The 72,089-nt window shown below is 43.0% G+C and overlaps 3 protein-coding genes across 3 annotated transcripts; 1 reads left to right on the top strand and 2 right to left on the bottom strand.

The window, feature by feature from the left end:
- Window positions 1–2,810: 2,810 nt before the first annotated feature.
- On the bottom strand, window positions 2,811–11,744 carry LOC123362187 (trefoil factor 2-like). The gene is made up of 6 exons (XM_045002550.1): window positions 11,629–11,744; window positions 7,478–7,668; window positions 7,125–7,220; window positions 5,936–6,082; window positions 3,839–3,988; window positions 2,811–3,015 (listed from the first exon to the last, which is right to left on the bottom strand). Exons 2-6 carry the CDS (start codon window positions 7,485–7,487, stop codon window positions 3,008–3,010), a joined length of 411 nt encoding a protein of 136 aa, XP_044858485.1. The 5' UTR covers window positions 7,488–7,668; window positions 11,629–11,744; the 3' UTR covers window positions 2,811–3,007.
- Window positions 11,745–41,143: 29,399 nt separating this feature from the next.
- LOC123362188 (trefoil factor 3-like) lies at window positions 41,144–44,700 on the top strand. Its single transcript, XM_045002551.1, has 3 exons — window positions 41,144–41,244; window positions 43,650–43,796; window positions 44,491–44,700. Exons 1-3 carry the CDS (start codon window positions 41,178–41,180, stop codon window positions 44,502–44,504), a joined length of 228 nt encoding a protein of 75 aa, XP_044858486.1. The 5' UTR covers window positions 41,144–41,177; the 3' UTR covers window positions 44,505–44,700.
- Window positions 44,701–59,304: 14,604 nt separating this feature from the next.
- On the bottom strand, window positions 59,305–69,368 carry LOC123355338 (trefoil factor 2-like). Its single transcript, XM_044997723.1, has 5 exons — window positions 69,287–69,368; window positions 67,267–67,413; window positions 65,121–65,267; window positions 63,286–63,432; window positions 59,305–59,312 (listed from the first exon to the last, which is right to left on the bottom strand). Exons 1-5 carry the CDS (start codon window positions 69,366–69,368, stop codon window positions 59,305–59,307), a joined length of 531 nt encoding a protein of 176 aa, XP_044853658.1.
- Between the last annotated feature and the right edge of the window lie 2,721 nt (window positions 69,369–72,089).

Consider the following 72,089-nt stretch of genomic DNA (forward strand, 5'->3'; position numbering starts at 1 on the left):
GATCCTGAACTCGACCATCTCATGGTCACTGCCTTGGGCGTCCTTATCGTGAATTATAGACACATGAAGTGCTGAGAAAGGCCTCACAGTTACTCCCTAATACAGGGAGGAGATAGTGGTACAATACCCCTCAGATCCTAGACAAAATTCGTGGAGAGGCCTCATGTGATTGACATGAGTTATGACACCCTCCCCTCACAGATGTATGCCAGTCCTAGCCCACAGAAATGCAAGGGTAAACTTGTGAAATTGTTAAGTACTAATTACTGCTTTTTCGCGTTAAATCTCTAGGAATACACCTATTGGTCAACCGAGAGAGCTGCTACCTCATTCCCCTGGACTCCAAAATTAGGATTTAACCTATACACTTTAACAGACATAGTTTTGGGGTAATTACCTGTGTGACAGCAATATGTTAATTTGGGCCATGGGAGGAGCCATTATGTAATCTTTTAGACCATTGGCTTATTGTGCTTATCTTGTCTTGCTGCAAGGGGCTATCCAGAGGCTTGGGAAAATCCATCCCCATCGCTTCTCTCTGCCCAATGAGTACCATATATAATTGATAGTAATTAATTGTTTTGCAGTGTCTCTGAGCCTGATAAGCAAAGTAACACTCCGCCAGCGCTGTGCGTAATAAACTCCTGTGCTTGACTCTGCACGGTGTGGATTATTGTCCCTTCAAGCTTCTAGTGAGGCTGCTGAATTTTTTAATGTAATTCAAAGCATCTATGTATTTTTCTCTGCATCAATTCATCGATGGCAAATTTTGAAGCAACATCTGGGAACATCCTCTCTGACACTGAAACCATTGAGTGCCACATGATGGGAAAGTCGAGTGGAGGCGATAAAGCCTATCAAATACCAAATTGGGAAGATAGATGATGCCATAGTTGCCATTATTGAGGATAATGCTATAACAGGAACTGTTCATGGGAGAACAGTGGCAGAAGTAAATGGAATCACCAGAAACACGTAACTTCAAATTTTCGTGTGGCTGCTTATTGTGGCATGACATACTGTTTGAAATAAATGTTGTAAGCAAGAGACTCCAAAGGGTTGACCTTGATATATCTGGAGCAATGGAACAACTGGACAAAGCAAAGTCATACCTACAGTCTTACCGGTCAGATGAGGGATTTCAAAATGTTCTGAAGAGTGCACAGAAGTTGGCAGAGGAACTTCACACTGAAGCTATTTTCCCACCCATTCAAGAATACAAGAGTCACTGAAGAAGAAGAAGACATTTTGATTACAAGGCACGGGATAATCCCACAAAAGACCCCAAACAACAATTCAAAGTTGAATTCTTTAACCAGATGCTAGATTGTGCAATACAGTCAGTTGAAGAACGTTTCATGAAGCTCAAGGAACACAGCAGTATATTTGGGATGTTGTATGATATTACAAAACTCCTCACTATACCTAAAGAAGACCTACACCAGCAATGCAGGGCACTATAGACAGTGTTGACACATGATGACATGCGTGATATTGATGTGACTGATTTAAGTGATGAACTGAAAGCCCTTTCAAGATACATTTCAGCAGGATCAACTCCAAAGGCTGTTCTGGAATATATGTGCACAAATAAGATGACCACCCTCTTTCCAAATGCTTTTGTTGCTCTGTGCATACTTCTAACACTTCCTGTAACAGTTGCCAGTGGAGAACACAGCTTCTCCAAGCTGAAGTTGTTAAAAACACATCTACGGTCTACAATGACACAGGAGAGGCTGGTCGGCGTTGCAGCCATCTCAATAGAGCATACCAAGAGAGGAGTAGCAGAGCAGTACCATGAGAGGAGTAGAACAGGAAGAAAGCAGAATTGAGACCTTTCAAAGTTTTGGCCCAAGCAAGGGGCTATGGGGGCATCATTTGAGCTCCCCAGCTCAGGTGCCAAAATGTTGTGGGCCGGCCCTGGCTACAGAGCTTGGCTCTTTAGCTCAAGTTGTAGCCATTTGTGCTGCTTGCTCTGGAGGTATCTGATTAGTCCTTTATTCCATCAATGTAAAGGGACCTTAAAGTGAATGAGCCATTATGAGTATGACCTAGACCTGGATGGGAAATGGTCTTCCGGTCCAGCAAAAATTGAAGAGGTCAAGATTTTTCCCTTCCTCAATGGGATAAAATTGAGACCCTTAAAATTTTTCAAGCAGAAGCCAGGTGAGACAATAGCCAGTGGTTGAGGCACTCAGCTAGGATCAAGTATCAGAGGGGTAGCCGTGTTAGTCTGTATCTGTAAAAGCAGCAAAGAGTCCTGTGGCACCTTATATACTAACAGATGTATTAGAGCATGCATCCAACAAAGTGGGTATTCACCCATGAAAGCTCATGCTCCAATACGTCTGTTAGTCTATGAGGTGCCACAGGATGCAAGATCCCATTTCAAGTCCCTACTCTGAATTGGGCAGAGCCTGGATTTGAACCCTAGGTCTCCCAGTTCCCACAGAGACTATTAGGGTTTGGAAGAGAGAGTCCCTCTTGGACCCAAGAAACCTTCCCAGTGAAAGTTTTGCAGAATCTGTAATAATCTTCTGCAAAGTTTCAGTTTCAACAAATCAGCATTTTACAACAGTTTCATCAAAAAATTCTCCACCAGCTCTGGTAAGGGCATCACAATCTGATCCCAACTGAAAGTGCTATGGTTTGTGTCAGAAATATTATTGACTAATGTCTCATCTGCAGAGCACTAAAGTATGTACATCTAGGGGAAGGGAGAAATATCGGGACAATTAGAAATAAAGGACAACCCAGCATTTATACATTTTGTTTTGATTCTTTTATTGCTTTGGACAGCTGCCCGGTACCAACTGACTGAAAAGAATAAAAGCTGTGATTAATAGGGTCATTGGAAAAGGAGTAAATCCAAGGCAAAAATGATCTGGAAATCAGAATGATTTCAGAGTGCAAAGTGTAAGAGGTGAGGGCTTTCTATTATTTTCCTGCGTGAGTAGATCCACTGACAGAGAGGTTCCTGGTGAAAGTTCCTGAAAGCACGGTCTCTTTAACAAGCTAGGGAAAAAAGAAGGAAAATGGGTTAAGGATTGATTTTTTTCATCAGATCCATAGAGGATTAAAAGCATTGGTTTGCCTGTGGCAAATAACAAAAAGTTCTATGTCAGGCAATTGTTCAGCACAACAGTTCCCTCCTACACATCTTTCTGTATGTTTAAGGCACATGAGTTACGAAGATCTATCAAGGAATGTGTGTAAAGATGTTATTATTTCTGTTACATAGAGGAGATGACTAAGATGGGGGCTGTGATCCACAGTGGGGAAGCTCCAGAGTGGCTGAGATGCCCCATCTGGACTCTGAACCACCTTCTTGTGCCCTCCTTGTGGCATTGATACCCTGATGACTGGTCCCAGGATGCAGGATCCTGGTTGGAGAGGGTTAACTGCAGAGCAGTACTAAGTACTGTATGCACAACAACTGTCTTCATATCCCTTTAATGCCACACAAACATCACTGCAGGCAACATTATAACAGCTGTGAGTGTCATGTAATAAATCATTATATCCTGCTTCAACATAGGGGGATGGACTGGATGATCTCTTGACATCCCTTCCAGGCCCACATTTCTATGATTATTCATTCCCCCTTTTAAAAACATTAAACATCTCTACCTCACTCACACCCTGAGCATGCAAGACTTAAACACAAGCAAATAATGAGGGAAGACTCCGTGAAGCTTAATCTAAGGGAATTCTCTACCAACTCTTAGCCTGCAAAGTATAATGGAGACCAGAAAGTAAAAGAATAAAATTCCCAACTACAAACCTCTGTGTGTTCATGTCCCGAGAAAATTAACTTTATTTCACACACATAACTTACCTTCTTCCACCAGATGAGGAAAAAAGCACCAGGGGACAGCAGGGGGTCTTGACTCAAAACAACATCCTCTTGCCTCACATACTTCAGCTGAGATGCCGGGGTAACCACAGTTCTGTCTGAGTTTTACCTCTTCTTGGCAGACCTTTTTATCTGTTTTTTTTTTTAAAAGGCACATTACCTTAGGTTTCTTTTATTCTATTCATTGTTAATATTACCATAGCACCTAGGACCCCCAGTCATGGACCAGGACCCCAGTGCACCAGGTGTTGTACAAACACAGAACAAAAACACAGTCCCTGCCCCAAACAGCTGATAATCTAAGTGTATGGCAAGAGACAGCAGATGGCTACAGACAGCCAGGTGGAGGCACACCTGGTGTTTATTTGTAATCTACTGACAAAGTGTTAGTTAAATAGCACTGGACTCGGCTATAGAAACAGAGAGACAGAGTCCCTGCTCACATGCTGCGTGTGGCAGGGAGTGGAAGGGGTTCTGTGAGAAAGCCTGTTATAGCTCCTGGTTCTACACCCAGCATTGGTCACAAGTGTAATTTAGAGCAACTAGGGACCAGCTGCTAGATAGGGATTGTGGGAGTGCATGGTGCTTTGGCCACTCCCATTACTCTGAGTGAGGTAAAGGGAGTGCAGTGGGGGGCAGAGAATTCTGCCCACACTTCCTGCATAAGGCGCTAACAGCAGAAACTGCCTGATTTAAATAGTCCAGCAGAATGAAGGAATCAAAACCAGATCCCAGTACCTGGAAGCAAAATATTAAATGTTTTAATAATAATATAATAATTGGCTTTGTACAGATTGTAAACTTCTCTGATCTGTGGCATGTGTAACATGACAACAATCCAGCTTAGAACTTAAAGGATACATTAATGAGGTTTGGCCAATGACTGAACATGACAGCCAGGCCACTCTTCTCAACTTACGTACCAGATATACATGGGGCGAAGCTAAGCCTGTTTAGCTTAAGTCTAGAGTAAAGTGGTATGGGGAGCCCTCCCACCTCAGCAGGATCGTGGGGAGGAATTGTGCCTCAGAGGCAAAATGCTTCCTAGAACTACCTAGCATGCAGGAGCAGAGTCAATGGTGGAGTCATGATCTTGCCTCTTCCTCACCTCTCCCCACTAAAAACAATGGTGCTGTCTCCCCCTGCCCTAGGGAGTCAGAATGGAACAGCCCCCGTGTTCTCCAGATCACATGGACTTCAACTGATCCTGACCCTTTTATAGGTGCAGATCTGAGAAAGGGTCCCTAAAGCCCCACAGAAACCAAAATCTGGCTCTTAACAGAATTTCCCTATATGCTACATGTTGCAGGGTCAGAGCCATGGCCCTACAATTCCTATTCAGTTAGGTCTGGTGTCCATTAAAGACAAAATTTGGGAACATCTTTTCAAATTTTAAAGAAAAAACAAAATAATACAGGATCTTAGACTCCCCCACAGAATTTATTCAAGGAAGAAGCTAAAGCAGGGGCTGAGGTTCTGCAGTTGGGACGTCTTACCTGAAGATCATAATGGGAAAGATGCAGTGAGTGAGTGCGGGGGACAGGAGGAGAACAGAAAACTGAAGGTAAAATGGGGAGTGAGTGAGAATGGAGAGAAGTATCAGGGAGAAAATGGAGAGAAGATAGACCTAGGGGTCTTTTGCAGAAGGCACTAAACAGTTAAAGATGGGCTCATGTCCCCTTAAAGATTTTTTTTCCTGACCTTGGATCAGACTTGATGGGGAGTAACTCTAGCCCTGGATAGCCACTTAGAAAACAAATATAAATTAACAAAGACATTCCTAACATTAGTCGTCAAGGCTGCAGATGGGGGCCACTTTTAGTTACTTGCTAACTTCTATCCAGGAGAGAAGGCAAATGACTGGTGTAGAGCATCTGAGAAAAATAGAGACATAGGAGACTTGAAAGGTTGCCTACACTAGTATTTTTCACTGTCCTTGCTCTTTGCAGGGTCCTAATAGAAGTCTGCACCCATTTGCTTGTCCTTCTTATTGTGTAAGTAGCACTCTTGCCCAGCTGAACACATTTTTGCATAGTTAAGCACTAGGGAAATCAAACAGGTTTCAGAAAGGTACATTACATTTTCTTGCGAGAGGAGTGAAGCACCAGGGGACGCCAGGAACTTCTGAACTGAAGCAGCATCCTGCATTCTCGCATTGCTCAGCAGTGATTCCTGGAGGCCCGCAGTTGTCTCTGGTTTTTGGATCCACATTACATCGGCATGGAGCTGTTTAAAACAAAAATCAGTGTTACCATCTCTCTCTCTTTATCTTTATTAGTGTTTTTTTTTATCAATGGCACTTTCATTGGTTTCAAACAATCTTGCAAACATAAATTCTCCATGACCCACTGAAGCCAGAAATCATTTGGTCTACAGCTTTTCAATAGTATGAAGATACTGGCTCCATTGAGGTCAATGGCAAAGTTCCATTGACTTCAGTGGGGCCAAGGTTTCACCCATTAAGCATTACTGTCCTACTCCAAAGCCCATTCAGGTAATGGAATGAGGCCTATTGACTTCAGTAAGCGTTGGATCAGGCCCAGGAGTAAGAATGTGGCATCATGTACTATTCCAGTTCCAGCAAATTTTGACACCTTTGCTGATCTCTTACAAAGAAAGAGAGAGAGGGGTTCAGTGCAAATTAGTATAGTTGTGAAGATGCAAAACCATGGTAGTCAGGTTATTGTAGAATAAGGGATCATATGCAAATTGTAATAGCTGGAATTCTGACATTATAATCTTATGGTAGAGGCATCACTAATAGATTGGTTCAATAAAAGCTGTCTAAATGCATCAAATCTAGTTAATTGCAGCCCCTTTCTTGGGTTGTCTAATTGGATTTCTTTGTCTGATTATGCAGTATTATATACAACTTTCTGCTTGTATTGGCACAACAATGTGGTATAAGTTAAAATAAACAACAGTGTGCTTTTTGGAGACAACTGCCTACAGTAGACCATCATGAGGCAAGATCTTTCTGGTTTTCTAATGGGTAGTACCAGGTTTGATGTTTATTACTACTCCTTTTTGTAGATTGCTGCTTATTTTGCTAAGAATATGAGAGTTAATCTTGCTCCCAGTGAAGACAGTGGGATTTTTGCTACTGAATTCAGTAGCAGCCGGATCAGGATCATGGAACAATACCTTGAGATGAAATATTAATGTTTTATTGTACACAAAGAGGAGATCTGCTCTTGCTGCCTTTGAAATCAGCATGATCAGGCCCATTTAAGTACTTCTGAATGCAATAGCAAATACATATACTTACCTGGGGCTTCTGCTCCTTCAGTCAGTGCACTGAGCCCTAAAATGAGGATGACTGAGAGTAACTGGATCCCCTTCTGGTCCATTGCAGTTTGGAGTCCTCGAAAAGAAAAGAGAGAGAATTTGGATCTAGGATAAGTACCTCTCACACTCAGAAGGGTTCATTTTATACCCTCTTCTGTGTTTGTGCAGTAGGTTCAGATAACACTTTCCCAGACCATGCTCCACCTAGAGTATCTTTTTCTTTTGATTAGAAAATCTAACCAAGTATATCATATATGTGGTGGTGATATCCATTTGATAAAATACAAACTCCTGTGATAAACTGCATTTATCATACACCTTTGACCACCTCACCTGAGCTCATTTCCTTGGGGACATTCCAAACCTCTGAGCAGCTTCAAACGGTTGCTATATATTTCTAATAAAACAACTTGCCAGAGCAATATTTTCCTTCCGAATATATAATTTCTGCTTCAAGACTTCCATTGAGCCAAGGCGATATTTATTCCTGAACCAGTGACAGGATAGCTCACAATCCATTTGGCCTGTAGAAAAATAAACCACTTCACATTAGGAAGTAAAGAACTGTTGTGTTAAAATCAATGGAATATTAACCTGGCCCTGTCACTGTATAACACCAAATAGTCCAATATGGTTTGGGGTTATGATGAGTAGAGAGACCTTGGCCATCTTAATCCCATGGTGCAAACATTAAAAAAAAAAAGGCCAAAGTTTGGAGATGTATTGATTAGGACACACAAGAGAAAAAGCATCTTGCAATAGAGTGGTTATGCAAAACAAACTTAATCCAAATTTATCAAAGTCCTCTTTAGAACGAGGATATTGGTTAGAGTCTCGTATTTTGTGGAGAAGAAAGGATTAGTTCTGTTGTATATTGAGTTGACCTCTGAGAATGGTGTTTACTTTTTATGCCTCTGGCAAAACAGAAAGAAAAAGAAAGGATAGGAAAAGTGGGAGAAATAAGGCTTTTGTTGACATTCTCACAATACAAAGAGGCTGGTCAGTCACAGGTGGATGCTTTGGGCTGTCAGGTTGGCCATGACAGCTATTGCTGTGGACTCTGGCTCACTTCCCTGGTCTGGGATGTCATATGACTGGTCTGGTCAGGTCCATCTCTTTATCCATCTCTCTCAGGCTGCATGGACTTCAATGAGCCATTTAATCTTGTGCTGGTGCCATGTGGTGCGGCTGATCTCTGGCTCAGGTGTAAAGCTAGCAGGCAGAGCCCCAGAGGAAGGTAATGGTGGATGCAAAGGAAAGGGTAGAATCTCATCTATATCAGTCTGGGATTCTCACTGGTCCAGCACTCATGGTTGGGCGTCCTCACTGGTGTGCTGGTCTAGACATACTGATGATCAAGGTTCACCAGCGAAAAACAGTCTCTGGAATGAAGCAGAAGCCTTTTGGCCTTTCCTCAAGGGATTCCCCCAGGAGTCTATTCCCTATTTGATCCTCAGAGACACCCTTTCATAAGAACCCTAAAAGGGTGGCGATGGGTAGAATAGCTCATACCCTCGTTATTCGCCCACCAGTTAGTCCTGATTTCCAGCACACCAATTTTGGTTCATTAATTTCCATTCTCTTATTTACCAGACATGATCTCAACACAGCCATGGGGTTGTATCAGTAGAGCTTTTTGTTTGAACTAGTCCAGTCTCTGGCTCCCTTTCATATCTTTTTCTGTTCACACTTGTTATAGGTGATGGTAACATTTTGTGAACTTTCACCCACTTTCTAGCAGTTGTGCTCACAATTGGGGTAGGCTTGATAGACACCATTATTACACCGCCTTTTCCAATGGGGATATCAATTTGTTTCTAACTCTGATAGACTGTGTGATGTTGGACCCATACCTCTCAACTTGCCAAGGCCCAAATGTGGCTATGTGACAAAGACCAAAAAGGGGCATACAATTATTCATGCAGGTATGTTAGAGTGCTGTGGGATTCACCTAGTTAGTGTAATAACCCTGTAACTTCTGCCATAAATAATTTTAAACAAAAGGGTGGTGTATTGAAGACAGGTACAAATTTTAACATTATTACTTTAAGAGTAAGAGGCTTCTTGGTCCTGCTTGAAGGCTAGGGGGCTCTGTAGGGAAGCATGCAATCTGGGACTAGCACAGTTAGTCAGCAGACAGCCAGCCTAGAGCAAGGATGGGCAAACTATGGTCCGCGGGCCGGATCTGGCCCCTCAGGGCTTTGGATCCGGCCTGCGGGATTGCCACCCCCATAGCACCGTGGGCCCCACACCACTCCCGGAAGTGGCCGGCACCATGTCCCTGCAGCCTCTGGGGGATGGGGGGGAAGGGCGCAGACATCTCTGCACACTGCCCTCACCTGTGGATTCCACACCCGAAGCTCCCACTGGCAGCGGTTCCCTGTTCCCAGCCAATGGGAGCTTCAGGTGTGGAACCCGCAGGTGAGGGCAGCGTGCAGAGTCCTCTGCCCCCCACCTCCACCCCAGGGGCCGAAGGGACATGGTATTAGCTGCTTCTGGGAGCGGCGCAAGGCCAGGGCAGGTAGGGAGCCTGCCTTAGCCTCGCGGTGCCACTGCCACCCCAGAGCCACTCCAGGTAAGCGGCATCAGGCTGGAGCCCGCACCTCTAACCCCTCCTGCACCCTGCACCCCAACCTCCTGCCCTGGGAACTATGGGATTAAATTGAAAGAGGTGTGTTTGAGAGGTATGATTGGAGCTTAAAATCCTGACACCACTGTTAATAGCCTAAGATAGCTTTTCCATATTTAGAATTTTCAGACTTTGTGGTCTGTTTTGTCAGACATGATTCCAAGGCATGTAAGGTGGAAGGATACAAAAATAGTACTAATAAAAAGAAGATAAATATTTCTGTGGTGTATTGTACGCTGTGAACATAACGGCTGAATATTTTTAACGTAAAATGTGGCAAGTGCAGAGAACAGAATGGAGTACTTTGCTATAAAGGTTTTATTGGCACCTATTTGGGATGAGTTGCATACATCACTTGTGTGCGGGTTCATCGCTCAGGAGTTAGGTAGATCTTCTGAGACTCATGCTGACAAAACCTTTGAGCCAGTCCTGCATCTGTTCTACAGCTACCATGTTCAGCTAGTTACGTCAATGACCAAGAGAAAATGATGTTCTGCATCTATGCAGTCCTCACTGGTCTTTGATCCTTTTAGTGGCTGGACCATATATAGAGATGTATGAGCCTGCTACTGCTTCCAAAAGAGTAGGCTGGTTCAGAGGTAGATCATCAGCTGGTGTAAAAAGTCAAAGCTCCATTGAAGTCAATAAAGCTCTGACAATTTAGATCAGCTGAGGATCTGATTCTTTAGCTTAAGAAAATAGGGCCTCTTGCTTTTTGATCCAGAGGACCTGTGTTCATTCCCCACAAATGACCCATGCAGGGGGCATGGTTACATATTGACAAGGGAAAAAATGAATTCCCTTTACAGTATTTTTTTATTGGCAAAGGAGGGACTTTTTGCTTTTAATGATCAAAAAGGAACCACCTCTCCTCCCCATTTCCATGCTCTGCCTTGTCCACTGTAGTCCACCCCCCTGCTCCCAAGGTTACCCTATTGTGGCTAATCAAAGGCAAGTCCTGACTCAGTGGACATTATTAGGTTGGTCTGTATGGGAATCCTGTTGCCATTGTTTACTGTGTTGCAGGGAGGCTGGAGAGGATAGGCAAGTATGGAGGGTAGCAAGGAAGGTATAGAGGCAGGTAGGGTGAGGGCCTGGCAAGTCCATCTACCCAGTACAATCCCTACACAGTTAAAGATGCAGAATGCTTTACAAAGACTTAAAGCCTCCTGATACTGACACTCAGACAGGGCAATTCATCTTCAAACCGGTGCAGCTCTGCTTCCACAGATACACAACTGATTAGACTAGTTGGAACATGGACTGGACTAAATCTCCCATGATGCACCACCATCTCCCCTCTTATTGAGTTGCATCATGGGAGATATAGTCCAGCCAGGGAGAATGGTCCATAATGAGAATGGGGGCAAGAGGCAGCTGAACTATAACTCCTATGAGGTACCATGGCAGCATTTCTGAATCAAATAGTTTCATTTTTGGCCAATATTTTTTCAATCTTCAAGTATTTGGGGGTGGTTGAGGTTGAAAAAAATCAAATATTTCATGGAAATTAGGTTGTTTTTGAGAAGTGTCACTTAATCAAAAATCCAGTTTTCTGAGTAATTGATTGACCAACCCTAACTAACTCAGCCTGTTTCTACCCCCTGCCTCAGACAGTTTATATTCTGCACTTATTGATGGGATGTGCCCTCCTGCTCACCAGGAAAATCTTCCTGTTCACTAGTATCAAATGGGTGAATGACTTTTTAAAATCCCTGGCTTGTTTCCTGCACTGCGTTCTTTGATAGTGTGCTATCAATCGACAATAAGAACTCTTTTTGCTTCCATTTGTTTTGAGGATCACTTATTAATCGAAAAAACATTACTGACCCTGTAATAAATATTTTGGGCCTACCATAGCAAAGCTCACTTTGCTCAAAATCCATCCATACTCAGTGTATTGGAGTTTCTTTATGGAAGGCATGATCCATCAAAGTATAATGGGTTAGCACTTTGTTCATTCTTTGCTTCAGATATTATGCAGGAGCAAGAAGAAGTGGTCCGTGTTACAAATTAACATCCAGCAATTCATGACAGACTTCTTCCTACCATCAAATGGAGAAAACGTCACATTTCAAATAAAGGAATTCAGTTTCTTGTCCTACACACAATTTTGTCAATGCAATCTAAGAGTCTGATGCTGCACCCACAGAAATCAATGGGAGTCCTTCCACAGGCTTCAGTGGGAGCTGCATCAGACCATAAGAAAAGCTTAGGTGTCTGAAACCTTCTTCTTTTATACGAAAAGCAAATGACTAAATGAATTCCTTTTTATCCAAAAGTGAGGAATCATAGAATATCAGGGTTGGAAGGGACCTCAGGAGATCATCTAGTCCAACCCCCTGCTCAAAGCAGGACCAATTCCCAACTAAATCATCCCAGACAGGGCTTTGTCAAGCCTGCCCTTAAGAACTGTAAGGAAGGAGATTCCACCACCTCCTTAGGTAACCCATTCCAGTGTTTCATCAGCCTCCTAGTGAAAAAGTTTTTCCTAATATCCAACCTAAACTTTGTTGCGGTCAGAACAGGGCAGCAATGTTGAGTTGATTACTAGACCTTGGTGTGACTCATAAAAAGTACCTATATAATTTATCACTCCTATTGCTTAATAAATTATTTATTAAGTCTGTTATCTTTGAGCTGTCAGTGTTGGGCCCAATCCCATTCTATTCACAAGGGCAAAACTTCCACTTAGGATTTACCTATGCAAAGCGTATAGGATTGGGTCCTTAACAAACAACTTAATCTGAAAGCTATCAGCTTCTATTCTTTTTGCAAACACATGATTGTTAAATTCTTAATCTGTTTATATCCTTTGTTATAATATCTAGAACGTTATTTTAGATTTCCCTTGAGTGAATTTATTTCCTTTCATTGGGTGAGCAATACAGTCAAGTGGTTTATTTTCTATAGTTTTGGAATCAAATCTATGCCAATTGTCAAGGGACTGTCTGACCAGTCCCAGAGCAGTCTGATGGGTAGGGCCCTACCAAATTCACAGTCCATTTTGATAAATTTCATGCTCATAGGATTTTTTAAATCTTAAATTTCATGGTGTTGTAACCATGGGGGTCCTGACCCAAAAGGGGTTCATGGGTGGTGGTGGTTGCAAGGCTATTGAAGGGAGGTTGCAGTATTGACACTCTTACTTCTGCATCACCTTCAGAGCTGGGTGGCCAGAGAGTGGTGGGTGCTGGCGAGGAGCTCAGCTCTGAAGGCAGTGCTGCCACCAGCAGCAGCACAGAGTGAGGGTGGCATGATATGGTACTGGTATCTTTACTTATTTGCTGCTGGTGGTGGTGGTGCTGCCTTCACAGCTGGGTGCCTGGCCATCAGCTGTCACTCTCCAGCTGCCCAGCTCTGAAGGCAGCACAGAAGTAAGAGTGGCAATACCATAACCCCACTACAATAGCCAGATTTCATGGGGAGACCAGATTTCACAGTCTGTGATGTGTTTTTCATGGCTGTGAATTTGGTAGGGCCCTACTGAGGGGTGCAGGAGGATGGGGTCAGTCTAAATCAGTGGTGGGCAACATATGGCCCACCAGAGTAATCTGCTGGCAGGCTGTGAGACAGTGTTTACATTGACTCTCCACAGGCATGGCCGACTGCAGCTCCCACTGGCCACAGTTCTTCATTCCCGGTCAATGGGAGCTGTGGGAAGCGGCGGCCAGCATGTCCCTGCAGCCCACGCTGCTTCCTGCAGCTCTCATTGGCTGGGAATGGCGAACTGCTGCCACTGGGAGCTGCAGGTTGCCCATCACTGGTCTAAATTGAGCACTGAACACTTATACACTAATTGGACATAAATATGCAATATGTTTCCATGTAACAATCTCATTTTTGGTGTTCACCAAAAGCATTAAAGTGTTCACTCAAGGAGCTCCTCTTTAATATTTGGTATATCTAAAATTACTAAATTAATCTCCTAGAACTAGAAGGGACCTTGAAAGGTCATTGAGTCCAGCCCCCTGCCTTCACTAGCAGGACCAGTTTTTGCCCCAGATCCCTAAGTGGCCTCCTCAAGGATTGAACTCACAACCCTGGGTTTAGCAGGCCAATGCTCAAACCACTGAGCTATCCCTCCTTCCCTCTCTCCCTCCCCTTTTAGAACACTAAAATGAGAGCAAGAGAAAAAAGAAAACTAAAAATCTTTGTAGTCTTATTTGGCTTTTCTTATTGTTTCAGAGAGATGCCTCGTTCTGAAGAAAATAGAAATTGGTCAGAAGTAGTGGTGGTTTCACAATACCATCACCTGAAGAACTGATTTCAGACCACTAACTTTTCAGGGATGCCTGTGCGTAAGGGACTATTCATGGAATTTAGATATGGGTGATATTTTCCACCCCTATCCTTTCTATGCTGCTCTCCTTGGTAGTCTACTGGCATTCTTGTTGTCATGTTATTGTCTTACTTAGAGCTAGATCCCCTCTGGTTCTCTTGCAGTTAGCCAGTGCTCTGTGCAGGAGAGACGGAGTAAGGAACCTTGCCCACCATTGTATGGCCCATATAAGGAGCTAACATAATGGGTGTCCTTTTGCTTGTGGGAGCACAGTGACTGCTCCCTCCCTCTCCTGGGAGGAGACAGAACTCCACACAACAGGAATGTGCTGCACCCCATGAAGGAATATAGCAGTGTACGCACTTTTCCTGTGGACACGGGACCCCTGCGGCAATGCGGCACCACACTGCCACCTATTACAGGCTACGTGTAATCTGTGCAATCTAATTCTTTTTGTCTGAGGCTCCTGCCACCTGTTGTATTAATGTAGATGGAATAAATGGTACAAAGGTGTTAACGTATTCCAGTCACTGTCCAACATTAAACAGTGTTAAACAGGGTCCGAGGGTTGGTATAGAAAGAGCTCAGCTGCTTAGCACCATGGCAAAAACATTATTAAATATCCTTTTAACCTTTTGTTGAAGATAAAGAAAAGATGGAAAAAGAGTTAAAGCATTTGAAATGCAAAATGTTAAATAGGGCTTTCATTTTAACAGTATTCCTTGTTCCCTTTCCCTTTAGCTGTAGATATGTTTTAGAACAGGGATCAGTAACCTCTGGCACGTGGCTCACCAGGGTAAGCAGCCTGGCAGGCCATGACAGTTTGTTTACCTGCAACGTCCACAGATTTGGCCAATCGCAGCTCCCACTGGCTGCGGTTCGCTGTTCCAAGCCAATGGGGGCAGTGGGAAGCAGTGGCCAGCACATCCCTCGGCCTGCGTCGCTTCCTGCAGCCCCCATTGGCCTGGAACAGCGAACTGTGGTCACTGGGAGCTGCGATCGGCAAAACCTGCGGACGCTGCAGGTAAACAAACCATCCTGGGCTGCCAGTGGATTTCCCTGATGGGCTGCATGCCAAAGGTTGCCAATCCCTGTTTTAGAAGGAAAAAACCCTGTTGTTTGACCATCTCTTAGATGGTATCAAAGGTGGTAGTAATTGTCCTTTTGGGGGAAATAGAATTAGTTATTTAAGATGGTTTGGAAATATCACTGTTGCTGCTGTTAACATCCAGCCTTAGAAGGAAAAAAAACCCTTGTTTGGCAGTCTCTTAGATGGGAGCAAAGATGGTAAGAACTGTCAATTCAGGTGGAGTTTGGGATTCAGCTGGAGCTGGCAGGGGTGACAATGTCATCAGGTCCCTCTCTTTGGCCCATTCTGGTCAGGACACCTCTCAAGATCAAGATGATGAAGGCTAGGGATCCTAGGAAACTGTGGTAGCGACAGCTGTGCTGGTGAAGCTCACTCCAGAAGCCTCTGTCTGTTCTTCCCAGCTGTTCTTTTTGTTCTTTTATACTTTACCCACTAAATCTATTTCTTTTAAGGACTCAAAAAGGGAGTGATAGGTGGAATATTCCATCCCCTTCTTTTTTTATCCACCATTTATGTCCAATATCTGACATATCAATTCTGGCTTATTAACTTCCAGTTCCACATCTCCTGTTTTTTAACATGCATAATTTCAACACAGTCCTTGAATTTTGGTTTAGACTAATTCAATATTTATGTCTCCTTTTTGCACCTTTTCTCTTCAACATTTGTTGTAATGGGTTATTATAACATTTTATGAACTTTTACATACTTTTAACAGTTCCACTCACAATACAGGTAAATTTGTAGGCCCAATTATCAGAACACATCCTTACTCAAATTAAGTACTCATTTGTCAAATAGTCTGTGATTTTATAAAAAACCTTCCCTCCTATGCAATTTTCACTAAAAAGGTTTGGGAGGACCAAGAGAGGGTGGTCTGGGGAAGGGCCATGGGATCTCCAGCTCTGCATATTCAGTGGCCCTAATACCCCATACAGGAGGCGAGGGCCTCTATTCCTGCCTTTGGCTGGGGTAGTGTCCGCAGAGTGGCTGTATGGCAGCCATATGTGGGTTGGAAGTACTGAATCCCAGCCTCCTCGATTCCCACATAGTATCCCACACAAAGCCCATTGACTCGGGCTTTGTGTGGGTTTCTGCTGTTTGTTTGTGGCTTTGGGGCTGGTAGGTGGATAGGAAGCTAAACAATTGGGTCCTCTGATCATTAAACATGTACACGCAGAGCTGTGTAGAGATAAACAGAATAAACGGGCAAACACGGTGCTTGATATGGCATTGTTATATACTGTTTATATAGAAGTGTATATACAAGTTTTTATGCACACAATGTAGATATTGTTTCCAGTAGATAGGTGTGTGGGTGGGGTGGGTTCAGTTAATATGAGTATCAGTATGTAAATGAAGAGTTGACGTCTTTTCTGGATACAATACAACATTGCCTTTGCTCAGAGCTTTGTTTCTGGTATATTGTGAATAGATTACAAGCTGATCTCTCAAAACTGGGTGACTGGGCAACAAAATGGCAGATGAAATTTAATGCTGATAAATGTAAAGTAATGCACATTGGAAAGCATAATCTCAACTATACATATAAAATGATGGGGTCTAAGTTAGCTGTTACCACTCAAGAAAGAGATCGTGGAATCATTGTGGATAGTTCTCTGAAAACATCCACTCAATGTGCAGTGGCAGTCAGAAAGCTAACAGAATTCTAGGAATAATTAAGAAAGGGATAGATAATAGGACAGAAAATGTCATGTTGCCTCTGTAGAAATCCATGGTATGCCCACATCTTGAATACTGTGTGCAGATGTGGTGGCCCCATCTCAAAAAAGATATATTGGAATTGGAAAAGGTTCAGAAAAGGGCAACAAAAATTATTAGGGGTATGGAAAGGCTTCCGTATGAGGAGAGATTAATAAGACTGGGACTTTTCATCTTGGAAAAGAGACAGCTAAGGGGAGATATGATTGAGGTCTATAAAATCATGACTAGTGTAGAGAAAGTAGATAAGGAAGTGTTGTTTACTAATTCTCATAACACAAGAACTAGGGGTCACCAAATGAAAATAATAGGAGGCAAGTTTAAAACAAACAAAAGGAAGTATTTCTTCACATAACGCACAGTCAACCTGTGGAACTCCTTGCCAGGGAATGTTGTGAAGGCCAAGACCATAACAGGGTTCGAAAAAGAGCTAGGTAAATTCATGGAGGATAGGTCCATCAATGGCTATTAACCAGGATGGGCAAGAAGGGTGTCCCTACCCTCTGTTTGCCAGAAGCTGAGAATGAACGACAGGGGATGGATCACTTGATGATTCCCTGTTCTGTTCATTCCCTGTGAAGCACCTGGCACTGGCCACTGTCAGTAGACAGGATACTGGGCTAGATGGATCTTTTGTCTGACCCAGTAGGACCAGTCTTATGTTCTTTTACATGCTACAATATGGGGATGCATTTTCTTGCTGCTATCATTAATAGTTTGAACAAGTATAGTTTTTTGTAGGTAAGAAAGTTTGGGGGTGTGTGCCCTAAATTCTTTGGTTCTTCTGAGATGCACTCAGTCCACCTAAGGATTGGGGGAGGGGAGGACACTTCTGATTCCATTTTGCCCTGTTCTTGGGCACAGATCAAAGCAGCCTTAAGACTAAGCAACTGACATAATACAGACTTCAAAATTTGAGACTGGCAATTCCCAGTTTTCTTTGCTGTCCTTAAGAAACGTATTGGGAATATTAGGGGTACATTTTGGAACAGGAAAGGAATTCCAGAAGGTTGCCACTTAACCTGCTAAGGTTAGATGTAGTACAGGCTAGGTTTATGGTATCAAAAACCAACTCTGCTCCAACTACAGAAGGTAAGGTTTCAGATTCCTCTTGACCTCTATAACACAGATTATTCTTTAGCTCAAATGGTAAATGCATGTGTTTTCTGAAGCTAAAAGACCAAGGTTCTAATTACGGCTTTGTGGGGTTTAACTGTGGTAACTGTAGCAATATCTCCATTGCGCAATGGACCTAATGGTTTTGAGCCTAAATGAGGGTAGTGCAAGTGTAAGTACAAAGTGTAAGTAAAATAGTTTGCACTGTTCTTGTGTTACAGGGTATTAATTATTACCCTATGGAGCCACTCAGAGAAGCTCTGTACTAGCGGTATGTGTACACTACGGGATTATTCCGATTTTACAGAAACCGATTTTTGGAAACAGATTGTATAAAGTCGAGTGCACACGGCCACACTAAGCACATTAATTTGGTGGTGTGCATCCATGTACAGAGGCTAGCGTCGATTTCCAGAGCGTTACACTGTGGGTAGCTAACCCATAGTTCCCGCAGTCTCCTCCGCCCATTGGAATTCTGGGTTGAGATCACAATGCATGATGGGGCAAAAACAGTGTCACGGGTGATTCTGGGGAAATGTCGTCAGTCAATCCTCCCTCCGTGAAAGCAACGGCAGACAATCATTTCGCACCCTTTTCCCTGGATTGCCCAGGCAAACGCCATAGCATGGCAACCATGGAGCCCGTTCAGCCTTTTTTCACTGTCACTGTATGTCTACTGGATGTTGCTAACAGATGCGCTACTACAGTGCTACACAGCAGCATCCCCTTGCCTTTTGCAAGTTAGCAAAAATGGTTACCAGCTCTACTGTACCGTCTGCTGCTTTGCAAGTTGACAATGACGGTTACCAGTCATACTGTACTATCTGCTGCTGTCATGGGTGCTTCTGGCCGGCCTCAGTGAGGTCGGGCGGGGGCGCATGGACAAAAATGGGAATGACTCCCCAGGTCATTCTCTTCTTTAAGTTTTGTCTAAAGGGAGAGTCAGTCCTGCCTAGAATATCAGGCAAGCCTACTAAAGAACCAGAGAGGCAAACGGCCGCTCTGGGTCAGAGCCCCAAACATCCTGCAGAAATGATGAGCTGCATGCCATTCTAGGGGGTGCCCCTGCAACAACCCCACCCATTGCTTCCCTCCTCCCCCACTCTTCCTGGGCCACCGTGGCAGTTATCCCCTCATTTGTGTGATGAAGTAATAAAGAATGCATGAATAAGAAACAACACTGACTTTATTGCCTCTGCAAGCAGAGATCAAAGCGGGGAGGGGAGGGCAGCCTCCAGCTGCTATGATATTCCAGGCAGGAGTGAATCTCCAGGAGACAAAGCTTAAAGAAGAGAATGACCGGGAGTCATTCCCATTTTTGCCCAGGCGCCCCCTGGCCGACCTCACCGAGGCCAGCCAGGAGCATTCATGGGACGACGATGACAGATATCAGTCATACTGCACCGTCTGCCATCCGGAAGGGAAGGGAAGGGGATGCTGCTGTGTAGCACTGCAGCACCGTGTCTGCCAGCAGCATCCAGTAGACATACGGTGACATTGAAAAAAAGGCGAGAAACGATTTTTTTCCCTTTGCTTTAATGGGGGGGGGGTTGACGACATATACCCTGAACCACCCACAACAATGTTTTTGACCCTTCAGGCTTTGGGAGCTCAGCCAAGAATTCAAATGGTTTTCAGAGAGTGCGGGAACTGTGGGATAGCTACAGTCATCAGTCGCCCCTCCCTCCGTGAGCGTCCATTTCAGTCTTTGGCTTTCTGGTACGCTTGTCTCAGCTCCTTAAGTTTCACACAACACTGTGTTGAGTCCCTGTTGTAGCCTCTGTCCATCATGGCCTTGGAGATTTTTTCAAATCTTTTGGCATTTTGTCTATTGGAACGGAGTTCTGATAGAACAGATTCATCTCCCCATACAGAGATCAGATCCAGTATCTCCTGTAGGGTCCATGCTGGAGCTCTTTTTTGATTCTGGGACTGCATGGTCACCTATGCTGATCAGCGCTCCATGCTGGGCAAACAGGAAATGAAATTCAAAAGTTTGTGGGGCTTTTCCTGTCTACCTGGCCAGTGCATCCGAGTTCAGATTGATGTCCAGAGTGGTCACAATGGTGCACTGTGGGATAGCTCCCATAGGCCAATATCGTTTAATTGCAGCCACACTAACCCTAATCTGAAATGGCAATACTGATTTCAGTGCTACTCCCCTCATTGGGGAGGAGTACAGATATCGATATTAAGAGCCCTTTATGTTGAAATAAAAGGCTTCATTGTGTGGACGGGTGAGCGTTAATTCGGTTTAACGCTGCTAAAGTCGAAATAAACTCGTAGTGTAGACCAGGCCTAAAGGTTGTACAACCAGACTTGTCTAAGAGTTCTAAATTCACTCCCATTGCCCAGGGAGGGTATGTGCATGACTTTTTTCAGGATAAAATAGACTTTTTCTGGACAATATCTGAAGACAATTGGTCAAACCATGTTTGAGAGTGATGATTAAAAATGACACCGCTTTTTGAAAATACACTCACAATATCTGTTTGCGTTCCTCTCACTACAAATCTGTGATTGCCAAACTTGAAATTGTGCAAGCCATTAAACACCACTGAAATTTGTGACCCAGGCAACATTTTTTTTAAAATATTTATTTACCAAGAATTGCCATTATCATTTTGCATAGTGACCTAGGCCTTCTAAAACCTCCAATGCCCAACTAATGCTTTATAAAGTCTAGAGTCGGAGCAGTTCAAGCAGAAGAGGAATGGGAGCTCTGCGGATTATGCCTAAACTCCACAGTGCAGTTCAGAATAGGAGGGACTGGAGGTCGCAGGGAACCTGCTGGCTTTCTCCAGCCTCTACAGAGTAAATGAGGCAGGGGAAAACAAAATGTGCCGTTTAGTGGTATGTGTGAGGAACGAGGACTGTGAAGGGCAGCATGAGCTGTCGGAACCAGAACGCTACAAAGCTCCACATTCCAAGGAGAGGAGGAGGGAACTTTTTGCTCCGTATCTAAAGGCAGGGAGAGGTCACTGGTTTCATGTGTTTTTAAACCATGGAAATTAACAGAATAAAGGCTCTCTCAGTGCAGGTTGCTATCTGCGTATCTACCAAGGAACTGCATAGTTAAAAAAATCTATGCATTTTAAGTCCGGAAATGAACAGATAAGGGAAGATAAATATTCCAATATACTCATAGTCTGTACAATCTCTTAGACAAACATAGCTATGTAAAATATCCCATTGCATATGCCAAAACCAACTTTAATTCTACGCCTATAGACTCGTTTAGGAAGCCCTTGTAAAATAATACATGGTCCATTGTGGTATATTTTACATGGTTAGAGTCAGTGCTGGGAGAGGGCTTTTATCACACCCATGAGATGAAATGGAAAGATTAGATGCCTCAGATCAACCAAATGTGCACACACACACACACACAACCTGGAGGTGGACCCGACCCAAAAACCTGAATTCAAATACACAATAGAGTTGAGAAATTTCAGAGCTGGATTCAGATCTGAGGTTCAGACCTTGTTTCACCAAAAATGAAGAGACTCAAAGGAATAGATATGTATATTTTGCTTCTTGTGGAAGAATGTGCCTGGATCTTCTAATATGGCCTGATGTCTGCAATACTCCCTATAGTCAGCATTTGTATTCTCTGAGACGGGACCATGCTTAGTAAATGTACTACTGAGAAGTGTTCATTCCTATTGTTACTATGAGGGGGAAGGGTGAACCAATTTAGGCAAAGTGAAACCCAGCCAGAACCTGGCCTGGATTAGTTGCAGCAGAGCTGGTTGAAAAAGGTTCCCCTCTACTAAGGATCCTGTGTTTGTTGGAAGGATTCTTTCATTAGGGAATAATGCAGGGAGCGGAGATGAGTAAGCTCTGGTAAGGCTGCTCCCGCTGCCACTACACAAAGCTTCACTCCAAAAGCTAGGTTAGGTGGTGGAGCATCAGCACAGGACTAAGCAACTCAAGAGATTGGAGCAGGGCCGGCTCCAACTTTTTTGCTGCCCCAAGTGGCGAAGAAAAAAAAAAGATAAAGCCGCGATCGGCAGCACTTCGGCGGCAGCTCTACCGTGCTGCTTCATTCTTCGGTGGCAATTCGGTGGCCGGTCCTTCCCTCCGAGGGGGACTGAGGGACCCACCACTGAATTGCCGCCGAAGACCCAGACGTGCCGCCCCTTTCCATTGCCCACCCCAAGCACCTGCTTCCTGCGCTGGTGCCTGGAGCCGGCCCTGGATTGGAGACAGGCTCTAAGGACTCTTGGACTGCATTACACACTGATGCTAACCCATGAGTAGGGTTTTGCAAAGGGAGAAGTGATATGATAAAGGGGAGGGATAGCTCAGTGGTTTGAGCATTGGCCTGCTAAACCCAGCATTGTGAGTTCAATCCTTGAGGGGGCCACTTAGGAATCTGGGGCAAAAATTGGTCCTGCTAGTGAAGGCAGGGGGCTAGACTTGATGACCTTTCAAAGTCCCTTCCAGTTCTAGGAGATTGGTATATCTCCAAATTATTATTATTTGTGTATTTACAAATTCCAAGGCCAGAAGGGACCATTTTGGTCATCTAGTCTGACCTCCTGTATAACACAAGCCACAGGACTCCCCCAAAATAATCCCTAGAGGAGATCTTCTAGAAAACAATCCAGTAATAGTACTGCCCTATTTCACAGGGCTGTTCTGAGGATAACTATGCTAAAGTTTGTGAAGTGCAACGAGGGCTATATACCATAGGACATACCTGGATAAATTGCTTCCTACCCATATTTCAGTAGGGCCCTTTGGATTATTTTTCTTCTTGCTGGCAGCCACAGCTCCTCCCAGTTCAGTGTCCTCTGGGAATTTCTCTTCTCTGTTGGACATTCACTCCAGCAGATGAGGAACTGAATTAACAGACTACTGACAAAGTCACAGTGTTATTTATCATTCATATAGCTATACTGATGCTCTGTTCTCTTTTTACCCCTAATAAAGCTTTCTTTGTTTCATACACACGCTCAGTGCTTGTGAATGGAGAAGTATTGCAATTAAGTGCATTCAGGGAAGATATGTAGTGATTCCAGAAATTCTATGTGAGGGCAAGAGATGGCGGTGTTTGTTTGCTAGTTTTAAGAGGGACCCCTAGATATGTGGAACTTGGCCTTTGTTGCTGCTATTAATCACCTGGAAAAACGGCTACATAATAAGCATTTCACACATTGTCCCCAGCACCTTCTAATTACTCAGTTCAAACACGCAAACTTATAAATGGATCCCATTCTCCTAAATCTAGTCTCTTAGAATATGTCAGATGGGACTGGGCTCAGAACTTCCTTACAGCTGAGGGTTACCACTGGAGCCCAGGAGCGGGACAATGGGCAGTAACAAGTGCCTGCTCCCCAGGCTGCGCCTGGTTTAAATGTGTTCTAAGGCTGGTGATGAAGAGAAGTCACCCATAAGAAAGGCAGTGAAAGCTCAATGGATTAGACCATGAGATCATGATTTGAGTAATGAGAACTAGTCGGCAAGATGAACCTACTGCTGTAACCAAACACTACTATTAGGACTGGTTTGAAATTTTTGGATGGACAGGTTCCATCAGAAAATGCCAATTTGTAAGAAATTGAAATGTTCAACAGAAGCGAGTTTGTTCTGATGGAAGCTCCATTGAAAACTAGACAGGTTTCAGTCAGAAACTTACCTGATTTCCTGCCAGTCTACCTGCCTCCCTAGGTCCCTGGTATCCTATATGGATGGCTGCTGGGAAGCCCAGGGTCCCTGGCTCTGCAGCAGCCCATTGGCTCCCAGGGCTGCCTGATGAACTGCCCAGAGAGCAAGCTGAAAAAAAAATATATTTCAGTTGATCTGAAATGGAATTTCTTCTGTCTTTCCCTCCTGCAAAAAATATTTTTTGACTTTTTGTCTTGATCTTTCATAGTGGAAAAGGTTGAATTTAGAATGGCTATAAAACAATACAGGTGAGAGAAGTGACTGTTTAGACCTATAGACAGGCTACATTGCCTCTGACACCAGCAATTTACTGCTGTGTTCCTTCCCCTTGCCTTGTGGTGTCTCCTTGGCACTCCTTTTGGGGTCAAAGATTGATCAATCAGCTTCTTCCCTCCCCTCCCCACACTCTCCACCCTCTTCTCTCTTTCTTCTCCTTTTCTTTCTTCAATGTTCTGTTTGTCTGTGCTGGGATAGTGTTACCTGCAGGAGAGGAGGAAGTACTGCAACCAGATTCAGTCCAATACTTCCTCCAGCCCCTACAGGTAATGCTGGTCCAGCCAGACTATGTCACTATCACCTGGCACTAGAAGGCTGGGTGCCAGGGGTGCGTATCACAGGGAACTGAGACAGGTTTTAGAGCTAAGAAAGGAGATTGTTTCTTCTGGGCATACACTTTGTCCTGGACTTCAGGAATGATTTCCAAGTGCTTCATGCTCTTAAAACCAGCTGCTCGGTTCCTCCTTGTCACACTCATGCCAACATCTTTATGGCTGACTTAGAACAACGCTTCCTTAACTCTCGTTCCCTAACACCCCTACTCTACTTGCGCTACATTGATGACATCTTCATCATCTGGACTCATGGAAAAGAAGCCCTCGAGGAATTCCACCGAGATTTTAACAATTTCCATCCCACCATCAACCTCAGCCTAGACCAATCCACGCAAGCGGTCCATTTCCTAGACACTACTGTGCTAATAAACGATGGTCACATAAATACCACCCTATACCGGAAACCCACTGACCACTATACTTACTTACATGCCTCCAGCTTCCATCCCGGACATACCACACGATCCATTGTCTACAGCCAAGCTCTAAGATACAACCGTATCTGCTCCAATCCCTCAGACAGAGATAAACACCTACAAGATCTCTATCAAGCATTCTTAAACCTACAATACCCACCTGCTAAAGTGAAAAAACAGATTGACAGAGCCAGAAGAGTACCCAGAAGCCACCTACTACAGGACAGGCCTAAAAAAGAAAATAACAGAACACCACTAGCCATCACCTACAGCCCCCAACTAAAACCTCTCCAGCGCATCATCAAAGATTTACAACCTATCCTTAAAGATGATCCCTCACTCTCACAGATCTTGGGAGACAGGCCAGTCCTCGCTTATAGACAGCCTCCCAACCTGAAGCAAATACTCACCAGCAACCGCACACCATACAACATAAACACTAACCCAGGAACCTATCCTTGCAATAAAGCCCGATGCCAGCTCTGTCCACATATCCATTCAAGTGACACCATCACAGGACCTAATCACATCAGACACACCATCAGGGGCTCGTACACCTGCACATCTACCAACGTGATATATGCCATCATGTGCCAGCAATGCCCCTCTGCCATGTACATTGGCCAAACCTCTCTACGGACAGTCTCTACGCAAAAGAATAAATGGACACAAATCTGACATCAGGAATCATAACATTCAAAAACCAGTGGGAGAACACTTCAACCTCTCTAACCACTCAGTGACAGACTTGAAGGTGGCAATTTTGCAACAAAAAAACTTCAAAAACAGACTTCAAAGAGAAACTGCTGAACTTGAATTAATATGCAAACTAGATACTATTAACTGTGGTCTAAACAAAGACTGGGAATGGTTGGGTCATTACACCAATTGAATCTATTTCCCTATGTTAAGTTCTCCTCACACCTTCTATGGGCCATCTTAATTATCACTTCAAAAAGTTTTTTTTCCTCCTGCTAATGATAGCTCATCTCAATTGATTAGACTCTGCCTGTTGGTATGCATACTTCCACCTTTTCATGTTCTCTGTATGTATAAATATCTCCTGTCTGTGTGTTCCATTCTATGCATCCGAAGAAGCGAGCTTTAGCTCACGAAAGCTCATGCTAAAATAAATTTGTTAGTCTTCAAGGTGCCACAAGTACTCCTGTTTTTTTTGCGGATACAGACTAACACGGCTGCTACTCTGAAACTCATGGGACAAGCTGTCAGAGTTCAGGACTCCTCAGATTGACCTAGGCCTGTGTGCTAAGCAAACCTAATGATGGGGCTCTCAAAGGAAACTCTGCCACACAGAGATAGGTCCATTGCAGCAGCTTCACCTGTATGTATCTAGGATATGCCTTAAAAAACAGATGTGGTGCTAGGCCTGGTTTGGGAGGCAGAATCCAACAGATCCTAAGTAAAAATTTTTGACTCACAACAAATTTCACTTATGTCACCTTAGAGAAACAGATAGTGGGTGGGTTTGGCAGTACAATAGGAACCCATGTGTCACCTGCTCTCTCTTTTACTTGAGAATGTATACCAAGCTGTACATATTTCCCTTCCAAATAAATTGCATTTATAAACTAAGGAGCAAACTGCTATATATTTTATATCCTGTTCATTGCCATTTTGAAAACAACCACATGCTAAATTTTAGCAAGCGGACCATATAGCCAATGAATATCTCCCAAGTGGAACTGTTTTAATTTAGTTGATTGGTTACTACTGTGGCAGGTACAAGTATAAATAGAAGAACAAAACTCTTGATGGTCCCTCAGCAAGTACCTCGAGCCCCAGATACGTATTTCCCTTCTAATTTTCCTGCAACACTTTTGACCAAATGACTGTTTTGATTATATTGTGAACTGTGATTTTTTTGCCTTTGATTCCACAGACTGATTGTTATTCAGAGTAGGTGGAAAAAAACGTGGCCTGGCTGTTTTTTCCCCATTTGCTTCAATGAGAACAGTGGATGATCAGTATTTTTGAAAAGTAGATTGTACAGCAGAACAGCCAAAAGGGATTTTGAAAAGCAAATAGCCAAAGATAAAGACAAATAACAAAAAATTCTCAAAGAATATCGGAAGCAAGAAGCCTTTCAGGGTTTATTAAATTACTAGGGAGGAAAAGGACACTGCAGAGATGTTACTAAAAAAATACACCTCAGCCTTTCTAAAAGGGGATGATGGGCAGATACCTACCCCTGAGATACTTTATACAGGTGGTAATAAAGATGTGGCAGTGCTAGAGAGTGAGGTGTCAACATAAGACATGCTGGAACAAATGGATAAAATAAAAGAGCAAGAAGTCACCTTGACTGGTTAGTGACTTGGCTGAGCTGTTAACAAAAATCTGTAATAGATAATGAAAATTAATTACTGTGTTAGTAGATTGGAAGGTAGCCAGTGTTGTTGCTATTTTTAAACAGGTGCTTAGGTTGAGCCTGGGAACTACAGATCAGAGAGCCTTACCAGGACCAGGTACATTAATTGAAAAAATAGAGAATTATAAAACACTTACATGATAGCATAAAGAGAGGACCAGCAGTGCTCCTGTGAAGGAAAATTGTCTGGCTAACCAATTAGAATTCTTTTTAGGGAGTTAACAAATTAGTGGATAAAGGAGAACCAGTAGATGTAATTTGTTTGGACTAGAGCTGGCCAGGAATTTTTTTCAGGGAAACAGATTTTTACTAGGAAAATGCCAATTTGTCAAAACAACATTTGTGAAAACATCTCAGTTTCAACAAACTCCTGATGAAACACAGGCATGGATCTGATGGAACTTTGTCTGGTTTCCTGCCAGCTCACATGGTGGGCTGCTGGGGAATCTGGGCGTCCAGGTGTTGTCAGAGTTGTACCGGTGTGGTGCTCTGCTTTCTCCTTGTTGATATCACTCGGCTGCGTGCATGAGTTCCCTCTGTGTGCTGCCCCAGCTCTGCAGATAGCTGACACAGCAGACCCGACGAGAACCCCCAATAACCACAGAGTCCAGTAAGATGCAAAGTCACATCAGCTAGGTTTATTGCGACCTCGGACACAATTGCAGTTCCCTGTAGGTTTCTTAGCCTAATTCAGGGCATACTACGAGAAAGTGCCTCTTGGCAATGGACCCGGCTCAGTCAGTGGCGGGACTTTCCACTGCCCCCTCGGCCGGACAAAGACACCGCCCCAGGGATGCATTCTTATACACAGGTACAAACAAGTTACACATCACTCCTGACGTATGAGGTGCAACCCCTCTACGTAGCAAGGTACAACCCCTCTACGTACTAAGGTGCCGCCTCTCACCTTGTACATGTTGGTTCGATCAAAACAACTCTATCCATCATTTTACCCTTTTGCCCCTGTCATTGGGATGGGTCGGCCTGTTTCTTGTTATCTGTGTGGAATGTGCAAGTATGTGAATGTTCTGATATATAGTGTTCAGTACCTTTTAGGTACATATCTTCTTGCAGCATCAGCCCTTTCCTTGCTTCTGTGAGCAGGGCCTGCCTCTGGCTCACAGCTTAACTTTGCTTTATGTTAGCAAAGTCTTGACCATTACTTTAATTCAGGCCTCAGGCCTCATACCGGGCCTCTGATACCAAGGTTTATATCTTAGGGCCTCCTCTTACTACACCAGGGTTCATGGCTGTGGGGCAGCTCTGCCACATGAACTGCCTTGAATTGGGGACCGCAGAGCTTCCTGGTTTTGGGGCAGCACCATTATGTGGACTGCCTTGGGACTGGGGACTGCAGTGTTTCCAAGGTTTGTTGTTCTAGAGCAACCCTGCCATGTGGACTTCCCCAGAGACTGGGTCCTCAAGGCTTCCAAGCTCCCTGCCACAGAGCTGGGCTCCTGAGCTCTAGCAGGGGCTCAGCTCTTAGCTCAGCATCAGGATACCTGGTAGCCCTGAGAACCCCAGCAACACTATGACAGATGAAATTATGCCTGATTCTGCTCTTACTTAAGCCCTGATCTACACTACAAATGTACATCTGTATAACTACATTGCTCAGAAGTGTGGAAAAGCCACACCCTTGAGCGACGCAGTTAGACCAATCTAACTCCTGGTGTAGACATGGCTATGTTGATGGGAGGACTTCTCTTGTTGATATAGCTACTGCCTCTAGAGGAGGTGGAATTCCTAGACCGATGGGAGAAAGTCTCCTGTCAGCGTAGGTGGTGTCTTCACTTAGTGCTACAGCAATGCAGCTGCGCTGCTGCAGCTGTGTAAGTGTAGAGAAGCCCATGTATATCAGCGGTAACCCTGCTGAAGCCAATAGAGTTACATGGGTGTATAACTGATTTGAGAAAAAAATCATCTCATAATGTATCTACTATGACTAAAACGTGGTTTCCTCTCTAAAATAGTTATAAAAATATGCTTTTTCTGTCCACATGGGCTAGAAAATACATGTTACAATGCATCTTAGTCACAACCACATTTATTACACAACCTTGTTTGTACATGAATATTTTTGTAGTATAGATGAAGCCAAAAGATATACATACAGCACTGTACATGGACCATTGTCTGGAAAAGGTAATCAGAATCTAGACACTGATGCAAGTGTTATTCAAATCAATGGAAAGATTTCCATTGGCTTGAATGGATAGAGCCCAAATAACCTGATCCAAAGATCACTGAATTCGATAGGAGTCATTCTGTTGACTTCAATGAGCTTTAGATCAAGCCTTTAACTCATATATATAGCTGAGGAGATGAAATGAGCCCCTTGAGATGTGAAAGATTTTCATCCTACATTCAAAGTTTCCAGACAAATCTGAAGACTACAAACTGCAATGGAACAAAAGGGGTTTTGGTTACTGGCGGTTGTCCTGGTATTAGAACTCAGAACACCTCAGAAGGAGGTGAACTACCAAGTAAGTACACTTAACATTTCATCCAAAGGTGATGATGTATGAGCCTGAGCCTGCTGCTATTAAATTCAATGACAAAACTTCTATTGACTTCATATGGTGACCTACACTCTTTGCAGAATTAGGAGTTTGTTACAAAGGTAATAGAAAAACACATCTAAACTGAAACTGTACTTTATGTAACTGGAAAGCTGTTTCCTAATAATAATACTGTATCAAATTGTCTTAAAAAGTCTCACTTTAGGAGTTCTTCCCATCTAACTCAGGGGTCGGCAACCTTTCAGAAGTGGTGTGCTGAGTCTTCATTCATTCACTGTAATTTAAGGTTTCGCGTGCCAGTAATACATTTTAACGTTCTTAGAAGGTCTCTTTCTATAAGTCTATAATATATAACTAAACTATTGTTGTATGTAAAAGTAAATAAGGTTTTAAAAATGTTTAAGCTTCATTTAAAATTAAATAAAATGCAGAGCACCCCGGACCAGTGGCCAGGACCCAGGCACTGTGAATGCCACTGAAAATCAGCTCGCGTGCCGCCTTCAGCACCCGTGCCATAGGTTGCCCACCCCTGTTCTAACTGATCATATTCATGTCTTTGGTGCGGAGGAGGCTCCTCCCCAAGCTTCTTCCACATTCTGGTTACTTTAAATCCCAAAGAAACAATGATAACTATCACTGAAATGGGAGTAGCATCTCTCACATACATTATCTTTAGTCTTTCATCTTAGTCTGTGCACAAAAGGTCGGGGCAGCTTTAGTTTACGATATAGATAGAGGTTATGGAAAACTGGGAGTTCAGTCAGATTTGAAAGATCGTATTACAGGCCTGATCCTGTAGTCTTCACTCTGACTTTGGTGTTTTTCTGCCAATGGAAGATTTGCCTGAATATGGATCTATATTATTGATATATTAAATACAGAAGGTCCATTCCTCAGGGGGTGTAAATTGGTGCAACTCCATTGAAGTAAATTGAATTGTGAATTTACACTTGATGAGACTGTCCTGGAGACTCTGAAAAAAGCTTTTTGTCCTTGAGATTCTGTCATATCTCTATTCTGTCAGACAGAAAAAGAGCAATAAGTTCCCCTCTCTGAACATACACTTAGGAGACCAAAGACAGCAAAAAAATAGCTCTCTTAACAGGGGAACAAATAACCCTTGTGTTGGTTGGCAGAATAGGAAAATGATAGAATCTTAATGACAAAAAGTACTATTCACATCCTCTGTATGCATCACCTGGATAATAGCATAGCTGGGAGGTTTAAGAGTAGCAGCCATGTTAGTCTGTATCTGCAAAAAGAACAGGAGTACTTGTGGCACCTTAGAGACTAACACATTTATTTGAGCATAAGCGTTCATGGGCTACAACTCACTTCTTCAGATGCATAGAATGGAACATATAGTAAGGAGATATATATACATACAGAACATGTATATTCAAGCCTAAGTTAATGGTATCTAGTTTGCATATTAATTCAAGTTCAGCAGTTTCTCTTTGGCTTTAATTTAGGCTTGAATAGAGACCTGGATTGGCTGAGTCATTACACAGATTGAATCTATATCCCCATGTTAAGTACCCTCACACCTCTTGTCAACTGTCTGAAATGGGCCATCTTGATTATCACTACAAATGTTTTTTTTTTGCCTGCTGATGATAGCTCATCTTAATTTATTAGCCTCTTAGAGTTGGTATGGCTACTTCCACCTTTTCATGTTCTGTATGTTTATATATCTCCTTACTATATGTTCCAGTCTATGCATTTGAAGAAGTGGGCTGTAGCCCACGAAAGCTTATGCCCAAATATATTTGTTAGTCTCTAAGGTGCCACAAGTACTCCTCATGTTCTTATAGCTGGGAGAAGCTCTCACATTAAGCCATTAGGCAAAACTCTTATCTGTGGTGTAATCAAGTAAATTATAAAGTGCATTTTGGTCACAGTAGAAATACTGAACTTAATTCACCCGTGCGAATGCAAGGTAACTTTCCAACAACCAAAATGTTTACAGGTCCTCTGTCATGATAAGTGAGATCTGCATTCTCAGTATCTTTATTCTAACAGATGGGGTTTTAAAAACCAAATTAAACATGGCGTTATGGAGAATTTATAGCTGCAAAACTGTATATGTCAGACTATCCCATAGATAGTCCAGTGGAAATTGATGGAGTATGGATTAAAAATAAGCATTTATGGGGGGCGGGAGGGAAAGAAAAATACAGTAACCTGGACTTTGTTGCAAACAGCCAAACGCCAGTGTGCAGTAAGCTCAAAAGAGAGAAAGGACTGTGGATATCTGGGAATCAATGCTGTGGAATGCCAGACAAAGAGATGCTGTTTTGATGCAAGCATCAAAGGTGTTTCCTGGCGATTCATTCCCTACTCAAAGCCAGGTAATGTATCTATGTGAAATACTCTCGGCTTCCAGTGTTTCCTCCCTACATCAGAGTTTTGCTCTCTCTTAGAGATACTGACTATGAAAAAGGCAACTGTAGCATTTGTAGCTTCACCAGTGAAAGTTCTAATGATCAAACCTTTCCTAAAGTAGAAACTGTCTCATGCCCAGTAATTAGAAGCATTGTCAGGAAATTGTTACTAAATGGGCAGCCTCTGTCCCTTCTCAGTGAACCTCTCTCCCAAAATGTAGTTTCTCTTTCCAGGCCAGGAAACCCAGCAGGTCAAGCTCCTAGAGTTACACTATGCATCACCTGGAAGATGGACCAGAGATCTCTCTAATTACTAAGGGTTAATCCATTTTTAGAAATTGTTGAAGTCCAACAGGTCATTAGTTTATGACCTTGTCTTGTAACAACTTCTACTGATGTGTTTATAACCATCCATAACACTAATCATGTTTGTAACATGCTGATAATATCTATTATTCATTTATTCATAGCATTTTATATGCCATTGATAAATGAAAACGTAATATCAAGTATACCAGAATAATAAAGATCCAGTAGTCCAGCACACATAGTACAGAAAAACTCAGTCTTAACACTCCCTTCCTTTGTAGTGACTATTCCTAGCCAAGCATAACTATATAAGCCAACACTGTTAGTTCCTTCTTAAACAAAGAGTTCATGGAAATCCTGTGTCTTACGATAGCCCAAGGGATTTCAATATTGAGAAAGATGACTCCCAAGATTTGTCTTTAAGAATACCAGACTTATTGTGAGCCATGGGACCAGGTAAATTACTCTGAACAGGAACTTTCCTGGCAAAACAGGTAGGAAAAAGAAGCAGCAAAGCTCTCAAGCGTGCTGGATTTGTCATGGTTTCACATTTCTGCTGAATCAGGAAGTGTGTTCTGCTGCCAAGCCCAGTCACAGCAATGCTAGGTGAGTAGAAGGAGGGAGCTCAATACTTGTAGTTTAGTGGAAGGTGGATTACACTGGAATTGAGATGAGCATGATTTCAACTCTCACCTCTACTGACTGCAGTTGACAATTCTATGTACTAAAGCAATCGGAGCTGGGCACCCAATTCTCTTAGGCCCTTTTGAAAATCCCACTCTACAATATTATAGTTTGTCAGCTTTTACTGCAAGAACTGAGATTTCATTTCTCAATTTCTCAGTTTTTCAACTGGTAGGATGTTTAAATCTAGGTGTTCTCACATTTTAGAGAACAATGAAGTTCAATTTCTGAAAGCATATGAGATAAATGCTAAAAATTTGAATGAGCAGAGTACTGAAAACTAACCATGAACAGGTACATGTGAATGTGCTATGGAAGTAAAGGAAAGAAAGAACCGTGGTTATTCAGGTATTTCAGAAAAAGAATGCCAAACTAAGGGATGTTGTTTTTATTCAGAATACCCAAGTGTACCCTGGTGTTTCCATCCTCGGATAAAAAAGGGTAACATACCTCTATGAAATGTGTATAATTATCCTATTGCTTGAATACATGAAACAAATGGTAGTGGAGAGAGATGCTGTGTTCTCCCCGGCCTGCATTATGCTTCATGTGATGCTGGCAAATCCCTTTTTGGCAGAACTTAATGAGTCCTTCCTTTATGTGGTGTTCTGTCTCTCTTATACAGACACAATCACAGTATTACAGGCTGCACAGCGTGGTTCATCCTTAACTGGCTATCACATAATAGCAGTAGGGGGAGGGATAGCTCAGTGGTTTGAGCATTGGCCTGGTAACCTAGGTGAGTTCAATCCTTGCAAGGGGGATTTGGGGATTGGTTCTGCTTTGAGTAGGGGGTTGGACTAGGTGACCTCCTGACATCCCTTCTAACTCTGATATTCTATGACTCATTTTTAGTGGACTATGTGTGCCTAACTCAAAATATCCAATACTGTGTAATGTGGAGAGGATACCCTTACATATGGCATGAGCCAACTCCCATTAACATCAGTGGGAAATTTAATTTAATTTTAATTTTAATTAAAAATCTAAATAATTCCATGAACATTTTCATTGGAAAATATTTTGACTTTTTTTTGACCAGCTTTAATGCTGGTTGTGAACTTGAGGGTAGGGAGAGGAATAATAACAAAAAAATTGTTTAAAAATGTTTGCAGTTTTTCATTAGAATATCTTTTCAACTAGCTGCAGTGAAGTGTCTATCTTCATTAACCTGATAATTATTGCATGGGCATCACAGTTATCTGTTGCCTACACAGATAAATGACATATATTTGTTTCGTATTGCTGTATGTACATATGGTACTATTCTTCTGGCACTCCACAGCTAGTATCCTGTGTCCTCCAGTAGCCATCAGCACAAATCCCACATGAAGGGCAGATTCCAGTTGTGGCATCCCAGTCTTTATGCAATTTCCACTGTCAGGGCCTCTACTCTGATCTTAGTCACTTCTTGGACATAACAGAACTAAAGAAAAAGAAAATCTTGATATACTCCTTCGCATAGACCAACTGAACTGTGTCCAGTCATCTGAGCATGTGTAAAAGGGGACTGTTGAGCTGAACAATTGCATAATATACACCATTCAATTTGTCATAGCTTTGCTCCTTTGTGATTCAGAAAAATAATTTTCATTGACCTCTGGACTTGATGGGAAAATCTGACCCTTTAAATATTGGTTTCCCCTTTTTTCTACTCTAGATTGTTAAAGAAAATCTACTCCCAGAACATACACCAGGAACTTCTGTCAATAGAACCACTGAAGAAGGAATGTGTTTAAATCTTCTGGTTTGTACTCTGTAATAATTCTGATTTCTGGGTCATTCCTGTCTTGGATCTACTTCTTAACAGGAGCTGGCGGGTGGAGTCAGGGGTGGAGAAGAGCCCCCGGCTGGCTGGTGGGCAGGCCAAGAGGAGCAAGTGGTTGGTGTGAGGGAGGCAGCGGGCTGGTGGGGTCTCGGGGTGCAGTGCAAGTGGAGCAGGCTGGGGTCCCTTCTGAGCATGGGCCTGGCTCCATGGCACCATTGTAAACCCAGGACTGCTTTCCATGACCCCAGCATGTTCTTAACTCAAGTTAAATAACTTGAGGAAAAATCCTAGTGAAGAGAAGAGAAGGCAGTAGGTAGTTTTCACATGAGTTAGCAGACAGCGATGGAGCCTAGCCTTTCATTCATATGAAAACTATAAACTGCCCTCAAGTTAGTTGCAAAAGGCTCAGGCAGGGAACTCATTAGAAGAGACAAGCAAGAGAGAGGCGGAGGTGTTCTATTGGTAACAAGCACAGGTGACTTGGTCTAGAAACCTGCCGAGTAGCTGCAACTACTGTATCATTAAAGTCAGAATTACTCATTGGCGTCATCCTGAGAGCTCTGGACTCTCACACAAGCAATCACTTAAGTATAGTTTCTACTACCTAAGTAGATGGGTATAGTTCCCATCACTTTGGTATTTGAAATATGTATCATTCTTGCTTGTTTGCAAAAATAAAATGTACCTTTAAATCATAGTGTTAGTGTTATTGTAACCATGTTGATCCCAAGAGATGAGAGAGACAAGGTGGGTGAAGTCGTATCTTTCATTTGACCAATTTCTGTTGGTGGAAGGCACAAGCTTTTGAGCAACACACAGCTCTTCTAGAGTTTTTGTGACAGTCTGAATGACTCTCTTCTGTACTGTGAGGATAGTATTATCTGCAGGCAACAGGCTTAAAAACGTAAGTGTCATTTAAGCCCAAATTTTCAAAGTAGGGTGCCTATGGTCAGACAGCTAAATCCATGTTCAGGGCACTTAATAACCAGCCTGGTTTATAGAAATACAGAATACCCACAAACCAGTGTGAGCTGTGGATGTTCAGCCCCTCTTTAAAATAAAATAAAATAAAATAATAATGATGATAAAAAAATCAAACCACTTATTTAGGTACCTAACTAGCAACTCTTGGAGGACTCCCCCAAACCCTGCAACACTAAATGACTTAATTCTACAGCTAGAAACTATGGTCTAATATCCGAAATGAAAAGATATCTGATGCCATTGAAAGCAAATGGATAGTTGTGTGTGGGAAGGAGGGGTGGGGGGGTTCACAGGACTCTGTCCATGATCCCTTCTTCTTCACCCTCTACTTGTGATCTCTGGGTAACTATATCCACAAATATAAATTCAAGACTATGCAGATGACTCAAATATATCTCTCCGCTGCAGACCCAACTCCTTCTGTCCAAACTAAAATCTCAACCTGTCTCTCTGACAGCTCCTCACAGCTGTCTGTCAGCTCAAGCTCAAGATGGCTAAAACAGAGCTCTTAAGCTTCCCCCACCCTGAAGCTTGCTCCGCTACTTCTTTCCTCAATCACTGTGGACAATACCGTCGCCTTGCCTGTCATTCAGGACTGTGACCCGGGCATCAGCTTTTACTCAGACCTCTCTCTAGAACTCACCAGGGGTTTTGCAGACTAAGCTAAATCACAGAAAGACACTTTTAATGTGGAATAAGAGTGTCACATGGGGAGTTTGTGTGGAATAGCTATTGCACTTTACATTCATGCTTTAGTTTATTCTGCACTAACTTCTCTGTGTAGATAAGCCCTAAATCTTGCCAATTCTTTCCATATAATGTCGCTGATCCTGTTCTTTTCTGAAACTAAAACTCTTGTCCACCCCTTAGTCACCTTGTATCTCGATACTACAACATCCTTTTCTCAGGCTAGGACAAATGCACTCTTGCTCCACTCACAACCATTCCGAATACAGCTGCAGAGATTATTTTCCTAGCCCATTGCTTTGACCATGGCCTCTCTTCACATCCTTCCGCTGGCTCCCTCTTCATTGTCATATCAAACATAAGTTACTTATCTTCATTTTCTATGCCTTTCATGACCTATTATCTCTCATTCTGTATTCAAAGGTCAACTCGCACCTCTGATCAGCCCATGATACCAGCCTTCATCTAATGCACCTTTGTGCTTTCTCCTATGCAGCATCTCACACTTGGAAGAGCTCCCTGTAAATGTCTGCAAAGCCAAATCATTTTTCTCCTTCAAATCCCTCCTTAAAATTCTCCTTTGATATATCTACAAAAAACTTGACAATGGTTAGGCTGTTCGTGTGCTGAGACCACTGCCTATCATGCTAACCAATTTTGTCTCATTGTTTCATGTCTGTCCGTCTGCATCCATCTGTTGTCTCTTATACGTCAATTGTAAGCTTTTTGGGGCAGACTGTCTTTTGTTCCAGGTTTCTACAATGCCTAGCACAGGGGCTTATAAGAAGCACATGGAATCTTTTTAAAGGGGATAAGGCAACGTGCCGCATTTATTGAAAGTACAATTTGAGCATTAAAATCACATTCTTCCATTCTCTTTCTCTCTCTCTCTCTCTCTCACACACACAGACACACACACACACAGAGTTCTGCAGCTGGATTGTATAGTTACCAGTCCTCAGTGTTGCTTGGTCAGTTCCAGTAGCCAGCTGAAACTGCACACAAGGGAGGGGAGCCGGGCCTCTGTCAAATGCATTCGAAGCTCTGATGTTGATGCAGAACAAACCCAAAGTCCCATGGCAATACACTTTTCTTTTATAGTGATCAGTTCCCACACAAGTCTATGGACCTTGCTGTGTCACACCGGAGCTGTCAATCACGAGGTATTCAAGGTTGCTTTAATTAGCATTATTTTGAGTTGTTACCAGGAGGATCCACAGCTGTTTCTTATCTGTCCCTTTGGCTCAACTCTTTATCTCATCCTTGGGGTGTATGCCTTGGCTTTCGGGTCGTCAATCTGCCATCCACGTGATGGATAATCAAGTTGGTGCCTCTTGACTCCTCCACTCCCTTCTTGACCATCCGGCCCAGTTGTCCTTTCTCAGTTAAGTACTGTACATTCTTCACTCACACCCAACAGTAAATAAGGCAATTAAAGCCATAAAACTGCTATCCTTCTAAGAACAAATGTTAACACAATCAGCAAAAAGTAAACGCAGAACAATTTCTTCTCACTAATTCAAAACTAGCAAAATGGATTATAAAGCAAAATAAGCAAAATGGAGTACAATTTTATTTGAGACAATTTCTTCCCATTAGGCTTTTGCTTACACCACGGCTGGGCCCAGGGCCCACCCACTTAGCATCCAGGCCCACACAAATTTGGGCCGGAGCCCCCAAATCCACAGGATGAGAGGAGGCGAGTCATTCCAGGCAGAGGGTATCCTTCATGGCGGTGTGTTTGAGCACGGCTAGCGCTGGGGCCAGAGACAGGAGAAGCAGCACACAGTGCTGGCAGGAGAGGGACACGGCCAGCCGAGCAGATGGACACCAAGCAGGGATGAAGGGCTGGACAGATCTTGAACCCCGGAAGGGCCTCCCTCTACCCCCGCAGCCTCATCTTCTGGTGCCTGCTGAGAGGTAAGGGCCGGCGGAGACAGGCCCCCCATCTCCGCCTGCCCACCCAGTTTTCCTGTCCTAGCTACACCTCTGGCCTAGCACAATGAGTCCTGGTCACGACTGGAACTCCTGTGCACTTATACAATACAAATAATAGAGAGGACTTAGAACCTGGGTCTTCCACATCCGAGGTGAATCTCCTAACCACTGGACTATCAGAGAAACATTTTGAAAGGTCTGAGTTTTGTTCTGACGCAGAATGAAAACAAATGTTAAAACCTCAAAATTTTTCAAGAAATGGCATTTTTATTGTCTGGTGCACCAGAGCCCTAAATAAAGTCAAAGATCTTACTCCAAAACACTATTACCAGCCTCTCACTTTAGGTCTCTTTTCTAGAGCTTCTCCCAAGGTTGTTTTTAACTTGCTTCCTGTGCCTCAGATGATTACCCATTTGGTAATGAGCTGCACCTGTGCCTTAAACAGATCATGGGGGTTCTTTTCTAGCCATTAGTAGCCAGGCAACCATCAGCATTAGCTCCTACACAGAAATATATATTTGCTCATTATTTCTTTTCCTAGTTTCCTTCCTGCTGGGTGGGAGAAAAGAAGTTGCAGCAAATTCAGAAAATTTAAATGCAAAAGAACACTTTACTATGTTTTTTATCATTAATGTCACTCTACTACTTATTCATATGCCTCCAGCCCAAGCCCCAAAGTCTACACAACAATGAAACATGACTGCAGCCCGACCCTGTGACCCCCGAGTCAGCTGGCCTGGGCCAGCTGTGGGTATTTCTTTGCTGTGTAGACATACCCTAAGCATCAGGACTCATTCTGCTTTATTCCAAATACTTAATCTACCTGGCCACAGTTTTTCTCAAGCAAGTCGTTTGTTTCTAGTTTGTCCTCTTACATCTGATATATATATAGCTAATATTAATTCTGTGCATTTACACACTGCTTTATCATCTCAGAGCACTTTATAAAAGGTGGGTCAGCACTTTAAAGTAGATCTCAAAAGTAGATCTCAGAGCACTTTATAAAAGGTGGGTCAGCACTTTAATCTTATTTTGCAATTAGCCTAAAACCTGAGATTTGAAACAACTTTATGAGAGGCAATGTGGTCCAGTGGACAGTGTATGAGTCTGTTAGGGATTCTGCCCCACATTTCCTACATAACCATAAGTGAGTCACTTAAATTCTGTTCCTCAGTTGCCCCAAACACTTCACTGTTACAGTGATGTTATAGATCATTATTAGGGCTGTGTGTCTGTCACGGAGGTCCCAGAAGTCAGGGATTCCATGACTTTCTGGGACCTCTGGGACTTTTGTAGCAGCCAGTGTGGCTGACCCCATGGCTGCCCAAGCAGCTAGCTCCAGGGCCAGCTGCTCAGGTGGCCCCCAGGGCTGCCACACTAGCCACTGCTCCAGGCCCCAGGCAGTAGACCTGGGGCGGCCGGAGCAGCCGCCGTCCGCTGGCCCTGGCAGCTGGCACCACTGGCCCTGGGTGCCCTCCCAGCAGCGACTCCCCCATTTCCCACCCCCCAGTGACCTCCCAGGTCTCTCCAGCGGCCCCTCTCCCCTCCTCCCCCCCGCACAGATTTAATCACAGGTATTTTTAGTACAAGTCATGGACAGGTCAGGGGCCGTGAATTTTTGAATACCTGTGACTAAATCCTAGCCTTAATCATTATTTTAAAAGAGTTACTTACGCTGTATCTTAGCCATCAGCTCTGGGCCTTAGCTGAGCCTTTATCAGTCCTCTATCAGTCCTTCTGTAGCATCTGCAGTTATCAATAGTGTGACATTTTAAAGAATAAGGCCTGGATTTATGCCGTTTAGATAAGCCTTGAGAGATAATTATCTGGAAATAAAAGAAAGAACCAACGAACTATACAGAAACTGCTTCTTTCAGATGTTTTGTTGCTGGTTTTATTTTTACTGTGTGGACGAGGGAAGTGCAACTCTGCTTCTCCTCCAGCCTTCTTTAAACGTATAGCAGGAGCCCAAAGTGCTACGGATAGGTAGTCTATTGTAGACGGGAGCTACCATATGATTGAAGTCAGGCATGTACTTAAGTACCTTACTAAACTGAGGCCTCAGTTCTGAAGTGAGAAAACTGTTAAAAATCCTACATAACTTTCATCTGCTTTTCAGGTTTTCCCCCTTAACCCTGAATTATGCACTACCAGAAAGTGCTCAGATACTACAGTGATGAAAGTGGTATAAGAAGCCATATAGAATAGAACTAGTGTCCCAGACATATGGACACTGAGGCCCAAATATTTAAGTGTTGCAGCACTCAGCTGATTTAGGCTCTTAGGCACCAAAATCCCATTGACAGTTGATGGGATTTAGGCTCTTAGGAGCCTAAATCTCTTTTGAAAATGGTCTTTATGCTCCTAAATCTATTAAGCATTGCAACGCTGAGCGCGGCAACACTTATGTCCTTTTAAAAATCTGCATCTTGGTGGCTTGCCAAAATATCACTTTTTTTAATATTAAAAATAATTGATACTGAAATTGGCAGAACGCACCCATGACAGAGTATCGACTTACTTCTGATAAGGTTAGGTTGACAGTGCGGAATGTAAAACCTGATTGCCACATAAGCTTTAAACAAAGCTTTATATCTACACCAGCATTTTCCCACTTTCAAATACTTATCACTTCACTGGACATTGTATGGGCTAGGAAATGGTTTAATCAAAAAGAGATAAATGGAGAGAACTGCCAAAAAAGCCTCCTTAGGTAAATGTTATTTGAAACTATTCGAGCAAACAAAACTGCTATAAAACAAAACCCTCTAGGGACATTTTCATCCGTAGACTCACACTCTTCCTAAAGACTGAACACTGAAGACTGCAATGGAAAATAAGGTGTTCTGGTTACTGACCATTTCCCTCATTGTGGGGCTCAGCAATGCCTTGCTGCGTAAGTGCATGTTTAAAATATCATGTTCAGGGCATAAGCTCAAACCACCTGAAATGAATCAACACTAATTCTGAGTATTGTTAAATAAGGTATTTCTCAAAGATCCTGCTTTATAATTTCAGTAATGTTAAATATTAAGAAACTATTATGTTAATTGTTCTAATGTTATGTTGAGATGTAAAATTTAGTACATCTTTGTACTTTAGCTTTGTTATGACTATAAATGGGAAAGAATGAAAATTAGGACCCCTTTAATATTTTTCTTGGCATGAGTGGGAAGGAGAGAGCAAAGACGTTTGAGATCTAATAAATTATGTTTCTTTCTGTCATGCAGAGATAACTAGATGTGGGTCTGTACTTCTAACAATAATGTTTGTTATCATGGGCCCAGTTTTGATCTGGATGTTTGTGCAGAGTTCTGCTGACTTCATTGGAAGCTGTTTGTGTCCAGGGAAAAAAATTATCCCAGAGATGGGAAAAATAGACCTGGAGGAATTAGATATAATACAGCCTAGTGGCAAGGCGCACTACCTAGTGTATTAGCAGCATATAGCACTTCTTTCAAGAGCTTAGCTCATGTTTTTGTATTGGAGAGAGTCCTTTTGCAGCAGTGTTTGATGGCACTGCTTACAAAAGAGATCTATATGATAAAAAGATGACCATCCATGTCCCCAAAATATACAAAATGTAGTCTTTGGGCCCCTTGCATGTGCATACTTGGCCAGCTGCTCACAAAAGAGAATACAGAATTTGCAATAGAGCAAAAATCAGTGAAGCATGTTTTACATACTCATATGTAGGATCTTATTTTTCTATGGAGTTAATTTTATTTAAAGAAAAAAAGTCAGTTACTTTAGAACCAGAATTAAGGTTTTGCAAATTGGGAATTACTTCACAATTTTACAAATTTATAAACAGTTCTTGTTTTGGATTTAAGCTTCCAGCATTCCAAACATTGCAATATTGTTCTATTGTAGGAGAAGCAGATAGCTCCTTCTCTGCCTATCTTATAATTTTATACTGCCGCCCATCCCCATATCATCCGAAAGCCTTCCATGAATATCGGCTAGCAACAGTGAGGCCCCAGAGGACTTCATGCTAGACTGACTAGTCCATTTTCATGGTCCAAGTTAAATGCATTCTAAAGTGTATAAACCAGCATATATAATTAACATACTTCAGATTTTTAGTTATTCTAATATTGCTAAAAATACAAGGAATTTTAATACACAAATTTATAAGACACAGTACTGCAAAATCCATATTATGCAAACCTCAAAAAGCTTTTCCTGAGGCCCCGATCATGGTCCCATTAAAGTAAATGGCAAATTTCATTGACTTCAATGGGCAAGATCAGGCCTTAGGAGCTGCAGAACCAGGTTGTGCCTATTTGTCCCCATGAATTTGGATGGACCTCTCTCCGGAAATCCACCCAGCTTTCGAAAAGGGCCTGCTCTTCAAAACCAGATTGTGAGTGTGTCTTAAATCCTTACATAGCACCATACATGTACACGGTGCTTTACAAAACATGAACAAAGACAAGATTCTGGCTACACAGAATTTGCCGTCTAGAAAGGGTAAGAGAATCATGTCAAGAATCAAATCTCAAGAGAGTCTAGGCATTTCAGACCTGAAGTTTGGAAAACACGCCACTCCCACTAAGTAAAGTAGCAAGAAAACAATTTCAAATAAACAAAAAATAAAAAGGACTAGTTTTCATATCTGTGGTATTAGATGATTTAAGCAAAGTACTTGATATAGTAAACCAGTTCCCACTTTTGCATTTCTTTTGCCCGGTCTGCTCTCACTTTTCACTGGGATTTTGCACAAATGTAACTCCATTGATTTCAGTGCAGTTTCTTTCAATTTACAGCAATGTGAGATCAGAACTGGGTTCTTTGTATCATCTCTGGGGTACTTGCCTGGGGTTCTACTGACATAGCTAGAATTTGGCTCTTAGTATTTTACAATTACAACTTTGTACTACCAGTAGTTGTATAATTTTTGTAGTGAAGTAAAACTACTGTACAGTAATGCTCACTGTCACTGTGCTGGAGGCTTCTTTTGGAGAAAGACTGCCAATTGTGCGAAGCTGTGTAGTGGTTTCATAGTGATAAGAGCAAATATTCAGCAGTCTCAGGACACTAGACTCATTTAAATTGTGAATTTGAACATATTTCTTCTGCAATATAAGTCTAAGGAAATAACCCATTTCACTACTTGGTCCCATGCTGAGGGACAGTTTTGAGCTGTGTCTATTTATAGTTTAAGATAATAAATTGCTTAGGTTTATGAAAGTGCTTGATGTGCCTGAAAGTGTCATTTTGAATCCCTTAAATAACTGATGCATAATCATTTAGTGAAAAATATGTTAGGCTGTTTACCTTGTACTTTGTTTTAAATAGCTCCAGGTGAATGTGATGTGCAACCAAAAGCAAGAGAAAACTGTGGATATCCAGGCATCACTGAAATCGAATGTAGTGCAAGACAATGCTGCTTTAATTCAGATGCCCCAGATAGCCCCTGGTGTTTCAAACCGGTTCCAGCAGAAGGTAAGTGTGTGAAGGATGTCAGTTTTTTCAGTGCTGGCAGACAGACTTTTATTTGTATAAATCCCAGTTCTGCAAGGTGTTGAGCATCTTCCCCTTCCATTAAAGTTAATGCAGCAACTTTCAGGAGGACTCCTGTGATCAGTTAAATGTCATGCTAAGGTAGGTCTTGGTGCTGTCTGCTGCATGGTGACTTTACCATCTTGTGAATGAAAAGTACCATATAACTAAATGCATTCTTACATATTAATATGTACAGAAGCCACACCGTGAAGCAGAAATTACATTTTAGTAAATCAGTAGATTTCAAAGATAAATGGAAGATTACAAATGTGACTGCTTTAGAGAGGTTATCAATCATCTACAATTAATAGATACATTGAAAGAAGATGAGGAAACAGAGGGAAAATTGAGAGGATTTGGGAGGCTGGGGAAAATCTTGTTTAAAGTGGTTTTCAGTTTATCTCTCTCGTTTATTTTTCCATTTCCTTCCTATTCAACACCATCTGGCACCCCTTTATGTGAAAATATTTAGAGTTCAGTTACTAATTTGTTTCCTTTATTGATGACAGGGGAAAATTAAACTTAGTCCTAACTTTCAGAATGTCATCACAGTGTTTGTGAAATGGGTTTTGTTGAAATTGTTTGAGATAGGTAATGCACTTAGTCATTTTCATTTTTTTCCTTCTCCACCCAGAATGTCAACTGTAAAATGGATCTTCTCTAGAAACGTGTTTCTCACAGTGGAGTTCTTCATTATGACAATGACAAAGTGCTCTCATCTGTACAATGTATGCAATCTGTAATTCGGCTGATTTTCATGCAGGTCATTTCTGATCCCTCTGTTTTCTTTACAATGACATAGTTTACCACTGCAATCTTTTTTCTATACTTTAGCATCATGCACCTGCCTGAAACAATAAAAGCAGCAAAACAAAAATTGCAAGATGCTTCTTTGGTATTTTTGTGCTCTAAATAGGTTGCCCTTTCCTGGAAAGTGGACATTTCTTTCTCTGACTTCCCAAGAGAAATCTATTACTGACAGTTCTGGAGAAAAATACATCATCATATTGTCAGTAAGACACTACACATTAAAACATTACCAAAAAGATGAAACTAGCTCAAGTTGGTTATGAATTAAAGTTACCAACTAAAGACTTTCCTGTAGCCTACATGATCATAGTCTATTTCCAAATGGTCAAGTATCCACATGACTAACCCATCACCTATGGCGTTGATTGATAATTTTGTTGGCTGCCTTAACAGACACAAGGACTAATGGGACCAAGGAGACTGAACTACCTCCTCACCCCTACAAGTACTTCCTCCAGATCATGGTTAAAGCACATGGGTTGGGCAATGTGGACAAGTATGCAATACTACTACCCATGCTGCTGGAGATTTTAGTCTCCAGGGCTTTCATGCCAGAACTTTTCACAGATGTGGTCAAACAAACCTTGTTTAGATGAAGAGAACTGATGAACTAGTCAGACAATTCTATGTCACTTGGATTTGATTTTAGGATATGCACTTGCAAAGGATCCCTGTCATGGGAAAAATGCCATGAGCTCAATCCATTTCCCGCTGAAGTATTTTCCTTGACTCAGAGTTGATCAGGGCCCATGTTTGTACTGAACTGGAGCTTGGAATCCATCTTTTCAGTCATACCCTCATTGCAGATTTCCTCTGCCTTTAAATTCAGCTTTCTAAACTGTGTCTTGGAAAAAGTGATTAATCCCTATTGACACACCAGATATGTCTTTTTGCTTTTATCCTATACAAAACCCACACTGATTGTTGAGAAAGAAAAGAAAGTAATGGCATTTTAAGCTTTTCATTTCTCAGATGTAACGTTGGGAACAATTGCATAGCCTGATCAGAAATAGCCTGCCAGTTTCCACATTTGAAACTGAAGTCACCCAGTAGATAGCTTTACCTTTTATAGACACCAATAATAATTATGTATTTATATTTATGGTTACTTCCTAGAGCAGGGGCTCTCAAACTTTTGTACTGGTGACCCCTTTCACACAGCAAGTCTCTGAGTGTGACCCCCCCCCTTCTACATTAAAAACACTTGTTTATATATTTAACACCATTATAAATCCTGGAGGAAAAGTGGGGTTTGGGGTGGAGGCTGACAGCTCGTGATCCCCCATGTAATAACCTCACGATCCCCTGTGGGGTCCTGACCCCCAATTTGAGAACCCCTGTCCTAAAGGTCTGGGCCTGATTCTCAATTGCCTTGCATCTTGTGTAGTCACACTTATTTGAACTGGGCTAGATCCTGGACCTGGAAATTTTGTACCAGTGGTGCAAAGGAACAGTCAAGCTTCTTTAACCAGACAGCTGAAGATTCTCCTGCTAGTTCTGGACCATCTACTCCAGCTCAACACTCCTTCTTTATGCCCTGTTATGGGAGCATGAACAGGAACATGTTCATCTGGAGGAGGCTGCATACAGAGTGCCCCTGAACTCTTGCTATTCCACATTGCCAGAACAGCCCCTTGGGGGTAATAAGCAATGGGGCACAGCTTAGATCAGTGCGAAGGCTACTCTAAAGTGCCCAAAGTCAAACCGGCCCCAGGACTGGGGAACCAAAAAAGTGGCATAAAGTCCCCTTTTGTGTCTTCTTTTGCTTGGATCCTGGACTGGACACAGTTTGGCAAGACCAGATGATCAGATTTAGTAAGTGTGAAGTAGGTGTAACACGCTACCATTCTGATTTGGTGGGATTTAACACTTGCTCTGTACAGGTCCAAACAACTACACAATGAGCCAGATAGTGGAGTACCAGCCTAGTGTGTCTGTCTGTGATGGACCACATTAAAGTGCTCTCATTAGGATGGCGAAGCTCTGGGCTGCCCCTTTGAGGGGCTATGCCTCATTGGTAGGATAGAACCCAGAAAGCTATGGACACTAAGTAAGCTAGAAGGCAATTTTTCATCAAATATAAAACCATTGTCGTATGTTCTAAAAATATTAAACTTCAGCTTTTACGTATGACAGACATATTGGATGCGCCCAGCCAATACAGTCAGGGAGGTTACCAAAGTAACACACACTTTGTTTTGACTGATGTGGGAGGGGCCAAGACATATGTTATGGCTGGCCATTTTAGCTTCTGTCATAAGTTGTCTTGATGTATTCTACACCACACCATTTCTGGAACTAGCCTTGCAATAGCATCATCTTCAACCAGAGGAATAACAGGTGGGTGGTCGTGGTGTTATACTGAATCAGACCAATGGTTCATCCAAGATGAGATTTCACCTCCTGCAGTGACTCATTCCCATTCCCCATAATGCACCTAACCAATTGTCCAGTTGTTTTTATGATGTCAGGGCAAATTCTTTCCTGTCCATAGAAGACAATGTGCTGTGGGTAGAGCTGGACTAAAAAATGTCCATAAGAAAATGCAGTGCTGCTGAAATCTAAATATTTTGTGGGACTGGGTCAGATTCAGAGCACTTTGGATCACTTGGTACACTGGACACAAGCAAATGACATGCATTTTAATATGGCTAAATGTAAATATATACATCTAGGAACAAAGCATGTGGGCTCTACTTACATCGTGATGGGCTCTATCCTGGGAAAAACTGACTGTGAAAAAAATTTGGGCATTGGGGGTGGGTAATCAGCTGAACATGAGCTCCCAGTGTGATGCTGTGGCCAAAAGAGTTAATGTGATCCTGATGCATAAACGGGAATTTTCAGTAGGAGTAGAGAGGTTATTTTATTTCCGTATTTGGTACTGGTGTCCAGTTCTGGTGCCCACAATTCAAATACAATGTTGGTAAATTGAAGAGGGTTCAGAGAAGAGCCAGGAGAATCATTAGTGGATTAGAAAATATGCCTTATAGTTATTGAGCTCCTTGAGTACATCTGTTTAGCTGAACAAAGATTAAGAGGTAACCTGATTCCGGTCTGAAAGTATCTACGTGGGGAACAAATATTTAATATTGAGCTCTTCAATCTAGCCAAGAAAAATATAACATGATCCAAAGACTGGAAGTTGAAGCAAGACAAATTCAGACAGTAAATAAGTGTACATTTTTAACTGTGAGAGTAATTAGCCACTGGAAAAAATATCAAAGATTGTGGTGGATTCTCAATCACTGACAATTTTTAAATCAAAATTGGATATTTTTCTAAAAGATCTGCTCTAGGAATTATTGTGGGGAAGTTCTATGACTTGTGCCATACAGGAGGTCAGATAAGATGATCACAATGGTCTCTTCTGGGCTTAGAATCTATGAATATAAAATACCTATTAATCCTTTAGCAACACAATGCAGGGGCATGAATCTGATGGCTCCTTACCTCTCAAATGATGGTACAGGAACTCCTCATTTAACGTTGTAGTTATATTCCTGAAAAATGTGACTTTAAGCAAAATGATGTTAAGTGAATCCAAGTTTCCCATAAGAATTAATGTAAATGGAGGGGAGGTTAGGTTCCAGGGAAATTTTTTTCACCAGACAAAAGACTCTCTCTCTCTCTCTCTCTCTCTCTCTATATATATATATATACACACACACACACGCACGCAGTGTAAGTTTTAAACAAACAATTTAATACTGGTACATAGTGATGATGATTGTGAAGCTTGGTTGAGGTGGAGGAGTCAGAGGGTGGGATATTTCCCATGGAATGCCTTACTGCTAAATGAACTAGCAATTGACTGAGCCCTGAGGGGTTAACTCTCACAACACTCTACAAGGCAGCAGGAAAGGAGTGAGGGCAGACAGAGACAAGCACCCTGTGTGTGAGAGAAAAAAACGTGTATTTCCCTTTTAAGTAGCTAACTCCAGGCTTAAGTACACTGCCTTGTTAATTAAATGAGCTTGCTGAGACGGTAGCTACTGCCTAGAAGCTCCCTCCCTCCATCGTGTGTCCCTCCTGCTCTATGGAAGATGGGGTAAGCAGGGTGCAGGAGCAGGGGAGAGGGGGAGACACCCTGACATTAGCCCCCCTTTTCCCCCCTCACCCTGTAAAGCAAGCAGGTGTCTCTGGAAGCAGCTCCAAGGCAGAGGGCAGGAGCAGCACATCGCAGTGAGGGGTGGGACAGCTGCTGCACAGGGAACTTAGGAGAGTAGGGAGCTGATAGGGGGGCTGCCGGTCCACCCTGGTTCCAACCAACCACCAGCTAGCTGCAATGGAATGCTCTTCCTGCAAGCAGTGGACAAAACAGGCGGCTTCCAAATGACATTAGAAGGGAGCATTGCACAACTTTAAATGAGCATGTTCCCTAATTGATCAGCAACTTAACATCGAAACAACATTAACCGGGACGACTTTAAGTGAGGAGTTACTGTACAGTCCTATTAAATGTATATTTAGGAGTACATTCCCTTCTTGTTGCACGGGGAGTGACTTGCATAAACCATGCATGTTAAGCTAAGAACAGCACAGGGCTATCAATCTGATTAAAATAAAATCAACCTCAACCTTCATTCAGAAGAAAAAGTGAACTCTGAAACTTTAGTGACCAGATGCTTAACACAATTAATATTAACAATGGGGAAGGAACAAAAGCCAGAATAGGGAACGTGCACCTTAAAGAATATTCAAGTAACATAGGACAGGTCTACACTTGAGTACAGCCACTACATGTCCCCCAGCATAGGTATAAACAGCAATGGAGCCAGTGAGGCACTGCTTAGAGGTGAATAGAATAGACACATGCCAGAACCATAGAATAATAGAAGATTAGGGTTGGAAGGGACCTCAGGAGGTCATCTAGTCCAACCCCCTGCTCAAAGCAGGACCAACCCCAACTAAATCATCCCAGCCAGGGCTTTGTCAAGCTGGGCTTTAAAAACCTCTAAGGATGGAGATTCCACCACCTCCCTAGTTAACCCATTCCAGTGCTTCACCACTCTCTTAGTGAAATAGTTTTTCTTAATATCCAAGCTAGACCTCCCTCACTGCAACTTGAGACCATTGCTTCTTGTTCTGTCATCTGCCACCACTGAGAATAGCCTAGCTCCATCCCCTTTGAAACCGCCCTTCAGGTAGTTGAAGGCTGCTATCAAATTCCCCCTCATTCTTCCACAGACTAAATAAGCCCAATTCCCTTAGCCTCTCCTCATAAGTCATGTGCCCCAGCCCCCTAATCATTTTCGTTGCCCTCTGCTGGACTCTTTCCAATTTGTCCACATCCTTTCTGTAGTGGGGGGCCCAAAACTGCATGCAATACTCCAGATGTGGCCTCACCAGTGCGAAATAGAGGGGAATAATCACTTCCCTTGATCTGCTGGCAATGCTCCTACTAATGCAGCCCAATATGCCATTAGCCTTCTTAGCAACAAGGGCACACTGTTGACTCATATCCAGCTTCTCATCCTCTGTAACCCCTAGGTCCTTTTCTGCAGAACTGCCGCTTAGCCAGTCGGTCCCCAGCCTGTAGCAGTGCATGGGATTCTTCTGTCCTAAGTGCAGGACTCTGCACTTGTCCTTGTTGAGCATATTCCCCTACCCAAGCAGTGCCTCCCATCTCCCACTGCCTTTCCCCGGCTGGAGCCTTTCCCCTGCTACAGCAGTAGGGTGGGTGAGGTCCCAGTGGACTGGAGAAGGGCAAACATGACACCCTTTTTCAAAAAAGGAAATAAAGAGAACCCAGGGAATTATAGATCAGTCAGCCTAACTTTGATGCCTGAAAAGATAGTAGAACAAGTTATTAAACAATCAATCTGTAAGCACTTAGAGGATAATAGGATTATAAGGAACAGCCAACATGGATTTGTCAAGAAAAAATCATTGCAAACCAACCCAAATGTCCTTCTTTGACAGGGTTATTTGTTTATGGATTGGGGGCGGGGGAGAAGGAAAGGGGAGAAGTAGATGTGATATATCTTGATTTTAGTAACACTTTTCACACATCCTCATAAACATGACATTCTCATAAACAAACTAAGTAAATATAGTCTAGATATAATTACTATAAAATGAGCGCAAACCTGGTTGAAAAAAAATGTACTTAAAGAGCAGTTATCAATGTATCACTGTCAAACTAGGAGAACATATTTAGTGGGGCATCACATAGTGGGCTGTCCTGAGACTGGCACTATTCAATATTTTCATTAATAACTGGGATAATGGAGTGGAGAGTGTGATGGGTTCAGTCACAGAGCCCCCCTTGGGACTGTCACCTGACATGCTGAAACTACCTCTGAGCCTGTTTCCCCTGATGGCTTGGGACTTCAGTACCTTGCCTTGTTGAGCAAGACAGTGCTACTCTGCTGCAACACAGACCCAGGTCTGAAACCCCCACCTCCCCCCAAAGCTGCAGGCTTTAATTGAAAACCAGTAGGTATTCCTGTCTCTAGCACCCAGACACCAGCTCCCAATGGGATCCAAACCCCAAATAAATCTGTTTTACTCTGTATAAAGCAATTTCAGGCATTGTTGGGGTATGTTGTCCATAATCTGCCAGATGGGAAGCTGGATGAAAGAAGACGACCTTCACATGGTTCACCCTGTTAAGTGGAAAACCACAACTAAAGTCATCAAACTGGCAACTGAATGTTGATTGTCAGTCAAAAGACCAACAAAATAATAAGTATAAGTAATAAATAAGTAAGTAACTGATTAAAAGATAGGAAACAAAGGGTAGGAATAACTGGTCAGTTTTCACAAAGGAAATAGATAAATAGCAGGGTATCCCAGTGCTGTTCAACACATTCATAAATGATCTAGAAAAAGGGGTAAATAGTGAAGTGGCAAAGTTTGCAGACAATACAAATTTACTCAATATAGTTACGCCAAAAACTGACTGCAAAGATTTACAAAGGGATCTGTAGCAGCATGACACCCACTTCTTGCGAGTGCCCCCTTCTGGTAGGGTGTATCTGCAGTTTTTTCAATTTCCTCCACTCATGTTGCCCCCTGTCAGCAGCTGCGCGTGTCAGGCAGGCTTTTGGTGACTCAGCCCTTTCACAGTCCATGTGAGAAACTAAAGAAAACAACCTCCTTCCAGGGTATACTGTCCAACCGGGCCTATTTCAAAGTCCTCAGTAATGTCCTGCAGCTCCTCCTTGTCTCAGTCCCTTCACAGTCCAACAGGGCCCATTGCAATACCTTTCCACTGGCAACATCTCTGTAGCCCTGCCTGGGCTCTGGACCTCAGTCTGACCAACAGGGCCTATCTCAGTACCCTAGTTGGCCAGCTTACTTGCAAAGGTTCCTACTCTGGGAGGGAACAGCACCCCTAGGGCTTCCTATCTGGTGACTCTTCAGCTGCCCTTTAGTCCTCTGACTCTGGATCTCCAGCTGGGTCAGTCTCAGTTCAACCCCCCTTCCAAGGGGTTTACAGTTCCATAAACAGTCCTTTTCCTGGGCGTGTCTAAACTTCCTTCTCTCAGGTCACAACCACTTCCCCAATAGCTGTTGGAGGGCACCTGGGCCCACCCACTACTTTGAACCCCAACCCAGGAAGCCTCTAAGTCAGGCCTGCACAACTCAAAGCGGCGAGGGCCATATTACTCCAAAGAAAACAGCTGAGGGACGAAATCCCCCCGGTGCCACTGAACCCCCCCAGCGCCGCCCAGCCCCCTGAAACAACCTTCCTCTCAAGTGCTGCCAGCCCCGTGGAAACAAACCCTCCTTCCCCAGCGCCGCCCCACCAAAACCGGTATTGAACCTTGGTAATATGTTATGGCGGGCCCCTAAGGTAGTATAATTAAGGTAAAAGAAAAATGTCTTTTTGCTAGAAGTAGAATAAGATCTTCCCCCCACTTTGTAATCAGTTGCCCTGTTGAATGAATGAGGTGTGACTGAGGAAGGTGTGGAAGGCAGCACCTCCAGACAGCTGCAGGTCAGAACATGTAGGGATAAAATGAGAAAGGCCAAAAGCCACGTAGAGTTGGAACTTGCAAAGGGAATTAAAACCAATAGGAAAAGGTTCTATAGCTATATAAATTAGAAGAAAACAAAGAAAGAAGAAGTGGGACCGCTAAACACTGAGGATAGAATGGAGGTTAAGGATAATCTAGGCATGGCCCAATATCTAAACAAATACTTTGTCTCAGTCTTTAATGAGGCTAATGAGGTGCTTAGGGATAATGGTAGGATGACAAATGGGAATGAGGATATGGAGGTAGATATTACCACATCCGAGGTAGAAGCCAAACTCGAACAGCTTAATGGGACAAAATCGGAGAGCCCAGATAATCTTCATCCAAGAATATTAAAGGAACTGGCACATGAAATTGCAAGCCCATTAGCAAGAATTTTTAATGAATCAGTAAACTCAGGGGTTGTACTGTACGACTGGAGAATTGCTAACATAGTTCCCTTTTTTAAGAAAGGGGAAAAAAGCGATCCAAGTAACTATAGGCCTGTTAGTTTGACATCTGTAGTATGTAAGGTCTTGGAAAAAAATTTGAAGGAGAAAGTAGTTAAGGACATTGAGGTCAATGGTAATTGGGACAAAATACAACATGGTTTTACAAAAGGTAGATCGTGCCAAACCAACCTGATCTCCTTCTTTGAGAAGGTAACAGATTTTTTAGACAAAGGAAACGCAGTCAATCTAATTTACCTTGATTTCAGTAAGGCAGTTTGATATGGTTCCACATGGGGAATTATTAATTAAATTGGAAAAGATGGGGATCAATATGAAAATTGAAAGGTGTATAAGGAACTGGTTAAAGGGGAAACTACAATGGGTTGTACTGAAAGGTGAACTGTCAGACTGTAAGGAGGTTACTAGTGGAGTTCCTCAGGGATCAGTTTTGGGACCAATCTTATTTAATCTCTTTATTACTGACCTTGGCACAAAAAGTGGGAATGTGCTAATAAAGTTTGCAGATGACACAATGCTGGGAGGTATTGCTAACACAGAGAAGGACCGGGATATCATACAGGAAGATCTGGATGACCTTGTAAACTGGAGTAATAGTAATAGGATGAAATTTAATAGTGAAAAGTGCAAGGTCATGCATTTAGAGATTAACAACAAGAATTTTAGTTATAATTTGGGGCCACATCAGTTGCAAGTAACAGAGGAGGAGAAGGACCTCGGAGTATTGGTTGATCACAGATGACTATGAGCCGCCAATGTGATATGGCCGTTAAAAAAGCTAATGCAGTGTTAGGATGCATCAGGCGAGGTATTTCCAGCAAAGATAAGGAGGTGTTAGTACCGTTATACAAGGCAATGGTGAGGCCTCATCTGGAATACTGTGTGCAGTTCTGGTCTCCCATGTTTAAGAAGGATGAATTCAAACTGGAACAGGTACAGAGAAGGGCTACTAGGATGATCCGAGGAATGGAAAACCTATCATATGAAAGGAGACTCAAAGAGCTTGGCTTGTTTAGCCTAACCAAAAGAAGGCTGAGGGATAAATATTAGGGAGGGAGAGGAATTATTTAAGCTTAGTACCAATGTGGACACAAGAACAAATGGATATAAACTGAACACTAGGAAGTTTAGACTTGAAATTAGACGAAGGTTTCTAACCATTAGAGGAATGAAGTTCTGGAACAGCCTTCCAAGGGGAGTAGTGGGGGCAAAAGACATATCTGGCTTTAAGACTAAGCTTGATAAGTTTATGGAGGGGGATGGTATGATGAGATTTTGGCAATTCATTTGGCAATTGATATTTGATTATCAGCAGGTAAGTATGTCCAGTGATATGTGATGGGATGTTAGATGGGGTGGGATCTGAGTTACTACAGAGAATTCTTTCCTGGGTGCTGGCTGGTGAGTCTTGCCCATATGCTCAGGGTTTAACTGATCGCCATATTTGGGGTCAGGAAGGAATTTTCCTCCAGGGCAGATTGGCAGAGGCCCTGGAGGTTTTTCGCCTTCCTCTGCAGCATGAGGCACGGGTCACTTGCTGGAGGATTCTCTGCAGCTTGAGGTCTTCAAACCACGATTTGAGGACTTCAGTAACTCAGACATAGGCTAAGTGTTTGCTACAGGAGTGGATGGGTGAGATTGTGTGGCCTGCATTGTGCAGGAGGTCGGACTAGATGATCATAATGGTCCCTTCTGACCTTAAAGTCTATGAGTCTATGAGTCTATGAAAGGGGATGGGAGCCAGACCAGATCAATAGAACAAGTCAGCCACCGACTCGTAGCTCGCCACCTCAGACCCCCACCACCCCGCCACCCGCTCACCTCCTCAGCCCCCCACCTCCCCAGCTTGCCTGTCCCCCCACTTGCCTTCTCAGCCCCCACTTCCTCGGCTCGCCTACTCACCCCCTGCCACTGCCTGCCCGCTCAACTCCTCAGCCCCCCACCCCCCCAGCCAGTGATGAGCTGTCAAAATCTTAACTGGTTCCCTCCTCACCCCATGAGGGGGTCGTGCCCCCCCCAGGACTCCTGCCCTATCCAACCCCCCACGTTCCTTGGTGCCCCCCCCCGGGACCCCTTCCCCATCCACCTCCCTTCCCTGTCCCCTGACTGCCCTCCGCCACCCCATCCAACCTCTGCCTCCTTCCTGATGGCTCCCTTGGGACCCTTGCCCCCATTCAACCCCCCTATTCCCCACCCTCTGACCGCCCCGACCCCTATCAACCCACTCACCCCTGACCACCCCTCTGAACTCCCCTGCCCGCTATCCAACCCCCCCACTCCATGCTCCCTTATTGCACTGCCTGGAGGTGGCTGGCGGCACTACAGCCACGCCGCTCAGCTGGAGCCGGGCCACGCCGCCGCCGTGCAGCACCTGGAGCACCGGGTCAGGCCGAGCTTGCAGACCCCCCGTTTTCTGCAAATCAGCTGTTTGCACGGGAAGCCTGGGAGGCCTCTGAAGCGGTGCGGCAGCTTCACGCTCAGGCCTCAGGGAGATGGAGGCAGAGGTGAGCTAGGGCGGCGGGCGTGAGGAAGGCTGCCCGCGCCGCAGCCGGTAACCTGGGGAATGCACAAGGGAACCACTCCCCTCCCCAGCTCATCTCCGCCTCCGGAGATGATATAAATCCATGGGATGTCCACACATTGAATACTGTGCGCTATTCTGGTCATTCCATCTCAAAAAAGGTATTAGAATTTTAAAAAGTACAAAGAAGGGCAACAAAAATGACTAGATGTATGGAACACCTTCCATATGATGAGAGTTTAAGACAACTGGGACTGTTCAGTTTAAAGACAACTAAGGGCCAGGAATATGGTAGAAGTCTATAAAATCATGAATGGTGTGAAGAAAGTGAATGTGGAAGTGTTATTTACCCCTGCACATGACACAAGTACCAGGGATCACCCAATGAAATTAATGGGCGGCAGGTTTAAAACAAACAAAAGGAAGTACATCTTCACACAACACACAGTGAACTTGTGGAACTTGTTGCCAGGGGATGTTGTGAAGGCCCAAACTATAACAGTATTAAAAAAAAGAATTAGATAAGTGCATGGAAGACAGTTCCATCAATAGCTATTAGTCAAGATAGTCAGGGACACAACCCCATGCTCCAGGTGTCCTTAAGCCTCTGACTGCTAGAAGCTGGGATTGGACCAGGCACCAGCTACTGTCACAAGGCGGGATGCTGGGCTAGATGGACCGTTGGTCTGACCCAGTGTGGCCATTCTGATGTTCTTATTATGGGGACCCAGTAGAGTGGGGCTCCACCTATGTCTGGTTCCCCCTGTGGTGTGAGCTTAGCTTGTGCCAAGGGCAGAAGTTGAAGCAGGTCTTCTGCTGTTCTGACTTCCCCTGGTGTGAGCGGTCAGGGATCAGGGAGTTGCAGCCAGCTTTCTGAGGCCACCACTCCCCATTATGCAGCACAGACAAAGTGGAGAATCAGGGATATAATTTTGGAAGGAAGAGGAAACATTCGGAATATTAAAAACAAACTGGTATGCAACACACCATTTATATATTTTATTTGGATTTATTGAAAATGATAAACAGTTGCCCAATATTAAACCAGTGAAGAGGATTTTTTTTAAAAATGAGTTGGTACCCAAACCCCATCCCCATCCAGTAATTAACTGTGTCATTGTATAAGACAGGAATGATCTGGAAATCAAAATTATTATAGAGTAGAAATCGCAAGATTTAAACACATTCCTTCGTCAATACAGTTGAACCCGGTTATGTTGCCGGCCTAGGGGTTTGCCAAAAAGCGTCGAGATAACCGATGATCGAGATAAACGAAAACCAATATGGCAGCAATATATTAACATGTGCTTGAAATTTCTTTATGTACATGATGTGCGTTAATAAATGAGATGAAGCGTTCGGCATGCTATAAAAATGTACATACATGTTTGCTAACAACAAAAGGCATATGTGCACCAACTAACAGCAGAGATTTACCAGTATACAATACAAACCACCGTCGATTCTCGATACAAACTTTTATTATATTCTCCAACATTGCAAACACAAAGATCGCTCACAAAATCACAAAATCACAAAAAACGTGCGGGGTGTAGTTCGTTTTTACAAAAAGCTAACCAGTGTCAAAATTAAATTCGCGAGTCATTTCACTCTGACACAGCTCTGAAAAGTATCGTACACGCGGTTACTATGGTTTCTTTACAAAGTCTAAAATGCTTTGTTGCTTTTTGCCTTTAACAGTCTGCTTGAAAACAAATGCTTCAATATTATTTATGCTGTCTAAAACAGTTTCCTCTCCTACAAAAGAACCATACCGTCGAATTTTCTGTAGCATTTCTACCACCTCACCAGCTGAGGGAATTGGTTCCAAATCTTCGTCCGCATCTTCTTCATCTTCTTTGTCATTGCCGCATGCAGATGTGCTTGCCTGTGCTGACTGCACACTTGATACAATGTCTTCATCGGTGATCACGCCATCAGTAACGACGTCTTTGTCGATTTCTATGTAATCTCGGAATTCCTGGACAGTGATGGCTAACTCCTGTGCCTCCTCTTCCAAGATAGCATCTGTAAGGCTTGATTTTCCCGCCACTTCCGCGAGTTCTTCTGTGGCTGCACGGCACTGTGCCTGAAACTCATCACCGGAAATATCATGAATGACGCAGTGCATCCAGCAGTTTGAGATTGTTTCCTTCTTCACGTCATTCCAGGCTGATCTCAGGAAGTTCATTGCATCTAGAAGGGAAGGGGTGTACTGTGCCTTCTTTTCATCATGGAGCAGGTATTGGTGCATCAACATTTTCCTGTAGTACACCTTAAGCACTTGGATTATCCCCTGGTCCATTGGTTGGAGCTTACTCGTTGTGTTAGGTGGGAGGTAAAAGATCTTAATGGCCTTGAGACCAGGAACATCCGGATGAGCTCTACAGTTGTCCACGATCAGTGCCACCTTCCTTTTCTCTGCTTGGAACTTCCTGTCCCACTTTTTCACCCATGCACTGAATAGATCTCCTGTGATCCAGGCGCTTGGCTGGCCATCGTAATCACATTGGAGAACTTTGGTCTGCTTAAAGCATCTGGGATTCTTGGACTTTCCTATAACGTAGAGCGGGAGTTTTTGGCTTCCATCCATGTTAGCAGCAACTAGCACTGTAAGTCGGTCCTTCGACTTTTTTCCACCGTGACAAGCCTCCCCACGAAACGCCATAATCTTGTCTGGAAGGCATTTCCAAAACACCCCAGTTTCATCAGCATTAAAAATGTTCCGAGTCTCATAGGTATCCAAAATTGTGCGCATTTGAGTCTTCAGCCATGAATCCACTTGTTCCTGTTGAACCGCAGCGCTCTCTCCACAAATTGCTTTGAAGACAATGTTGTGCCTCTTTTTGAAACGATCCAGCCACCCCTGACTTGCTTTAAAGTCAGGGTGTCCTAGCTTTGCAGCAAGGATGTCCGCCTTCTCCATCAGCAAGGGACCATTGACGGGAAGGTTTGTTGCTCGTGTATTTGTGAACCATTGAAACAGTGCATCGTCGACATCTTTGTGCTCAGCCACTCTAAGTTTTTTTCTTGCTGGATCAAAGACAGACTTCTCGTACATTTGCTTTTTCACGTCGGCCTTCTTTTTCCATCCTGAAATGGTGTTTGCTGGAATGCCATGCTGACGACTAAGGTCTGCCGGTTTTGTTCCTTTTTCTAGCTGCAGTATGATTTCATACTTTTTCTCTATTGACTGATTGTCCAGTTTTCTCTTAACACCTCCAGACATTTTTAGAAGGGAAAAAATAAACAGAATAGCTACAGCATGTTATCCTTCAGACAAGATCAACAAGAGTGAGTGAACTGGCATGGGAGTGAACGACCATACGGACCATGATCACGTGCTACGTGAACTCAGCACATGCGCAGTGAACCAAGTACGATCATTTTTATTTATATACTAATATATAAGATGCACGATTGGTCATGGGGATCGAGATAACGGACGTTAAGTGGCAAATTTGGCCCTCTTTTGTGCTCGAGATATTAGGGTATGACGACATAAAAGAACTGACATAACCGATGAGAAAATGCTAAGACAAAGAGAGAATTTGGCGGTTCCACTTCTAAAACGTCGACTTAATACGATTGGCAAGTTAACCGAGGTCGAGATAAATGGGTTCGACTGTAGTTCTATTGACAGAGAAGTTCCTGGTGTATGTTTCTGGGGTAGATTTTCTTTAAGAATCTGAGGGTAGAAAAAAAAGAGAAAACCAATATTTTAGAGTCAGATTTTCCCATCAAGTCTACAGGTCAATGAAAAGTATTTTTCTGAATCTTAAAGCAGCAAAGCTGTGACAAATTGAGAGGTGTATATCAGGCAATTGTTCAACACAACAGTCCCCTTCTACACATCCTCAGATGACTGTACACAGTTCAGTTGGTCTAATAGAAGGAGTGTATCAAGATTTTCTTTTTCTTTAGTTCTGTTATACCCAGGAGGTGAGTAAGATCAGAGCAGAGGCCCTGACAGTGGCAGTTGCATAAAGGCTGGGATGCCACAACTGGAATCTGCACCAACTTTTTGTGCCTTTCATCTGAGATTTGTGCTGATGGCTACTGGAGGACACAGGATCCTAGCTGTAGAGGGCCAGCAGCAGAACAATATATCAGTATATATCAGGGGTCGGCAACCTGTGGCACGCGTGCCAAAGATGGCACGTGAGCCGATTTTTAATGGCATGCTGCTGTCTGCTATAGTCCTGGCAGGCAGCAGCATGCCATTAAAAATCCTGCCCAGCCCGGCCCGGCCCGCTCTTCTCTGCCCTCCGCCCCCTTGCCCCCACCCGCGGGGGCAGGGGGCAAAAGCTTGGTCCTGCCAGCTCCCCTGCCTCTTCCCGCAGTGTGCTGGGTTCCTGCCCCTCCTCCTCCTCTCTGACCCTCCCTCTCTGCCAGCCGATCAGCTGATGGCCCTTGCTAGGGAAGGGCTGGGGGACGAGTGGAGTCAGTGTGCTCGCTGCTTCTGGAGGAGGCAGAGAAGAAGCGGGGGCAGGGCTTGGGGAAGGGGGGCATATCCCCTCCAGCCCCCTGCCGTGAGCACCCCACGATCCCAGTCCACAGCCCCAGCCCTCTGCTCTGACCTCCCGCACACACACCCAGCCCTCTGCCCTGAGCCTGCAGCCCCGCACACACACCCAGCCCTCTGCTTGACTCCTTCACTGCCCCCCCCACGACCCTAGCCCTGTCTCTGGCACCCCCACACATACCCAGGCCCTCCATACTCCATATCCTGACATCTGGCTGCACCCCCCTCACATGCCCCCAGCCTTCTGCCCTGACTCTTGCACCCTCCCACACCCCATGCACCCCCCACATCCTGACTCTTGCACTCCCCACATCCCCATCCCCACCCTGAGCACCAAACGGGAGCTCCTGCATCTCCCCCACACATTCCCACCTGAACCCCTTGCACTAAATGGGAGCTGCCCAGGTAAGCGCTCCACACCCAAACCTCCTGCCCCAATCCTGAGCCCCCTCCCTCATTCTAGCTCCTGGGCCAGACCCTGCACCCCAACCCCCAGCCTGCTCCTTCACCCCCAGCCCTGTGCTCAGTGCACCCCCACCCTCAGCTCGGTGCAGAGAGAGAGGAACAGAATGTGCCAGAACCAGGGAGAAGGTAGGTACCCACTGTATGTGGGCAGGGCCGGGACCCCAGACTGGCAGCGGGGTGAGCGGGACCGGCAGCTGGGATCCTGGCTAGCAGGAGCCGGCAGATGGAACCCCTGAGCCGCAGCGGACTGAGCCGCTCAGCCCACTGCTGGTCTGGGGTCCCGGCCGCAGGCCCCGCTCAGTCCGCTGCTGGCCTAGGTGAATGGAACTCCAGACCAGCAGCGGGCTGAGCAGGCCGGCGGCATGAGATCAACATTTTAATTTAATTTTAAATGAAGCTTCTTAAACATTTTGAAAACCTTGATTATTTTATAATACAACAATAGTTTAGTTATATAGTATATAGACTTATAGAGAGAGACCTTCTAAAAATGTTAAAATGTATTACCGGCACATGAAACCTTAAATTAAAGTGAATAAATGAAGACTTGGCATAGCACTTCTGAAAAGTTGCCGACCCCTGGTATCTATCATATGCACATAAACCAATACAGGAAGATGAAACAAATGTATGTCATATATCTGCATAGGGAAGAGATAACTGAGATGCCCATACAATATTCTCTATTTTTCAGGTTAATGAAGATGAAAAAATCACTACAGCTAGCTGAAAAGTTATTCTAATGCTAAACCATGACTTTTTTTACCTTTTTTTTTACTATTCTCCCTACTTTCAAGTTTCCAACCAGCAGTAAAGCTGGTCAATTAAAATGTTCATGAAAACATTTAGATTTTTAATCTAAATTAAATTAAATTAAGACTGGTATTTTTGAAGACCAATATTGGGAGTCATATTTTTCATTAATGTAATCCTCTTAGCTAACGTAAGACACAGGACTTCCACACACTTTTGGTTAAAGAAGGAAGCTAACAGTGTTTGTTTATAAAGTTCTGCTTTTCTGGGGATAGTCACTGCAAAGGAAGGGAGTGCTAAGAGTGAGATTTTCTGTACTATGTGTGTTGAATTGACCTGTCTGGACTACTGGATATTTATTATTCTTGTCTCACTTGATATTATCATTCATCAACGGGATATAAAGTGTTAATAAATGAACACTAGATGTTATGAGCATGTTACAAACAGGATTAGTGTTATGGATGGGTTATAAACACATCAGTAGAAGTTGTTATAAGCCATGGTTGTAAACAAACTAATGACCTGTTTGCCTCCAACAAGTTCTAAAAACGGATTAACCCTTGGTAATTTATTAAACCTTTATAAATCATTTATGAATGGAATGTTAATGCAAAGGATGAGCATTAGTCCACTAGTCTTAAAAATTATGTGGTTCCAGTTTAGGCTGCCACCTGAAATACACTCTGGTCATCAAAATCCTGAGAATAAAGTTGAAGTCTGTTGTGCATTAGGGACTAAGGCAGTTTCTGACAAAGATTTGTCTTCACAGATGTACAGATTCACAGGCTGAATGGCCAAAAGGCTCCATTAAAATCTTCTTTGTAACGTAGGCCCTGGAATTTCACCTAGTGATCCCTTCATTGAGTCCAATAAAAAGCAGAGTGTGGACAGCTATACTTGATTTAAAAGACTGCAAGTGATAAAACATTTACTGCATCTCTTGGTAAATCTCTTTCAGTGGTTAATACCATCGCTATTCAAAATTCACACCTTATTTCCAGTTTCAATTTTTCAGGCTTCAGTTCCAGCCACTGGATCTTGCTATTCTTTTGTCTGCCAGATTAGAGAAATCTACCACGTTACAGGTGATGCAGAGTGTAACTTTAGGAGAGTGACCTGCTGGGTTTCCTGGCCTGAAAAGGGAAACTACATTTTGGGAGAGAGGTTTACTGAGAAGGGACCAGAGGCTGCCCATTTACTAACCATTTGCTGACGATGCTTCTAATTATTGGGCATGAGACTACTAAAGGAAAGGTTTGATCATTTCTTTGAACTTTCATTGGTGAAGATACAAATACTATGGTTTCCTATTTGGCAGCCAGTAAGTCTGCAAGAGAACAAAAGTCTGACGTAGGGAGGGAACACTGGAAACCAATAATATTTCACATTGATACATGGCCTGGCTTTGAGTAGGGAATGAAGTACTAGGGAACACTTTTGATGCTTGCATTAAAGCTGGTCACAAAAAATTGTTAAAATGTTTTCCAATAAAAATGTTCATGGAAAACATTTAGATTTTTAATCTAAATAACATTAAATGAAATTTCCTATTGATGTTAACGGGAGCTGGCTCATGCGGTATCTAAGGGTATCCTCTTCACATTAGGCATTATTGGATATGTTGAGTCAGGCACACATGGTCCACTAAACCATGAGATTGGACTAGGACTAGTACAGGGAACCAATAAAGGATGAACCACACTGGGCAGCATGTGATACTGTGAGTGTGTATAAGAGAGAAAGATAAGAAAATAAAGGAAGAGACCATGAAGTTCTGTCAAAAAGCGATTTGCCAGCATCACACAAACCATAACGCAGGCCGGGGAGAAAACAAGCATCATTCTTCACTTCCATTAGTTTCATATATTCAAGTAATGGGATATTTATAGACATTTCATAGATAGATGTATGTTACCTTTTTTGAGGTGAGGATAGAAACACCACGGAACACCTGTGTATCTTGCATCAAAACAACATCCCTTAGTTACGCATTCTTTTACTGAAATGCCTGCATAACCACAGTCCTTTCTTTCTTTTACGTTCATACCACATTCACCTGTACCTGTTAAAGACAAAGTCCAAGATTTTGTGTTTTGTCCTATTCATGGTTACTTTTCAGTACTCTGCTCATTGAAATTTTTAGCTTAATAGTGGTGTCATTTATCTCCTATGCTTTCAAAAGTTGAAATTTATAGCTCTCTCAATATAGAATCCCCCAAATTTAAATATCCTACCAGTAGAAATACCAGTAAATTAAGAAATGAAATCTCAGTTCTTGCAAGTAAAACCTGACAAACTATAATACTGTAGAGTGGGATTTTACAGAGGGCCTTAGAGAGTTGGGTGCCCAGCTCCAATAGTTTAGTGCATAGGAATGTCAATCGCAGTCAGTAGAGGTGAGTGTTGAAATCTTACTCTTCTCAATTCCAGTGTAATCCACCTTCCAACACTAAACTACAAGTATTGAGCACCACCCTTCCACTCACAGCAGAACACAAGGCCTGATACAGCGGAAATGTGAAACGTCATGCCAAATCCAGGACGCTTGAGAGCTCTGCTACTTTCTTTTCCTGCCTGGAACCCACACAGTACAGTTTTCCCAGGAAAGTTCCTGTTCAGAGTAGTTTACCTGCTCCCATGGCTCACACTAAGTCTGGTTTTCTTGAAGACAAATATTGGAGTCATCTTTCTCAATACTGAAATCCCGTTGGCTAACGTAAGACACGGGACTTCCAAACACTCTTGGTTAAAGAAGGAAGATAAGAGTGTTGGTTATGCTTGTTTGGGGATAGTCATTGCAAGGGAAGGGAGTGCTAAGAGTGAGTTTTTCTGTACTATGTGTGTTGAATTGACCTGTCTGGACTACTGGATATTTATTATTCTGGTCTTACTTGATATTAAGTTTTCATTTATGCATGGCATATAAAGTGTTAATAAATTAACACTAGCTATTATGCTCATGTTACAAAGGGGATTACTGTTATGGATGGTTATATACACCTCAGTAGAAGTTGTTATAATCCAAGGCTATGAATAAACTGATGACCTGTTTGGTTCCAACAGTTTCTAAAAATGGACTAATGCTTGGTAATTTATTAACCATTTATAAAACATTTATGAAAGGAATGTTAATATAAGGGATGTCCATTAGTCCACTAGCCTTAAAAATTATGTGATTTCAATTTAAGTCACCACCTGAAATATGTAGTGGTTGTGCGTTAGGAACTAAGGCAGTTTCTGACAAAGATTTCCCTCCACAGAGGAACAGGTTCACAGGCTGAATGGCAATGTGAATGCTGGTGAAAGTGCTATCTTGGAGGGCTTGGCAACTTGTCACAGCAGCACAGTGTGAGGGGGAGCCGCAGGTGGTGGGTGAGAGGGCTCAGTGGTACCCAGTTCCAGGTGACACCCGGGGGGAACCTGACACAGTCCCCTCTCCACATTAGGCATTGTTGGATATTTTGAGTCAGGCACACATGGTCCACTAAACATGAGACTGGACTAGGACTAGTACAGAGAACCACTTAAGGATGAACCACACGGGGCAGCACGTGATACTGTGAGTGTGTAAAAGAGAGAAAGATAAGAAAATAAAGGAAGAGACCATGAACTTCTGTCAAAAGGGGATTTGCCAGCATCACACAAAGCATAACGGAGGCCGGGGAGAAAACAAGCATCATTCTCCACTTCCATTAGTTTCATATATTCCAGTAATGGGATAATTATACACATTTCATAGAGGTATGTTACCTGTTTTGAGGTGAGGATAGAAACACCACGGCACACCTGGGTATTTGTCATCAAAACAACATCCCTTATTTACGCATTCTTTTACTGAGATGCCTGCATAACCACAGTTCTTTCTTTCTTTTACCTTCATACCACATTCACCTGTACCTGTTAAAGACAAAGTCCAACATTTTGGGTATTGTCCTATTCATGGTTACTTTTCAGTACTCTGCTCATTCAAATTATTAGCTTAATAGCAGTGTCATTTATCTCCTACGCTTTCAGAAGTTGAAATTTATAGCTCTCTCGAAATGGAATCCCCTAAATTTAAACACCCTACCTGTATTAAAACTGGAAATTGTGAAATGATATCTCAGTTCTTACAAATAAAACCTGACAAACTATAATATTGTAGAGTGGGATTCTGAAGAGGGCCTTAGAGAGTTGGGTGCCCAGCTCTGATTGCTTTAGTGCATAGGAATGTCAGCTGCAGTTGGTAGACGTAAGAGTTGAAATCATGCTCTCCTCAATTCCAGTGTAATCCACCTTCTAACACTAAACTACAAGTATTGAGCTCCACCCTTCCACTCAGAGCAAAACACACAGCCGGATTCAGCAGAAATGTGACATGTCATGCCAAATCCAGCACGCTTGATAGCTCTGCTGCTTCCTTTTCCTGCCTGGAACCCGTACAGCACTGTTGACAGGAAAGTTCCCTTTCAGAGTAGTTTACCTGCTCCCATGGCTCACACTAAGGCTAAGTCTGGTATTCTTGAAGACAAATATTGGAGTCATCTTTCTCAATACTGAAATCCCGTTGGCTAACATAAACATTAAGTTGCAATGAAAAAGAAAAGGAAAAGAATGCCATGATTGTGTATTTTAAAATTCGAACCCTACAACAAATTGGTGACCCTAAAAAGGTCTGTTACTGCCTTGAAATCAGCCCAGTTACAGAATCTGGCTGAGGCATCTTTACCAAATGACTCACCAGCCCATTCCTTTCTGCTATTTAAAATGGGTGGCTGGCAGGATATGATCAAATTATGCACCAATACATTTAATACATGCTACATTATTATTCTTTATTCTTCATTCTTAATTATATGAAATACAAACATAAAATCCTACTACTACAGGTCTTCTAAAGACTCTTGGTTAAAGAAGGAAGCTAAGAATGTTGGTTTATAAAGTTCTGCTTCTCTGGGGATAGTCATTGCAAGGGAAGGGAGTGCTAAGAGTGAGTTTTTCTGTACTATGTGTGTTGAATTGACCTGTCTGGACTACTGGATATTTATTATTCTGGTCTTACTTGATATTAAGTTTTCATTTACGCATGGCGTTTAAAGTGCTAATAAATGAATACTAGATATTATGCACATGTTACAAAGAGGATTACTGTTATGGATGGTTATATACACCTCAGTAGAAGTTGTTATAATCCAAGGCTATGAATAAACTGATGACCTGTTTGGTTCCAACAATTTCTAAAAATGGACTAATGCTTGGTAATTTATTAACCATTTTAAACCATTTATGAATGGAATGTTAATATAAAGGATGCCCATTAGTCTACTAGCCTTAAAAATTATGTAGTTTCAATTTAAGCCGCCACCTGAAATACGTTGTGGTTGTGCGTTAGGAACTAGTTTCTGACAAAGATTTGCCTCCACAGATGAACAGATTCTCAGGCTGAATGGCAACGAGAATGCTGGTGAAAGTGCAATCTTGGAGGGCTTGGCAACTTGTCACAGCAGCACAGTGTGAGGGGGAGCCCCGGCTGGTGGGTGAGAGGGCTCAGTGGTACCCCAGTTCCAGGTGACACCCCGGGGGGAACCTGACACAGTACCCTCTCCACATTAGGCATTGTTGGATATTTTGAGTCAGGCACACACGGTCCACTAAACATGAGATTGGACTAGGACTAGTACAGGGAACCAATTAAGGATGAACCACACTGGGCAGCATGTGATACTGTGAGTGTGTATAAGAGAGAAAGATAAGAAAATAAAGGAAGAGACCATGAAGTTCTGTCAAAAGGGGATTTGCCAGCATCACACAAAGCATAACGGAGGCCGGGGAGAAAACAAGCATCATTCTCCACTTCCATTAGTTTCATATATTCCAGTAATGGGATAATTATACACATTTCATAGAGGTATGTTACCTGTTTTGAGGTGAGGATAGAAACACCAGGGTACATCAGGGTATTTTGCATCAAAACAACATCCCCTAGTTTCGCATTCTTTTACTGAAATGCCTGCATAACCACAGTTCGTTCTTTCTTTTACGTTCATAGCACATTCACCTGTACCTGTTAAAGACAAAGTCCAAGATTTTGTGTATTGTCCTATTCATGGTTAGTTTTCAGTATTCTGCTCATTCAAATTATTAGCTTAATAGCGGTGTCATTTATCTCCTAGGCTTTCAGAAGTTAAAATTCATAGCTCGCTCAATTTGGAATCTCCTAAATTTAAACACCCTACCCATATGGAAACTGGTATTCCTGAAGACAAATATTGCAGTCATCTTTCTCAATATTGAAATCCCGTTGGCTAACTTAAGACACAGGGCCTCCACATGCTCTTTGTTATAGAAGGAAGCTAAGAGTGTTGGTTTATAAAGTTATGCTTGTTTGGGGATAGTCACTGCAAGGGAAGGGAGTGCTAAGAGTTAGCTTTTCTGTACTATATGTGTTGAATTGACCTAACTGGACAACTGGATTTTTATTATTCTGGTCACACTTGATATTAAGTTTTTATTTATCAATGGCATATAAAGTGTTAATTAATGACTACTAAATATTATGTGCATGTTACAAACAGGATTAGTCTTATGGGTGGTTATAAACATATCACTAGAAATTGTTATAAGCCACAGTTATAAACAAACTAATGATCAGTTTGGCTCCAACAATTTGAAAAATGGATGAACCCTTTGTAATTTACTAACCCTTTATAAACCATTTATGAATGGGATGTTAATGTAAAGGATGACCATTAGTTCACTATATTAAAAATTTTGTTTTTTCAATTTAAACGCCACCTGAAATATTCTATGGTCATCAAAATCTGTGAATAAATTTGATGTCTGTTCTGCATTAGGAACTAAGACAAAGATTTGCCTCCACAGATGTACAGATTCACAGACTGAATGGCCGAAAGAATTTCATTAACATAGGCCCTAGAATTTCACTTAGTGCAGTGGTTCTGAAACAAGGGCCACCACTTTTTCAGTGAAAGCTCCTGGCGGGCTGGGCCGGTTTGTTTACCTGCCACTTCCACAGTTTCGGCCGATCACAGATCCCACTGGCCGTGATTCGCTGCTCCAGACCAATGTATTCTGTGGGAAGCGGTGGCCAGCACATCCCTTGGCCCGCGCCACTTTCCTTCAGTCTCCGTTGGCCTGGAGCGGTGAACTGCGGCCACTGGAAGCTGCTATCGGCCAAACCTGCGGATGCAGCAGGTAAAGAAACCGGCCCGGCCCACCAGGAGCTTTCCCTGAACAAGTGGCAGCCCTAGTTTGAGAACTACTGACTTAGTGATCCCTTCATCGAGCCCAATAACGAGCAGGGTGTAGACAGCTATACTTGATTTAAAAGACTGCAAGTGATACAAAATTTACTGCATCCCTTGGTAAATCTTACTGTGGTTAATTACCCTCACTATTCAAAATTCACACCTTATTTCCAGTTTGAATTTTTCAAGCTTCATTTCCATCCACGAGATCTTCGTATGTCTTTGTCTGCCAGATTAGAGAGATCTCTGGTATGACATTCCAGGAGAACTAGAGTGTTGACCTGCTGGGTTTCCTGGCCTGAAATGGGAAACTCTACATTTTGGGAGAGAGGTTCACTGAGAAAGGACAGAGGCTGCCCATTTAATAACAATTTCTGGATGATGCTTCTAATTACTGGGCATGAGTCGGTTTCTACTTCAGGAAAGGTTTGATCAGTTCTTAGAACTTCCATTGGAGAAGCTACAAATTCAACAGTTGCCTATTTGGCAACCAGTATCTCTGAGAGAAAAACTCTGATGTAGGGAAAGAACACTGGAAACCAAGAATATTTCCCATATATACATTACCTTGCTTTGAGTAGGGAATGAAGCATGGTCATATGAAGTCAATAGAAGTTTTGTATTGGCTCATACATCATCACCTTGGGATGAAATGTTAATTGTACTTACTTGGTATTTCACCTCCTTCAATCAGGATTCTGCATTCCAATACCAGGACAATCACCAGTAACCAAAACCCCTTCTCTTCCATTTCAGTTTGTAATCTTCAGCCTTTAGATTCTTCTGAAAAATTTAAATGTAGGATGAAAATCTTTCACATCTAGAGGGGCTCATTGCATATCCTCAGATATATCTGTGAATTAAAGGCTTGATCAAAAAGCTCATTGAAGTCAATGGAGCAAGGACAGGTCTGTCTCCCAAGATCTGTGAGAGTGAGGATCATCTTTCAAGACACAACTGCATTTGCTCCAATCCCTCAGACAGAGACATTCACCTACAAGATCTCTATTAGGCATTCTTAAAACTACAATACTCACCTGCTGAAGTGAAAAAACAGATTGATAGAGCCAGAAGAGTACCCAGAAGTCACCCACTACAGGACAGGCCCGACAAAGAAAATAACACAACGCCACTAGCTATCACCTTCATCCCCCAACTAAAATCTCTTCAGTGCATCATCAAAGATCTATAACCTATCCTGAAAGATGATCCCTCACTCTCACAGATCTTAGGAGACAGACCTGTCCTCACTTACAGACAGCCCCCCAACCTGAAGCAAATACTCATCAGCAACCACACCCCACAGAAAAAAAACACTAACTCAGCAACCTATCCTTGCAACAAAGCCCGATGCCAACTCTGTCCACATAGCTATTCAAGTGACATCATCATAGGATCTAACCACATCAGCCACACCATCAGGGGCTATTTCACCTGCACATCTACCAACGTGATATATGCCATCATGTGCCAGCAATGTCCCTCTGCCATGTAAATTGGCCAAACCAGACAGTCTCTATGCAAAAGAATAAATGGACATAAATCTGACATCAGGAATCATACCATTCAAAAACCAGTAGGAGAACACTTCATTCTCTCTGGTCACTCAGTAACAGATTTAAAGGTGGCAATCTTGCAACAGAAAAGCTTCAAAAACAGACTCCAAAGAGAAACTGCTGAACTTGAATTAATATGCAAACTAGATACCATCAATTTAGGCTTGAATACAGACTGGGAATGGCTGAGCCATTACACACATTGAATCTATTTGCCCATGTGAAGTATCCTCACACCTTCTTGTCAAACTGTCTGATATGGGCCATCTTGATTATCACTACAAACATTTTTTCTCTCCTACTGATAAATGCTCATCTTAATTAATTAGCCTCTTAGAGTTGGTAGGGCAACTCCCACCTTTTCATGTTCTCTGTATGTGTATATATATCACCTTACTATATGTTCCACTCTATGCATCCGATGAATTGGGATGTAGCCCACGAAAGCTTATGCTCAAATAAATTTGTTAGTCTCTAAGGTGCCACTAGTACTCCTGTTCTTTTATCAGTTTCTAGATTCTGATTACATTTTCCAGACAATGACCAATCTATTGCATGTATATCTTTTCACTCCATCTACAATACAAAAATATCCGTGTTTAAGCAAGGTTGTGTAATAAACATGGTTGTGGCTAAGCTGTCTTATAGTGTGTAGTTTCTTCTCTGTGTTGACATTTAAAACATATTTTTATAACTATGTTAGAGAGAAAACCATGTTTTAATCCTAGTAGATACATATGAGATGATTTTTTCTCAAATCAATTATACACCAGTGCAACTCTTTTGGCTTCAGCAGGGTTACCCTTAATGTACATGGGGTTGTCTACACTTATACTGCTGCAGCAGCACAGCTGCACTGCTGTAGCACTTAGCGAAGATGCTATCTAGCCAACAGGACACCCTCTCTCGTTGGCATAGGAACTCCACCTCCCCTAATGCCAGTAGCTTGGTTGATAGGAGAAGCCCTCCAATCAACATAGCACTGACTACACCAGGAGTTAGATCAGTCTAATGATGTCAGTCACAGATGTGACTTTTCCACACTTCTGAGCAATGTAGTTATACAGACGTACATTTGTAGTGTAGATCAGGGCTTAAGGAAGAGCAGAATCAGGCATAATTTCATCTGTCATAATGTTGCTGGGGTTCTCAGGGCTACCAGGTATCTTGATGCAGAGCTAAGAGCTGAGCCCCTGCTAGAGCCCAGGAGCCCAGCTCTGTGGCAGGGAGCTTGGAAGCCTTGAGGACCCAGAATCTAGGGTAGTCCACATGGCAGGGTTGCTCTGGAACCACAAACCCTGGAAACACTGCAGTCCCCAGTCCCAAGTCATTCCACATAGCGGGGTTGCCCCAGAACCACGGAGGCCAGAAACCCTGCTGTAACCAATTCCAAGGCAGTCCATGTGGCAGAGCTGCCCCACAGCCATGAACTCTGGAAGCCCAAATTCCCCAGCAGCCCACCATGTGAGCTGGCAGGAAACCAGGCAAAGTTCCATCAGATCCCTGCCTGTGTTTCGTCAGGAGTTTGTTGAAAGAAACTGAGATATTTTCACAAATGTTGTTTTGACAAATTGGCATTTTCCTAATAAAAATCTGTTTCCCTGGAAAATTCCTGACCAGCTATAGTCCAAACACATTACATCTACTGGTTCTCCTTTATCCACTAATTTGTTAACTCTCTAAAAAGAATTATAGTAGGTTAGAAAGATAATTTTCCCTTCCAGGAGCTCTGCTGGTCCTCTCTTTATGCTATCATTAGAGCCCTACCAAATTCACGGCCATGAAAAACGCATCACTGACCGTGAAATCTGGTCTTCTCCTGTGAAATCTAGTCATTTGTGTGCTTTTACCCCATATTATACAATTTCATGGGGGAGACCAGCATTTGCAAATTGGGAGTCCTGACTCAAAAGGAA

The sequence above is a fragment of the Mauremys mutica genome, chromosome 1, assembly GCF_020497125.1.
Source record: "Mauremys mutica isolate MM-2020 ecotype Southern chromosome 1, ASM2049712v1, whole genome shotgun sequence".
NCBI classification, from domain to species: Eukaryota; Metazoa; Chordata; order Testudines; family Geoemydidae; genus Mauremys; species Mauremys mutica.

Coding starts and splice junctions, on each gene's coding strand:
- LOC123362187 (XM_045002550.1), bottom strand. Junction 6,083..7,124: donor TGAAGGAGCAGAAGCCCCAG/GTAAGTATATGT, acceptor TGTTTTAAACAG/CTCCATGCCGATGTAATGTG. Junction 3,989..5,935: donor CACTCCTCTCGCAAGAAAAT/GTAATGTACCTT, acceptor AAAAAAAAACAG/ATAAAAAGGTCTGCCAAGAA.
- LOC123362188 (XM_045002551.1), top strand. CDS start 41,178: ATGGAAAATAAGGTGTTCTGGTTACTGACCATTTCCCTCATTGTGGGG. Junction 41,245..43,649: donor GCTCAGCAATGCCTTGCTGC/GTAAGTGCATGT, acceptor TGTTTTAAATAG/CTCCAGGTGAATGTGATGTG.
- LOC123355338 (XM_044997723.1), bottom strand. CDS start 69,368: ATGGAAGAGAAGGGGTTTTGGTTACTGGTGATTGTCCTGGTATTGGAA. Junction 67,414..69,286: donor TGAAGGAGGTGAAATACCAA/GTAAGTACAATT, acceptor TGTCTTTAACAG/GTACAGGTGAATGTGCTATG. Junction 65,268..67,266: donor CTATCCTCACCTCAAAACAG/GTAACATACCTC, acceptor TGTCTTTAACAG/GTACAGGTGAATGTGGTATG.